We start from the raw sequence: 62778 nt of genomic DNA, 5'->3' as shown, positions 1-62778 counted from the left end.
GGGAGGAGGAAAGGATAACTAGATAAAGAAGGAAGAAAGAAGGAAAGAGACATACCTAGGCAGAGATTGGAGGAAGAAAGAGAGAAGCAAAAATTTCATCTACTTTTATTCATAAGAAGCACTGTTGTTAGAATTGGGAATTAAGGAAAATATATTTAAGAAATTGCTGTGAGTTATTAAACCACAGAATTTAGAGGCTGGTTTAAAATACATTTCTACTGTCATACTATAAAATTTGGAAGGTTCTAGTGCATATAAAAATTGAAATTCCAAAATATGGAACCAACAGATGAAAGGATAGCAAAACTTTGGGAAATACACACAATAGAATTCTATTCAGCCATAAAGAAGAACAAAATTATATCATTTGCAAGAAGATGGAAAGCCCTGGAGAACATTATGTTAAGTGAGATCAGCCAAGCACAGAAGGAGAAGGTACATATGTTTCCTCTAATATGCCCAAACTAGGAAACACAAAGGATACCAGTGGGACTCCAGATAATGGAGGGGAAATACCAGCAAAGTTTGAATGAAAAGATAGGAGAGGAGGAAGGCTGATCTTGATTAATGAGGGTCTATATCTGAATATGTGTAAAATTATGAATATGGCATGGTTATCCTGGACAACCATTGGTTGGAGGGGGGAAGGGAAAATGGGTGGGGGGAGAGGGCACCAAATATAGTTTAAATGTATACCATTTATGTTCAATAAAAATTTGTTTAAAAAATTGACATTCTAGTTTACTTGGTCAAATAAAGGTATGAATTATAACTGTAGTTTTGGTGGAATGGTCAATCTTATATATAGCTGATGACAGTAAAATGTCTCAAATTTTAATTCCTCCATTTTCTATTTGTAAGAGTGGGGCCATGCACATGGTGGGAAGTGGAAGGGGCAAAAATCCTAATATTGTAGATGAGAGAAGGTCCCTGCCTTTAAATGCATGTTGTTTCCTGTTGTGAATACAGAGGCAGACAAGTATCTCCCTTCAAGGTCTCCATCATTCACTATTTCTGAAGACAGGCAGTGAATTATCTATGCTTTTAGTAACCATTTGAGACTGAAATGCAATGGAACCTTGTTTTGCCTAAGCATAGAATCTGATGCTTACCAATAGATATTTAAGGTATCTAGCTGTGTCACATGGCAGTTATGAGGAACCACATTCTGAAGCCTCAGGGGCTCCCAGTCATCCCAGTAGCTCCAGGTGGAGGGGAGGGCTGAACACAGGCTCAGTCTTGGTTACGGTGTGCTGGGGGGTGGGGGGAAGCAGTTATCCCCAGGAGAGTATAACTGAATTAACTGTGGGAGGAAGCTGGCTCCCCACATGTGGTGCTCCTGAGTGGACCCTGGCTCTTTTTCTATACATGTTCTAGCACCAACCCTGGGTTCCAGCTATGGCAAATGCCTAGTGGATATATGATGGGTAAATCAACTACTTGATCATCAGAGAGCACCCTGGTAGTAGGCTGGTAAGGCCAACATTCTCTAGGGTGGTTCCCCATGATGCTTGCCTCTTGATATTCACGCTCTTGTGTAATCTCTTTTTATTGAAAGTGAGCAGGGGGGCCTGGGACTTACCTCTAATTAATAGGGTGGCTAGATTCAAGGTGGCAAATGTGATTACATGTATGCAGTTTTGTGTTTAGAGTATCCACCTTATTGGAGTCTACCTCTATCTTCTTTCTGGCTTTGAGGAAGCATTGGGGCTCAGAGGATGATACCTCAAAATATGGTTCCCAGGTGCATTGATTATTTTAAATTAAAAGCTTTGGAAAATCAGCAGATACTAGTAGAAGAGGTTTCACCCTGATAATTCCCTTATTGGCCTTAAGACCAGACTCATCAAGGAGAACACAATTGTCCCCCCCTGAAGTTTTATTATCTATTGCAGGAAATAAAGACTGAACAATGTAGCTACACCTGTCTGGATTTTGTTACCAGATACTGTCAGTCTCTATGGCTCATTCCAATTCCAAAGGGAATAATTGACAAGGGGATGTCTGTCTCTTGGGTCCTTCAATCTCTTCTAAAGTCATTCACTATTCTAAATTGCCTATACTTTCCATTTTCCTCTCTCCTGTAATGAGGTTATTTAAGCTCCAACCATCTGGCCTTTCTTTGAGTTTCCTATTTTGTGTGGCTTCCAAGCTTATGCATGTTAATAAATGTTAGGCATTTTCTCCCACTGATCTATCGTCAGTTCATTTCAGTAGACTCGATTCAAACCTTGAGAGGGAAAGTCTGAGCTGCTTAGAGAAGCAAGCTGCCATGTTGTGAGCTGCCTGTGGAGAGAACCACTTGGCGAGGTGGCCAATAGCCAGGGAGAAACTGGCCCTCCGTCTGCACACCTGTTAGAAACCCAATGCTGCCAAGCACCTGAGTGAGCTGGGAAGAGGACTGTGTGTCTCAGATATGGTGACCTCCCTGCCAACAACCTTGCAGAGAACCCAGATAAGCTGTGCTGTGGGACATAAATATGCCGTGTTTTAGGCCACTAAGAATGTGGTACTATTGTAACGTAGAAATAGATAAGTAATACAGTATATGGCAATGATGGATTTCAATCAAGCTTGCTAAACATGTGCCTAAATTCATTTGATCCATTACACACATATTGAGCTAACTGCACAGTTTATAGGTAGTAAGCTTTACAGGTATACTTTTATGGTTTCATATGGACCCTAAAATTGAAGGGACATGGGAGAAAGAAATATTCTGGCAGATACAACTTCACTGGCTGTTAGAATCACAGAACACTAAGGGTGAAAGAAATCCCAGAGATTAAGGGTCAAAAACCTCTCATTTCACAAAATAAAAAATTGGATTGAGAGAGAAGTTTCAGGATCACCCAGGGAGTTAAATTGGGGTACAGAACTCTCCTAACACCCAATCTTTCATTCCATACAGTCTTGTCATTGAAATTTAGGCTAGAAACCTCTTTCATCTCTACCATTTTGTAACCCAAGAATTTTCCCATGCATCATGGCTACTTCTAAAAGGAATTTTCCCTCTTTTTATCTATTATATCTTTAGGTTTTCAAAACTCTGCTGAAATCTAAGAGAACAATTATATGAGATAAAATGCATAGCCTCTACCTTTTCTGGAAGAATATACTCAGGTAAGGACCCCATTTCAAAATATGTCAAAATGGCAGACGTTTAAAATGAGACTAACGCTGAATGAGTTCTACCTTTTGAGTTGTTTTTGGTTCATCTTTGTATTCATGGCATGTCATCCTTCTGCAACCCAAGCTAGCATTGAGTAGTTTTTTTACTCCCGAGAAATTTGGGTTCTCTGAAATTGGACGGCATTTCAAATTTCTATAATGGGGGTCATTACACATTTTTAAGACTTGAAAAGTCCCCTCTCTCTCTGCCTCTTAGTTGGCCGCTTAAAAACACAAAGGCTTGGCAGAGTTTAGGTGAATTGCTCACATTTGGGGTTTTTATGTATAATTTTTAGACATATTAAAGACAAAATAAGGTGCAACCCCCTTTTATAAAAGGCCCCATCTGCTGCATGAAAAATATTGTTATCATGTGTGAAAATTCAACTGCACGGTTAAGGGGAGAAGTCAGAGCATGATCCAAGAGCAGAAACGATCACAGGTTGCCCGAAATTCCACCTCCCATTCTGTCTCCTCCAGTTCGTGCTGATATAAGATACACACAACAGACCTTCAGCTCTCTGAAACTGTGACACCAAGGGTACCATTTGGTTTTAATCATGGAAACTGGATTTTCATTCATTTCAAGCCCAGGGGTAACCATGAACTTATTCAGGAGTTTAGGATGAGCTAGAGATGGCCCTAGCCCATCTCCTAGACAATCTGATTGGTCCAGGCTTTGGGTTTATGGAGAACTGCTCTCACCTGCCTACAGTCCTCTGGTTAACGCCCACTCCTGCTACCAGCCAACTCTGTGGCCAGCTAATGGGGAGCCAGAGCTGTGACATCTTGGAGGACTCTGCCCACTTGTGTTCTGAAGGCTGATAGGTCTCGATCTCACTGTCGGATTTATTCTTTTCACCCCTCCTGAGAAAAACAATGACACATGGCCAGAAGGATTTGAAATGACAAAGACAAACACTGACTCACAAAATTCAAAGTTAAGTGCTTTGTCAGACTCTGCAAATGCACTCTGCATTTAGGTCCATTGTCAAAATGTTATGAATTGTGGAGAGCTGTTTTCCATCTCAATAGAAATGCTAGGGGCATTTACGAAATGGACATTGTAGAATGTCCATCAGCATCCCAGGCTTCTATCCACTAGATGTTAATAGCATCTCCTTAAACATGAAAACCAAAAATGTCTCCAGATATTGCCAAACGTCCACAGGATCCCAAATCACCCCTGGTTGGTAACCACTGCTTTAGAGGTAAATATCCTGGATTTTCTACTTATCATCTCTCACTTATAGTTTATAATGACCTATATTTGAATAGATATTGTTTATCATTTTATTTTTTGAAATCTGTATAAACCTGATTGCTGAGAAAAATGCATACACAACTTACACTTGACCTCCTGTCCTCTCAATGTCATTTTAGAACATTAACCACCAGGCACACCCAAGGAGTATTAAATTCTCCAGGAGAATATAATTTAATTTGACTTACTAGGTACTATTGACCAAGGTCCAGACTCTGGGAAGTTACATGATAACTTGCACATTTTGTTCGGTAAAGATGAAAATTATTTCTTCTGGGTAGAGCAGATAACCCCAAAGGTTATGGTTTTATTGCCCTGGGGGACATAATCAATTTTGCCTTTAACTTTGTAAATGCATTCCAGCATCCTTTTCCTGATTAGCTGCATACATAAGTCTCCCTCAAATGATCTTTGAAATAGCTTCACCATCGTGCTAGTTCACTCTTTTGTCAAATAAATAATTCTTTACATATAGGCATTCTATTCAGATGCTCCTGACCTTACAAGGGGGTGAAATTCCCACCAAATCCATCATAAGTTAAAAATATCTTATGTCATAAATGCATTTAATACACCTAAACTACCTAACTTCACAACTTTGCAATATGATATACTGGTGAGTGTGGGTTGTTTCCCCTTGTGACTGTGTGGCTGACTAGGAGCTGTGGATCAAACCCAGTGCCCAGCATAACCAGAGGGCACTGAACTGCAGATCATTAGCTCAGGACAAGAACAAAATCTAAAATTTGAAGTACAGTTTCTATTGAAATATATCATTTTAGTATCATTGCAAAGTTGAAAAAATCATCCTTTGAAACATCATAAATCTGGAATCATCCATATTGGTATGAGAGTCAAAAAAGGAAAACTTTAGATTAAATAATCATCTTATATGCGTGATCCCACAATTCATTTGTGTTAATATGATGTCCCCAAGATTCATTTATGTTACTGAGTATAGGTCATTCATTTTTACTGTTGTATGACTGTAATTACTACCTTATTTGCCTTTACCAAGCTGATGGATAGTTAGATTGTAACCACTTTTCTGGCTATTAAAAATATACTACGTTTTATTTATGTGCATATTTCTTGACAATCTCCAGAAGCTCTTAAGAGTTTATACCTAGGGATAGAATTCCCAAGTCAGAACATGGATATCTTCAAGATTTGGAGATAATGCAAACTTACTTTCTCAAGAAAATGATCAAATTTATAGTCTTATTAACAGTGCAGAAGTGCAACTATTGCTCAACTTCCTTGTTAATATAATCACATTTTAAGTTTTGAAAATCTTTTAGGTATATTTTAAATTAAATTTTTTAATTTCCTAGATTAACTTGTATTTGCTGATTACAATAAGGTTGTGCCTGTTTCCTTCCTTCCTTTCTCTCTCTCTTCCTTTCTCCCTTTCCTCCTCCTCCTCCTCCTCCTCCTCCTCCTCCTCCTTCTTCCTCTCCCTCTCTCTCCCTCTCTCTCTCTCTCTCTCTCTCTCTCTCTCTCTCTCTCCCTCTCTCTCTCTTCATCCTGGGGACTGAACCCAGCTACACATCTGGGCCTTCTTACAAAGTTTTAAAACAAGTCCTCACTAAGTTGCTGAGGGTCTTGCTATGTTGCTTTGAGGCTGACCTTGAACCTATCTATGGTCTTCTTGTCTCAGCCTCCCAAGTACTGGTATCACAATAGCCAGCATGTGTAAATAACTTAGTATCCAGTGTCTATAAATATTATACAATATTTGCAAATGAATAAGGACAAGCTAAATAACTTGATAGAAATAAAATATAAAAGTTTTAGGAAGGAGCTTCACAGAAAAACTAACATATAAAAATATGTCCAGCCTAACCTGGCATGGTGGGTGCACGCCCATAATCCTTAATTGCTCAAGTTGTAAATCTCTTCTCCCAGCTTCCCGGTTTATTTCACACTCTATATGGTAACTTTTGCTTCTGGCATGTTAGAGCTTTACTTTAATGTGCATCTCCTATCTAGTCTGACAATCTCTACTTTTTAATTGGAATATTTAGATCATTTCACTTAAACCCTAAATATGGTCGGGTTTAAATCTACCAGACTTCAGCTTATTTTCTACTTGTCTCATCTAACAACTGTTACTTTGTTCTTCTTTTCCTGCCTTGCTTTATCTCCATAGTCAACTTCCTAGTTATACCTCTCCGTTTTATTTTTTATTTATTTTTTGTGGTACTGAGGATTAAACCCAGGGGCATTCTACTTCTATGCTACATTGCCAGCCCTATTTTATTGAAACAGGGTCTTGTTAAGTTGCTGAAGGTCTCACTAAATTGCCAAGGCTGGCCTCAAATCTGCTCATTTTCCATCTCAGCCTTCCAAATCCTGGGATTATAGGCATGTGCCACTACACCCTGCTTTGGTTTTATTTTTCAATTGCCACTCTAGAGTTTGCATTATCTGTCTTTAACTTGTCTTAGTCTACTTCCAAATAATACAATCACAATTTGCAGACAGTGAAATAAATATTCACCATTGCTTTAGTCAAGGGAGATGAAGAAGAATGAGATGATGGTTCTCGGTGACTTTCTGCTTCTACTTTTGCTATTTGCAGCTCTTTGTCTCTCTCCCACTCAGGGCATTGCCTTGTGTAAACTCAATAAGCGCTCATGGATGGCAAGTGCCAGGCTAGTAAACTCCCTGGAAGTGGTGACCGTTGACCATAGCTACCGTATCATGGCATGGGCGCTTCTGATTTACCCAAGTGTTTAGCGAGGTCTTTCTCCACTGTGTTTGATCAGTCTTGTGTGAACTCTGAGAACCGTTCAGCTTGCTGCTCTCCAGTAGTGCTTCTTTGCTCAGTCTTGTGGAATCTCACCCTATGTGTATGCAGTTTAATATTTAGCCAAAGCCTCAAGGAATCTATAAAGATTTCTGGAGCTCTTTCTCTGCCTAGTTTCTTCCCCTCAATAACTCCACTCTGCAGATTCCAACTGCCCAGTCACCTTGAACAATGATCTGTCTCCTCATTTTACAAAGACCACCATGTTCTACTTGAGTTCCCTTGTGTGGCATTCCAGAAAGTGCCTCCAGGTAGAAAGCCAGGGAAATCATAGAACTCATCTTGCTTATTTCTTTTCTTTTTATGGATGACTACTCTATACTTATTGCCCAATGGATGAAAAATAATTGTTTTTATATATTTTGCAACAATTGAGTTTCCCATTTGTTTAAGGTGAAAGGGTAAGTCGATATAGTTGTACTGTTGTAGCTTAAAGTGAAAATCTATGCTGTCTTTTGAGAAATAAAAGCTGTTAATTGATTTTTGGAGGCCTCAATTTTATAATTATACTTTTATTGTTACATTTTAATTATATATCATAGTAAGATTTAAAGAAAGTACTTAATTTAAGTGAAGCCATATTTACTGATCTTTGATTATTTTAACACTTTACATCTTAAGAAATTATTCTATTCTGAAAGTTTCCTCATTTTGATCTCTAATCCATTTTCAAGCAACTTGTATGTACTTCTTTGTTTATATAGATAACAAACTGTCATAAAAATCATTTATTATAAGTTCATTCTCCTATTGGTTTGCAATGCCACCTCTTCAATAAATCAGACTTCCATATGTGTGGCTCTGTCTCTAGGACTTTTGTGTTAAACTGGTTAACTTTTTTGTATCTATGCACTATTTCATAGTCTTTTGTTCATTTTTAATTTTTTTATTGGTCCATTGTTTCATAGATCTTAATGAAGTACATGATGGTAGAGGCATACATGCACACATGGCTCATTTAGCCCTTCCCCAATTCTCACTCCATTGCCTCTCCCCTCCCTCTTTCTCATGTTTGGCTTAGCAATTGACTTTGATATGTCTGTAAATGTACATTATGTATATTAGGGAATTTTCCTTTTTCACCATCCCACTATCCCATTAGGTCGCCTTATTTGGTCATCTATAATTTCTCCTCCTTCATCTAGAGTTCCTGCTATGACCCATTTCTCCCTAACTCTCACATATTAGGGAAAGCATCTTCTTTCTTTTTTTTTGTGACTGACTAATCTCACTTAGCATAATGTCCTCCAATTCCATCCATTTCTCTGAAAATGATGTAATTGAGTTTTTTTTTTGATGGCTGAGTAAAATTCCATTGTGTACATATCCCACAGTTTTGTATCCATTCATCTGTTGATGGCCATCTTGGCTGGTTGCATAGTTTGGCTATGGTGAATTGTGAAGCTATGAACAGATACACATGCATTAGTTTGGTATTTTGGTTTTCATTCTTTTGGGTAGATACCCAGAAGTGGTATTGCCGGATCATATGGTAGGTTCATTCTCATTCTTCTGAGGATCCACCATACTGTTTTCCAAAATGGTTGCACTAATTTACACCACCAACAATGTATTAAAGTCCCCACTTCTCCAATCCTCGCCAGCATTTATTGTTTCATAGTCTTAATTATTCCAGCTTTGTAATACTCTGATTTTCTAGAAAGTCAAGTTCTCCCATCTTATTTTTCAAATAACATTGCCTGGGATATTTTTATTTTGATGAAACTTTTAAAATCGGTTAGTGAAGTTCCAGATCATATCCATTTGAGCTTTTTATTGGGAGTGCATTGAACCTATTGATGAGCTAGTAGACAGCTGATACATTTATAATATTGGATCTTGTGCTGGTTAAAATATGCCCCTAAACTCTGACATTTTTTCAAAGGATGGATTCAGGGAAGGGGAGAACGTAGGGTGGGAGCTAGCGGGAAGCTCACCAAGTGCTTTATGCATGTAAGTCCTTAACACATTGGACTTCATTTTGATGTGTGATTTCAATGCAACAATAAAAGTATAAGTTTTAATAGGATGAAGATAAACTGTTCTTCCCTTGGGTGAGGACCTGACTTAGCAACTTGTTTCTAACAGATTGAAAAAGCAGAAGTGACAGTGTAGGACTTCAGAGACACTTTTGATCACTCTCCCTGGGAAAGGCCAACTGTCAGGTTACCATAAGGAGGACTAATGCCAACAACCAGTGAGAAACTGATTCTTCTTTTGAGTAAGCTTGAAAATGGATCCTCTAGACCCAGTTGATCTTTCAGATTATGACATCCTCAGATGGTATCTTGGCTGCAACCTCACAAAAAGCCTTGACCAGAACCATACAGTTAAACCTATCCTGAGCACCTGATCTGCAGAAACTGAGATAACAAGTATTCATTGTCTGAAGCACAAAGGTTTGGGGTAATTTGTTGTCAGCAAGAGATGATTAATAGAAGTATTCATGTCTATGGATATTGTGTGACTATTTTATTAATCTTTAATAACATTTAGTTTTGCTTTGTAATTATTTCCATAAAACTCTGAAAACCATTCTTAAATAGTTTAAAATTATGGTGCTGCTGCACTTTTTTAAATCTTCTATTTGTTGCTGGTGAAAAGAAACACAGTTACTTTCACATGCTTATTTTGTATTCAGCAATTGCAGAAGCTTATCTGCATATGATTTAGAGTTTTCTACATAATCATATTATCTGTGAATAATAAGAGTTCTTTTTTCCCTTTCCAATTCCTATAATAAATTTTCTGGCTGGTATCCAACACAATGATGGATAGAATTACTGACAGTAAGAAATTCTTTTCTCACACATAACGTTAAAGAAATACATTTAATATGTAACTATTTAGTGTGAAATGTGTTGTAATTTCTTTGTGCGTATTCTTTACAAAATATTAAGGGAGTGTTTTGTTCTTTGTTTATTGAGATTTTTATCATGAATAAAATATTGGATTTTATTAAATGCCTTTTGTGCCTGTATTGATGCGATTATATAGTATTTTTTCTTCAACCTTAGTTAACAACATTAATTTATTTTCTCTTATTAAAAAAATCTTAAATTCCTGAACTAGACATTCATTTCTTGGCCAATCATGTCTCAGTTTTAGAAAAAGAAATGAGGGTTCAAGACTTAGTCCTTCCCAAGTGGTTAACTTGTCTAATATATGATTATAATGTTTAGTAAGCAAATAAATGTTAGAGATTTAGGATTTTACATGTATTCATAGAACTGTTGCATTTAATATCGACTGTCTGAGCTACTATAAAGGGGCATTTGCTTCAATTATATGACATTTTAGAAAAGTCAAAACTATGAAGACCTTAGAACAATCAGTGGTTGACAGGGTCATGGGCGTGGGGGAATAAATAAGTAAAGCAGTCAATGCCACAAATGATTAAAGGTTATCAGATTTTATCTTAAAATATAAAGATTACAATCATTACATATGTCTGATTTATCTCTTTGCAATTCACTTTCTCTAGTTCCTGCCCTTAGTGAAAGTGAGACACCCAAACTCGATAAGATTGTAGTTGTTCATTTTTTGAGAATGTATTATGTGCAAGGCCCCATGCTAAATGCTGTGTTCGGCCCTTCTAGAATGAACTAGAAGACAATCTAGAGGCTTATAAACCATTCTTCCATCCAAACAGTGTTTCATTCGCAGTCCCAAATCAAACAAACTCTCTAGAAAAGCTAATAACAATGCCAGGGTGTGATTATTATATAGGTATTACTAATGAAAGGGAGAGTATTGCTTTCTTATAAGGTAAAGAACATGAATTTGCATTTTTTCTTCTAAAGAACAAAATAAAAAGATTTATTTTTAAAGATAGGTTGATTTAAAGAATTAGTCATGTTGTAGAAACCCAGCTATAAAAAAGTAAATAATTTAAATCTGATTTGAGACTGAGAACATAATTTTTCCAATTGTGGAATTTATTGTGCTTTAGGATTCAAGGGTTTTCATAATGGTGTTATCTCCTTTCTTTGGTTAAAGAAAACCCTCACAAAACAGGCATCTTGCCTGTTGCATTTGAAAATTAGTAAAAATGCTTTAATAAATTGGCTATGAGACATTCTCTCTGTACTGTGCCCTATAGCTTGGGCTGCTTCCCTACCAACACAGTGAAATCCTATTGGTATCATAAAGCTTTCCAGGAAGTGTTCAATGTCTTGGTATTTTGAGGTTGCCCTTTATGTTAAGGTATACATTTCATTCCATTTAAAAGAAAGATGTAATCTAAGTGTGAGAAACAAGATCGCTTAATCTTTTCTAGCACATTTGCTTGAAATTGAAGAAAATACCCAAGAAACTATGTAAAATGAGTACAATGATACATTTTCACCAAAAATGGTTTAAATAAAGTAAAGAATTTCTTGTCAAAAGACATTTAGAGGGATGTGGAGAAACGAATGCATAAAGACAGATGGTCCAAGGTTCATTAAAACACATTGGCCCTCAGTGCTTTATCTACATATTTGGTATAGTAAGGCTTTTTTGAGAGGCAGGATTAAATACAATGGCCTGTGTAAAACCATCTAGCAATGCGTCTGCCTTCCAGTAGATGTTTCATTAATTTTCAAAAGAACAAGATACTCATGACAAATACCAGCTGTTAGCACCATTGCAATAGGGAAGAAAGTCTTGGGAAATTTTGGACATTCTTGGATTTTTATCTTTAATGCTAGCTTACCCAACTACTCCAAGTCTAGTTTCCTAAGGGCAATAAAAACTTGTATTTACTGGGATTTTTTTCCATGACATGTAAGACAAACCCAAATTATTTAGGTTAAATAAAAACGAGATAACTGGCTCACAAAACAATTGTTTTATCTAGACATGTGGACTAAGGAGGATTTCTTAGCTAATAAATTGCAGGTCAAGAAATTAAGAAAAAGATAATAACACCTCTCTTTTCTGGACTACATAGCCCATGCCTTTTAGCTAGAGAACTAAGGCCCAAATGTCATTAAAACAGAGTACTAAAGATATAGATAATGTATATGACATCAAATATATGATATATATATATATATATATTTCTTAACTTGGCAAACATGTTCATTTACCTTATTTTTTGTGTACTGGGGATTGAATCCAGGGGCCTTCAACCTCTGAGCTAATCCTCAGCCCTACTTTTTATTCTTTGTTTTGAAACAGGGTTTCACTAAGTTGTGGAAGGCCTCACTAAGTAGCTGAGGCTGGCCTCAACTTGTGATTCTTCTCTCTCAGCCTCCAACATACTAAGATTATAAGCCTGTGCCGCCATGTCCACTTTACCTTAGATTTTAATATGTTGTCCTTAAGAAGAAATTGTATGTGGTAGGCTGAGTAAGGATCCCATTGGTGTTCATATCCTAATCCCCCAAACCCATCATGGATATATTTTATGTTACTTTATGTGGTAAAAGAGGCTTTATGAATGTGATTAAGTTATGGATTTTGAGATTTGGAGATTATAATCATGGGAGGTGGTAAGAAAGAGAGAGAGAGAAGCTACACTTCTGATCTTGAAGATAGAAGAAGAAACCAAGTGGTAAGGAATGTGAGCAGCCTCTAGGAGTTGGAAAAAGGAAGGAAATAAATTTTTCCCTAGAGCCTCCAGAAGGAATGTGGCCCTGTGGACCTATTTTATATTAAGCTACTAAATTTGTGGTAGTTTCTTACAATCACGGCCAGAAACTAACCACTGCAGAGATCTGGCATGACTCAGCATCTCACATCTCTCCATGAGAGCTCTAGACATGTGCGTTGCCATGCCTCATACTTCTCCTTTTGGATAATCACAGGAAGTTTATGTCCCATAAACTTGGACATCTGTGACAGCTTGGAAACTGTGATGACATATTGGGGAAATGGCTAGCCAGCACCAACACAGCATTACTCTCTGCGGTGACATATGCAAATAAAGGTATCTTGAAACCACGATTTCATGTAAACATGACCTGGACTTCTAGATGTCTACCCTCATCTGTAAAAATCTCTCGTTTGCTGTTCAGATGAGCTATTTAACAGAGCTGACTTCTTCATAATTTATAAGAAACAGAGAAATAATCAGGGTCGGCAACTAGCTACCATTTCTGGTCTCCAAGGCAACATGGAAAGGCAAACAACAACAGCCACAAATGCAGCACTTTCTTTCTCATGTGCTATGGTTTGGAGTGTCCAAAGACTCATGTATTAAAGACTGGGTCCCCAACCTGTAGCACTATTGGGCGGTGGTAGAACCTTTAAGAGGTGGGGCCTAGCAGGAGATATTCAGGTCATCAGAGCATGATTTTGAAGGGCATATTAGGACCCTGGACCCTTTTTCTTCCTCATTTTGATTCCAAGCTATGAAATGGGTGGGCCTCCTGCACCACATGCTCCTGCCAAGATGTACTACTGTGCTTCCACAAGCCCAAAGCAACAGAGCCAATTAGTCATGGGCTGTAACTTTCATAAGTATGAGCCAAAATAAAGCTTTCCTCTTTATAAGCTGATTTATCTCAGGTATTAGTTACAGTAATGGAAAGCTAACACACTGGTAATCATTTTTTTGAACCTCACCTTTTAAAAGCCATCAGTTCCTTATATCTCTCTATCATTTATGGTGTTTTTTTCTGCTTTGGCTATTTTACAAGAACTTCAACCTACTTCCCTTCCTCTGGCAGTAGTCTCTTCTCCCATTTTCTCTCCAGATTGGGTGTTATTTGACAGAAGAATAATCTGGAAAATTAGGAATGGAGAAGAAATCCTGCCTAATGTTATAGAAAATACTTTTCTGATTCCTTTGGGGCAAATGTGATCCTAAAAGAAAACTCTGCAGGCTTTTGTGAAAGATTTGCTGGCACTAAAAGCAAACTGGTGGATTGCAGGCCTCCTGTGGGATCTTTGATCTGGGGCTGCTGTAGAAAGTGCACCCTCTGTGCATTATGTATTTCAAATTTGCTGTCTCCTGATCCATTTCCCCAACTCCTCTATCAATGCCAACTTTCTCTGGTCCTTTTAATTGACTCCCTTAGCTTCCTCCCTCCTATCACTTTGTTTCCCTTCTTTTTCTTTTTCCTTTTCTCCTTCTTTCCCTTCCTCTCAGCTTTATAAGAATGTTTCTGTGTTTTAATTTTTTTTCTTACTAGAGATTGAACCTCTGAGCTACACCTCCAGCTCTACTTTATTTTCTTTTGAAAGAGGTCTCCCAAAGTTTCTGGGAGTCTCACTAAGTTGCTGAGGCCGTACTTGAACTTGTAATTCTCCTGCCTCAGCCTCCCAAGTACTGGGATTACAGGCATGTGCCACAATACTTGCCTTTATTTTTTCATTGGCATATATTTATAGGGTACATTGGCTTATTTCAATACCTATGTATATTGTGCAATGATCCAATATGAGTAATTAACATGTTCATCACTTAGGCATTGATCACATCTTTGCATTGGGAACATTTCAAATCCTTTCTACTTGCCATTAGAGGGCTTATGTTAATACTTCATCGGAGGAAGTAGATTTCCCAATGGCACACAGTTGATCAGGAATGCTGATACCTTCGTAAGACCTTGGAGAATTTTTTTTGCAGACTATTCAGAATTAGCTATCACCATGTGAATGACATCTTGCAGCAAGAAGGCTGGCAGAGGGTGATCCTGATGGATTTATACCCCCGTTAACTCCAGAGATTAGGCTCTATGTAAGGAAGTATGTACCCAAGAGAAAATAAGTTATTGAATAAGGTGGCATCCATTGGCTAGAATGGATCTTTAGTAATCTTATAAACTCACGTTCTACAAGCCTATGGAAAAATCAGAGTGGACTAGTTACTGAATTGTACGCTACTGTCTCTGGACCACTGAGAAGCCATGTGACTTTTATTTTTTTTTTTTATTTTTTTGGTGGTACTGGGGTTCCTGGGAACCCTTCTACCTCCGGGCTACACTCCCAGACCTATTTTATATTTTTATTTGGAAACAGGATCTCTTAATCCAGCGAGGCTGGCATCGAACCTGCGTCATCCTCCTGTCTCTGCCTCCCAAGCGCAGGGATTACAAGCGTGCGCCGCCACGCCCGGTGAAGCCATGTGACTTTAAACAACTTAAAGTTCTGAACCTCAGTGTCCTAATCTAAAAAAACCTGAATAATAACTCTCTCACTTGCTAATGTTCTGAGAATTAAATGAGATAGAGCATAGAAAATAAACACAAAAAAGAAAATAACACAGTGCTTGCCCCATAATAAATCCAATACAGTTAGATACTACTAGTTTATCATTGTAGAATGTAGGAGTAAGCCAAGCTCTCAACATCTTCATGCCTATATGATCTAACTCAAAACCAATACTGACTTCATCAGAACAGATTAAGTCAGAAACCAGAGTATCTGAGCTCTTATCTTGCTTGGCCTCGTGGGAGGTGAGAGGCTTTCTGGATTACAGAATAGGTAGTTTATTATTCAAAGCAAAAATAGCCAGAGTGAGCTTAGCACCAATTCCCCAAGTCCTAATCTCCAAAGAGCAATATAAAGAAGGCTAGACATCACCTCTACACACAGCAGGGCCGCAGCCTCTAATAAGAACACCAAAATGAGGAGACCTAAAGCTTATATGGCCCATCCTGCCCTCCAAAGAGAGAGAGCAAGATGATACATGAAGCAAGCCTCATCTCTGGCGTGAGGGGAGGCCTCTAACATTATTACCCTGAATTTATGCAAATGGATATGAGGATATCTGTTTATACATTTCTCTTTGTTTTTTAAACTTTTATTTTTTTTATTTATTCATTGGTGTATTTTAATGGGGTACAATTGCATCATAATGGGGTATAAGATGATAGAGACATATATGCACAAATCACTCGTTTATCCCTTCCCCAGTTCCCATCCCATTTCCTCCCCCCACTCCTTCTCCTATTTGGCTTAGTAATTGATATGTTTGTGAATGTACATCGTGGGCATTAGGGAGTTCTCTTCTTCCCTTCCTCTATTCCCCTCAATTAGGTCACATTATTTGCTCATCTAAGGTTTCTCCTTCTTCATCTAGAGATCCTTCTAGAACCCATTTTCCAAGGCCTTTGCTCACAAAATCCACAGCATGCAAAAACATGAAAATAGCCACGGATATTGTCTCCTACCTGGCATCTTCCATATTATAAAGATACAATACTCGTTGTCCAGCCTGGCATCAGAAGCAGGAGCCATTCATACTCTTTATTTCTTAATTTGTCCCCACAACCAATACATAGTATTATTTATTGGATTTATAAGAACCAAGTATATGTGTGTGGTACTGAGGATTGAACTCATAAGCATTCTACCATTGAGCTATATATACTCCAGCCCTTTGTATTTTTTATTTGGAAGCAAGGTCTCACTGAGTTACTGCATACTGGCCTCAAACTTGGGACTCCCCTGTCTCAGTCTCCCAATTATTGGTATTACAGGTGTGTGCCACCACGCCTAGACAGAGCCCAGTATTTTTTATTTATTTATTTATTTTGAGATACTGGGGATGGAACCCAGGGGCCTTCTACCTCCGGGCTACACTCCCAGACCTATTTTATATTTTATTTGGAAACAGGGTCTCTTAAGCCAGCTGAGTCTAGCTTCAAACCTGCGCGATCCTCCTGTCTCAGCCTCCCAAGCACGGGGATGACAAGCATGCGCCACCACGCCTGGCAAGAGCCCGGTATTAAAGGGCTTCATTCAGCTGAACATTGGGATATGCCAGAGAAAGTGAAGTAGGCTACAAATTAAAGCAGTCAGCCCAGGGAAAATTTTCCTACAACATGCTCCTATCTTTTGGACTATTTCCTTCTCCTACACTAAAATTGACCTTTTATATACCCCATTTCTTCTGGGCATTATTAAAAATTAAAAATAAATTTACTCGCCGGGTGCGGTGGAGCTTGGGAGGCGGAGACAGGAGGATCGCGCAGGTTTGAAGCCAGCCTCACTGGCTCAAGAGACACTGTTTCCAAATAAGAATAATATAAAAATAGGTCTGGGAGTGTAGCCTGGAGGTAGAAGGGTTTCCAGGAACCCCAGTACCACCAATAAATAAAAAAATAAATTTTAAAAATAAATTTACTCAAAAGATTAATGCAAATTTCTCAAGAATTTGTACTTAATATAAAACACTATTAATAATTTAGCTGAAACTTGAAAATCTAAATGGAAGCAATCAGACAAGCAGATATTGCAGGAGAAGGATTTATCTTACATACCACATATCTCCATTTAGTAGATATAAGCATATTTGCATGTGTTATTTGACCCATTAGAAAGACTAGAACAGAAGAGTAAATGGGGAGTTCAAAGCTGCATATGCGTTCTAAGGCAAGTAAAGGTAAGCTGTGACATGTAATTCAAGTCTTCAAATTTGAAGAATGCTGGGCTTTTGTCAACTTCCACACACGCAAGAGTAGAAACTCAACTACAGTGAGTGTGTTGGTGGAGATAGCTCATTAGTAGGGTCACCGTGTCATATTCACCTAGATGAAGGTTCAAACCAGGACCGTCATCAGAGATTTTGGTCTCCACCTTGAGTGGAAGCCACACTGATGTTGGGAGGCCTGTCACTGTAGCACCCTAGCCCCAGGAATGTTCAGAGAGAAAATCCGTAAGAATGCTAGTCCAATTACATAGTTAAACAACATACTTTCAAATACTTAAAAGATCTGGGTGTGGTGGCTCACGCTTGTAATCCCCGCACTTAGGAGGCTGAGACAGGAGGATCGCGCAGGTTCGAAGCCAGACTCAGCTACTTAGTGAGGCTCTCAGCAACTTAGTGAGACCCTGTTTCCAAATAAAGTTTAAATTAGGTCTGGGAGTATAGCCCGGAGGTAGAAAGCCTCTGGGTTCCATCCCCAGTACCACCAAAAAAAAAAAAAAAACCAAATACTTAAGAGAAACAATTTCATTTAATTAATAGAGATATCATTGCAAAATTAGCACAGAAATTTTAGTGCATTCTGTTGTAGGACCAACTCATTAGGTGATGCAAATGTGTGCACAAATATTCGTATTAATATATCTGCATAAATGTCTCATTTTCTTGCTTTCCTTTCACTCACTCAGGCTTATGAATTTCCCTTTGGTTCATCATTTTACAATGACAGCTAAAGGTTACATCATAGAATGTAGACATCTGACTTAAGTGCAGTACTTAAATTCTAATAATAATAAAAATAACTAATGAGGAAGAACCCTTTGGGGAAAGATTGCCTAAGGAGAAAATTGCTCTTGACGGTATTAAGAACACCACTCGACTTCACCAGAGGACATTCATAAAGAACGGGAGAAAGTCAGCATCAGCATCCAATGACATCCTTCCGATGCCATCAGCTCCTCTCTCATCTTCTATGAGTACAATAGCCTGTTTGCCACCACCTGCTTCATTTGAATTAACTGTCAGAGAGAAGAGTTGAATGGTATCCATTTCAGTTCTCTGCTGCTTCCCAGAATTCAGAACTTACAATGCAAAATATATGAAGTTTGTATATTTCTTGAAGAGGAAACATCAGACAGAATGCAAGCCAAACAACAACCCTAGCTTTTATTCTCCTCCTGACTCATTTGAAGTGCAGGCAGTTCTCCCGGGCACAGTAGTTTGGGACTGTAAAAATGACCATGCAAGTCAAAACTGGGCAAAGTGATGTTAATAATCAATGGGGAAAATTACAGTTGTGCAGCAAATTGTAAAGTTTATGTCAAAATACTAAAAATTCTCTTACTACCAGCCATAACTGTTGAGGGAAATTAAAATAGTAAAATCAATATTTATGTAGTATGCTGTCATTTAAAATACAAGAAATCTCATATCAAAAAACAATTGCTGGCGAGAATGTGGGAGAAGAGGAACTCTTTTACACTGTTGGTGGTAGTGCAAACTAGTTCAGCCGCTATGGAGATAAGTGTGGAGATTTCTTAGAAAACTGGGAATGGATCCACCATATGATCTGGCTGTACCACTCCTGGGTATCTTTCCAAAGGGGTTGAAATCAGAGAACTACAGTAACATATGCATACCCATGTTCATAGCTGCACAATTCATAATAGCCAAAATATGGAACCAACCTAGGTCTCCATCAACAGATGGATGGATTGCAAAATTATGGGAAATACACACAATGGAATGCTACTTAGCTATAAAGAAGAACAAAATCATGTCATTCAGAAGAAGATGGAAAGACCTGGAGAACATTATGTTAAGTAAAATCAGCCAACAACAGAAAGAAAAGGGACATGTGTTTTCTCTAATATGCCCAAACTAGGGAGCATTGGAGATACCAGAGGAACTCCAGATAATGGAGGGGAAACCTCAGTAAAGCTAGAAAGGAAGGGGAGGGGAGGAAGAGGGCTGAGGTTGATTAATGAAAGAGCTACATCTGGATATGTGTAAAAGTATGAATGTAGCTTGGTCAACCTGGACACTCAGTGTTGGGAGGAGGGAAGGGGAAGTGGAGGGGAAAGGGCACCAAGCACAGTCTGAATGTATGCCATTTTCAATATGATCCACGTAAAAATAAAATAAAATAATAAAATAAAATACAAGAAGTCTCAAGGATCAACATGTCTCATTTGTAAAACATCATCATATATAATCTTACCAATAGTGTATAAGAATTATTTATTTTTTCACATCCTTGCCAGTATTGGTTATTGTTTGTATTCTTCATGATTGCTCTTCTTACAGGGTTAGATGGACTTAGTGTGGTTTTGATTTGTATTTCTTTCTTTGCTAATTATTTTTTCTAATATTTGTTGACCATTTGTATCTGCTTTCAGGAAGTGTCTAGTTCACTTGACCAATTCTTGACTAAACTTTTTAGAGTACTTAAGTGGTTTGAATTTTTTTTGTGGTACTAGAGATGGAACCCAAGATCTTTCTACCCCTGGGCTATACTCCTAGACCTATTTTATATTTTATATTTTATTTGGAAACAGAGTTTTATATTTTATTTGGAAACTAAGTTGCTGAGAACCTTGCTAAGTAGCTGAGGCTGGCCTCGAACCTGTGCGATTCTCCTGTCTCAGCCTCCCTAGCACTGAAATTACAAGTGTGCGCCACCATGCCCGGCTGTGGTTTGAATTTTTTACATATTCTAGATACTAGCCCTCTATCAAAGGAGTAGCTTGTAAAGATTTTCTCCTTTTCTCTAGGCTCTCTCTTCATACTCTTGTTTCCTTTGCTACACAAAAGCTTTTTAATTTCATGCTATTCCACTTATTGATTCTAAGTTTGATTTCCTGAGTTTACAGCATAATCATAATCATATTGCACTGATAAAACTCTTTAAAAAGCTCACTACCATATAATTTATAATATAAAGTATATTGCCTTGAAATTTTGGCATTCTCTTCTAAGTGTGGGCCAACTTCTAACATTTTTCTTTTGTACTTTCAATACCTTCCCTATGTCCTCCAGGAATTCCTTAGGCATGAAATTTTACTTCTTATATATGATGACTTATTATATATGATTATATATGATAATATTTTACAAACAAAACATTGATCCTTGAGATTTCTGATGTTTTAAATGACAGAATACTACAGAGATATTATTAGTAAGCATCACCAATATTTACTGTATGTATCACTTTCTCTGGGACATCTTTATCCTCATATCCACCGCATCTTTCATTTATGTGGATAAGTTCCTCTCCACTAGGTCCCGCTGGCTGCAGATCAAGAGTCTCGCAGCTGGTGGTAGCATCAATATTCCCACAGGCCACTGTTTCTACCACAACACTCCTTATGTTTGATTCCAATTTCATTTTTTGTTTTTGTGCAAGTCATCAATATGAAGATGGATTCCCTTGTGTCACATCCAGATAATGTATTATCAAGAGACTAAAAAGGGAAGGCTCTCATGCATTCATGTTTATAATAAGAATGACTACAGAAACTCTCTGAAGGGCCTCCATGCATATATGCCTGTAATAAGAATTTTCCCAAGGACTTCCCAACTGAAGCTTGCTATGCAAGTCACATGGACCGCTAATCAGATGTACCAGATCTATAAAAAAAACACCTGATACAGCCTCCACTAGTAAACTGATGTTAGCATCTGTGATAATCCCCTGTATGGTCTGGATATGGTTTGAGTTTGTCTTTCAGGGGTTCATATGTTGGACATTTGGTCCACAGTGTGACAATGCTAAGAGGCAGTGTGGAACCTTCATCAGGATATGAGGCCAATGGAAGGTGTTTAGGTTATTGGGGTGCTATCTTCCAAAGGGATTAATGTGAGTTTTCATAAAAATATTGTTATTAAAAGAGAAATTCTGGTCCTTCCCTGCTCTCTGGCTTTCTGTCTCACCATGTCATCTCTCATTCTCACATATACTGCCACCATGATACCATCTGCCACGATGTGATACAGACAAGGGAGCCCTTCTAAGAGCTGGTGCCATCTGTCTGGCCTCTCATCCTGCAAAACCATGAGCTCAATAAGCTTTCTTTCTTTATATATTTCTATTTTAGTCGCGGCCAAAGTACCTAACATGAACAACTGAGAGGAGGAAAAGTTTATTGGGGCTCACAGTTTTGGGGATTCAGTCCATAGCTGGCTGGCTCCAAGGCAGAAACTATAGCAGCAAGGCATGGTAGAGGGATGCTGTTCTCACATCATGGTGGCCAGAAGCAGAAAGAGAAACAGAAGGGGCCTATGGATATACATAGTCCCCAAGGCCGCACTTCCTGTGACACACCTCCTCCAAAATGCTGCAATGAGAGAAAATGCATCCAACACATGAACTCTGGAGGACATTTTAGACTCAAACCATAACAACTACCCAGCCTCAGGTATTTTTCATAGCAACAGAAAACTTTCTAATAAAGCTCCTGTAACCAATGCTCTCTTTTGCTCAAAACAACTTATGTGTAATTCTCATTTTCCCTGTGAAAACCCTGCCTCTCTTTACTTCCCTGAAGGAGCCAAGCTCATAGTTGTCACAGCATGCAAGTTCTGCATTGCAATGCCTTGATATGGCCAATTAAACTCATTTTATTAAAGAGCCACCACCTATTATTATTTAGGCCACTGCACTTTCTTTCCTTCCTTTTTTTTCGGCACTGGGGATGGAACCCAGGGATATTCTACCTCTGAGCTACACCCTCAGCCCTATTTTTTATTCTTTATTTCTTTATTTTTGAAACCAGGTCTCAATGAGTTGCAGAGGGTCTCAATAAGTAGCTGAGGCTGTCCATGAACCGCGATCCTCCAGTCTCAGCCTTCTAAATGCTGAGATTACAAGTGTGCACCACCACGCCCAGCTTACTTCTCTTTCTAAAATGTAATTGTATTCTTTTCTTTGGCCATCCCTTTTGCAACTATCCATTTTGTGGAACATCCTGCTGGTTCACCACATGCTTTGCTGTCTGTGCATGAACTGGATGTACAGTGACCAATCATTAATAGATGTTGTCAAATGTTCAATTCACTAAATGACTGATTTGTTTAAAGCTAATTAATTAAAGGCTCAATCTGCAAGTTGATTGATTTGCCAAATGACCAACTGATTGGATCTGCCAAATCTACTCATTGGCCAAAACCTTCCTTTAAGAGAAAGTCTTCCTGAATATATTCAATGAAAACAAACATTTTCTTCTCAGAATCATATTCTTCTTAACAATAGTAAGTAGAAATATTGAAGAGTTCTTTTCTGGAATGTAATGAAGAATGTATTCAGACGATAAAATCTTCATCTTATTAATATGGGGTCTTTGTACTGCAAGAGCAGGCTTCAGGCTGGCCTCCAGAAGTCATCTATGAAATGCACTGCAGGGGTTCTTTGGTGTGAACATCGCCACTTTTCTCTTTATTAGAAAGGCGGGCATCAGAAAGCCTTCCTGTTGGCTCTGCAAAAATTGGCGCCAAACCAAAACAAGGCAAAACAGAAAGGTGCCACACCTGTCCACCTGCACACTGGGATAGTTGCCATGCAGAGAAAGAAACAGGAACATGTCTACATCTGGCCATGTCAATATAAAGAGCAGAAATCAGCACCACCTCACTCCTGCCTTCTAAATAACTCATGAGTGCCTTTAATTACTTAGCAACCCCAGACACTCTAGACCCTATGTGTTGTCCCAATGTTTACATGGGAACATGATGCTAGAACATCTGATTTTCTCCCCCCTGCCCAGTGCTAGGGATCGAACCCGAACTCAGAGCTTTAAGCACACTGGGCAAAGATTCTACCACTGAGCTACCTCAACCCCCCCCTCTGAATTTTTGTGCAGGCAATAGGAAGGACTGACCCCGATTCATCTATACGCTCTTCTAACCCTATTGTTAGCTACAACTATACCATTGCATTGGGAGGACCAGTACTTGAAAAGGGGCAAGGGAAATAAAGCCGAGTAGCCTCTGCACCTTCAATCTGTTAGCAATTCATTGTTCCAATGAGCCATACTTTCCGTTAGAGAGTCACAGTCATTACAGTTATTTTCCCAACCAGCCTGAGCCCCCTGCCATTCTGTGTTCATTCCTGAGCATTCTGGTCAAATCCTCAGAGAGATCTAGAAAAAACACATGGGGGAAGGGCAATCGTGGCAGAGACAGAGAAGCCCATTTCTACTGTGAACAGATGTCCAGAAGTCTCAAGCACATAAGTATCTCTAGTAAAAGGGAGCTGCAACTAATTCAAGATAGACTTTATCTGTGGTGAGGGGAGAGGGTCATGAAAATCAAATTTGCTAGCAGATCATCCAGGACCCAGGGTGAAGGTAGGAAGTGAATCCTTGGATTTGCACTATGCCTGGCCAGAGTGAAGTACAGGGAGAGGACCCCACTCCATCGGGCACCTGACAATATTTGGCACCTGGCACCTTCACCAGAACTAGTCAGCCCAGGCTGATTTCCTTGGGCCAAAGAGACTGACCAGGTGTTCAGGCTATGAAATGGAGGATATAATGTCATGTGAAAATTGTCTTCTCCTGTGGCCCAATCTGTGAACTTTTTCAATTTAGGCATTTTTCTGATCTGGAATTTTGTGCTGTACATCAGGTTTATATTGATAATTTACTTTAAATTTTCACTCCTTTGTGAGCAAGTAAAGACATTTCCAATGTACTTTGAGCAGTGTTATGTTTCCTTAATTTTTTTATTATAAAGGGGAAAATAACCAGGTGTAGTGGTTCACATATATAATTCCAGTATTTAGGAGGCTGAGACAGGAGGATTGCAGGTTTGAGGCCAGCCTCTGCAAATTAGTGAGAAACTCAGCAACATTGTGAGACCCTATTTAAAAATAAAAAATTAAAATAGGGCGAGGGGTGTAGCTCAGAGGTTTAAAAAACCCTCCAGTTTCAATGCCAGTACCGCTACACAAAAGAGACCAGAATAATTATCTTTAATTCTCTTCTTTCTAGCACTTCCATAAAATAGAAAAGGAAAGAAAATATGACACTAAAAACCTCAATTGAAAATTGTCCATCTATTTGCAGGCATAGAGCTATATGTTTTGCATAATTAACTCATTTAATATTCATAGCAACATTTTAAAGATGCTCTACTGAAATCCCCGTTTTAGAGTTCTGAAAAGAAAGGCATGGCCAAGGCTATGAAGATGGGGTGCTGGACCTAGTCAACTGCTGTGTGATTCCAGTGTCTAAAACACATCCCCGTCCTTTACTTCATCACTCAGTCTGTGTTCTGCAAACATCTCGGAATCTCTCCTCGGGTGAGACCCTATGCTGAGAGCGGAGGCGGGAGGAGAAGACCCAGGTACTAGTTTTATAATGCACACCTTGCAGCTGGGGATTGTGTCATATGAACCAGCCATCTGGCTCCAGTTCCCCACTCCTGTCTACTATGTATCCTGCCACTAAAGATAACTGGCTTGTTTTCTTTTCTTTGGTTATTTCAAAGCTGTACTTTTCCATAGCAATAAATAATATTTCCCGTTTACTTCTGAAACTTGTTAGTTTTTCTTCCCCTGCTGAGAAATGGTTTCCCAGGAAAATTCCAAGGATTTCAAAGGCATAATTTATACACAGAGCTTTAAGAGTGTGCCTCGACTCGTGGTCCTCGGTTCCTTTTGCTTTGCTTTGTAAATAATGGAAGGGGGCCAAGCCAGCATCTCAAAATAGCTGAAGCCCAGAAAAATGGGAATCCATTCCAATTAACACAAATATTTACTACAGTGAGTCTTTAAATCCTACAAATGTTGGAATATCTAAAAGGAGAGTGGATTATGGTAACAGTGTCTTAATCATTACTTATTGGTTGCATGTGGCAAAATTCAAATGAGTTGGGAGAGGCAGAAGGGGGTGCTAGCAGGGTGTGCTGGAGACCCAGGAAGGAAGAATACAGTTGGGCCTCTGTGAAGGAATGGGAACAGGTACCAGAAAGGAGGCAAAAAAAAGGCAAGAGGGTATGTGTGAACGTGCATAAGTATGTGTGTGTTCGCATGTGTACATGGGTGACTTTTTCTATTTCTACATTCATATGGCAGCATATGGCTGACTGTAAACATTCTCAATTTAAATATTATTATTTCAGGAACACTTGGAACCCATTTATCTTAAAATCAACGGAAGTTCCCAGGAAAGCATCTCACTGGCCCACCTTAGGTCATGTGTATAGCCCAATCTAATCAATACTAGAGTTAGCATGGCTACGCATCATCATCCAGCCTCCCCGAGGCCCTCTCTATGTCCAATATTTTAACAGATATGTATGGAGTGCCTACTAGAGCAGGTGCTAAGGACACTGAAGTGATCGCATGGTTGCTCGCATTCATGTGAGTGCTTCTCAAAGGAAGATGGTAGTTTATGACCAACACCAATTCTCCAAACAATTTTGACCTCATGGTCTTGCAGTTTTGAAAATATTTTAATTCATAAGAACTCATGAACTCATAGGATTTCTCTGAAATCCCATTCCCCGGTCTTATTCTTTAGGCTCTATGCATTTGTTCCTTTTTTAAAACATTTATTGAACCTCCTTTGGCCATCAGACATTGATCTGGATGCTAATAGACTAAAAGACTCTAGTCTTCATTTTTTCTCATAATGAGGCATGAACTCAGGGGCATTATACCTTCAAGCTACTCCCCAAGCTCCTTTTTAAAAATTTGAAACAAAGTCTTATTAATTGCTGAGGGTCTCACAAAGTTGCTGAGACTGGCTTCAAATCTGTGATCCTCCCGTTTCAGCGTCCCAAGTACAGGGATGACAGGTGTGTGCCCTTATGCCAGGATAAGATGCTCTAGTCTTGAAGGGCTCAGGATTCTTATGCAGAAATTCATATTTAGGAACTAAACTCAACATGACATTTATTAAGGTATAAGGACAAACTTATGTGTGGGAAATATTGGGGGACCAAATGGCAAGAAAATCCATTCCACCCAAGGCCAAAAAAGACTGAAAAGGTGGTTTTGTGTTGCTCTAACTTAATACAGAAGGTACTAGAGAGAATATAATGAAAACCTAAGGACATACTGTCCATTTGTTGTGTTGAAAATTCTGGGTTTCAGTGTAATGATGTTCTAACCTTACTCAGAAATGCCCTCTAACCTGTAGTATCTTTCTGGGGGATTCAGGCTGAGAGCCTGGGGGCTGCTCCTTAATCCTTCATAATTATTATTAAGACCTCAAACATTCAATACTTGGGACTGTCATTTGTGGTTGGGCCCTACTAAGGATCTAACCCTTTTGCAACTCTCCTTTAGAACAATGGTATGCATCATGTCTGTACCAAAAAAAAAATAGCCCCCAAAATCACTCCTCAAAACTTTCCTGGCAGATGAAAAATTTTCTTTTTAATCAACCATAATACTTCGTTGTTCCTAGACTTAAAGTGTTCTGTCTTTCATTAGAAATATCTAAGTTTTAGTGTAGATCTTCTTTACTTTCTGATTTAAAAACTTTCTTGAATCACTTTAGGATCAGTTTTGTAGTTTCTCCTACAACATGATGTAATTTTATCATGTTCAACTTTGAGTCATCATTTCAAAGGTCAGTGATAACTTTATTATATTAGATATTTTTGTCTCTCTTCTAGCTTCTCCTTCAAGCATGTTATTTCATTTAGTCTAATCAGAAATAACTAGAAGAAAAAACTTTTATGTCTTTGTTTTCTACTCTATGCTTAGATGACTGGTTCTCAAACTTTACTATGTATCAGAAACACTGTGAGCTAGTTAACTCGCAAATCCTAAGCTCTATCCCTCACAGTTTCTGATTCAGAAGACCTAAGATGGACCTCAGAATTTGTGTTTCTAACACATCCCCAGGTGATATGGATGCTCTGCTCCATGACTATACTTTGAGAATCACTTACCTAACATCTTCTCTAAGTGGTTTGTTAAAGCATGGAAGGCTTAAAGGCCACTAGCTGTGCCAATCAGGCACAACTAGGCCATGACACAATCTGTTAAACTTATTTTGCAGACGATCAAATAAATTCATTGTCCATGAAACTCATCTAAAATTTATGGCTATTTGGGTATGGTGGTGCACACCTATAATCCCAGTACTTGGGAGGCTGAGACAGGAGAAGCACAGGTTCGAGGACAGCCTCAGCAGCTTAGCAAGATTCTCAGCAACCTAGCAAGGTCCTGTTTCAAACAAAAGTTTAAAGGGTGAGTCATACCTTGGAGGCCGAATGCCCCTTGGTTCAATCTCTAATACCATATACACAAATTATGACTAGTTGTGTCAACTAGAAATGTCTTGTATGAATATTCAAGAAAAAATTTGCTAGTATTTCTTCTGTGCAAAAATCTTAACATTCTTTTTTTTTTTTTTGGTGGTACTGGGGTTCCTGGAAGCCCGTCTATCTCTGGGCTACACTCCCAGACCTATTTTATTTATTTGGAAACAGGGTCTCCTAAGCCAGCGTGGCTGGCTTCGAACCTGCATGATCCTCCTGTCTCTGCCTCCCAAGTGCGGGGATTACAAGAGTGCGCCATCACGCCCAGCCCTTAACATTCATTTTTAAGACAACTCTAATTATATCTTTGGAAAAGAAACCATAGAATTCTATGTAACTTGTGTTTTAAAATGACACAAGGTGTCAAGAGTAGTGATAAATAGCATCAAATTGACATGCTTTCTCTCCAGACTGGTGATCTTGAACTTAATATCTTTAACAGCTTTAGGATTGGCAGAATATTTTTAAATTATCTTTAATCGTGATCACATAATATAGAAGTTACCATCCTAAACATGTTTAAATTATACAGTGCAGTGGCATTAGGTATGTTTGCATTGTTTTTTCTTTGCATTGATTTTTCTTTGTTTTGTTTTTGTTGAATTTTTCTCTTTTTTGTGGTACCTGACATTGAACACAGGGGCATTCTACACTTAAGCTATACCCCCATCCTGATTTTATTTTTTATTTTGAAATAGGACGTAAGTTGCTGACGGCCTTACTCTATTGCTGAGGTTGACTTCGAACCTGCAATCCTCCTGTCTCATTCCCCTAAGGACTGGAAATACAGCGGTGGTGTCAACTGGCTAGTACAATCACATTGTTATGCAATGATCACTATCATTCATCTTCAAAACTCTTTTCATCTGGCGAAACTGAAAGTCTGTACCTAGTCAATCCCACGCCTACACTGCTCCAGCACCACGCAGCTACCATTCTACTTTTTCTCTATGAATTTGTTAAAATTTCTCAGAGTGCCAAAGTGGATAAATGCAAACCAAGTAAGATCTTAAGCTAACACAAAAACATATCTATAAACCACTTGCTGGAGAAGAGAAAAGATGAATGGGCGAGTAGAGAATTTATCAAAGCTAGTATCAAAGGCTGGTGAAAAGTTTCTATTAAGTGATATTGTTGCTAAGTAACCAGCACTAACACCCTTTTCCCTTCTTCCCAGGCTGCACATCTCACTTCTCACCAGGTGGCAAGTGGTCTTTGCAGCATTCATCTTCTTAGATTTAAGAACTCGAACAATCCCATCCCTAAGAGCAGCGGAATACCAAAAATACTACGAAGTCCATCATTTTTTTTTTCCTTTCCTTTTTTCTTCTCTCCTCGTCTTTGAAACTCTGACATTTCTGAAGAGTCTGAGCAGAATCATGTCATCAGCATCAGGTATAGAAAAAAGCCCACAAGAGCCCAAGCTGGCTGATAACACAGGCCAGGTTTTTGAGGTCACAGCATGAGCGAGCCAGCATTCCTCTGGATGGCTAGATGCAGAGTTCAAAGGAAATGACTAGCACATTCTAACTTTAGTAAATCCCCAGGCCAAAGGTAGACTTTTCAGTAAATTAATAATCCCTGAATGGCATCCGATGAGTTATTTCAAAGACATTTGCCTTCACCCTGCCCTGACCTCTGACCTCTGGTTCATTGCTTGTAAAAGGAATGGCGCTCATCATAGTGACTTTCCCATTAAGATTTAGCGCTCTCTCCAAGCAGAAACCTTGAGAACACCAGATAATCAATTTGCACTTAGGCCTTTCTGCAAAAGTGGAATTTTTTGATGGCTTTAATTTGTATATTATTGATTTTAGAGAAGTTTGCTTTAAGAAAAAAATTAATGAAGGTTCAGATGAAAGCAAATAGTGTTTCATGAATATATTGATTGTGTGCTTATCCAAATAAGATCCTCTCAAGTCATATTTTAATTCCATATTTTCTTTCCCTGAAAACGTAGAAGATTAATATTATTGTCACTGGTAATGAGAAGTCAAAACAGAAAACTTATTGGTAGCTATCAGTGCACACTTGAAAGCTTGGTTCTGGGATTAAGTTGGAGGTTGCATTGAAATAAAGAGGAAATACTAAGCTGGTGTTAAGGGAAATAATTGTCATTTACTAAGTCCCTATCATATACCAGGAATGCTGCTGGATTCTGTGCTTGGCCACATTTAATACAACTGCAACAGCTATTATCTCCTAATTTTGCAGTAAGTAACTTGCTCAAGGTCACATAGTCATTAAATGACTAAATAAGAATTCAAGTTATGTTTTCTTTGTTCATTTTTTTATTTAACTTAATGGCCATCTACAAAGGGAGAAGTGTAGAAGATAGAATCATGGCTCTTCATAGAAGTCCAAATGTGTGTAAAATACCCCTTTATGTGAATGACCAAGTGTCCCCATATCAGCCTTATTACGCAGATGATAATGTTTTCTTTAAGCCAGGCATGGTGGTATGTACCTATACTCTTCCAGAACTTGGGAGGCTGAGACAGGAGGATCAGAGTTTCAAGGGCAGCCTCAGCAATTTAGCGAGATCCTGTTTCAAAATTAAAAAGGAAAAACAAGCCGGGCATGGTGGTGCACACTTGTAATCCCCGCACTTGGGAGGCGGAGACAGGAGGATCGTGCAGGTTCGAAGCCAGCCTCGCTGGCTTAAGAGACCTTGTTTCCAAATAAAAAATAAAAATAGGTCTGGGAGTGTAGCCCAGAGGTAGAAGAGTTCCATCCCCAGTACCACCAAAAAAAAAAAAAAAAAGAAAGAAAGAAACAAAAAAGCCTAGGGGTAGATCTTGTAAGTAGAATGCCCCTGGGTTCACTCTCCAGTACCACAATAAAATAAAATAAAATAAAATAAAAAGAACTCACAGCCTAGAGGAAGGACATAGATATGAAATTCCAGGACCTGTTTTTAACCCTGTACCAGGGGTTCTTAACAAAAGACTAAAGGAGAAAAGGGGGAACACTTCTCTCTCAGAGGAAGAGTGGAAATCAATATGAAAGTATAAGCCATATTTGAAAAACTGCAAAGTCAAATGAGGCTGCCTAAACAAATCCCCATGGAGACAAGCATGATGCGGACTCTCTTAGGCCACACCATGATGTTTGAATTGCATCCTGAATCTCGTGGGACCCTCCCAAAGGATTAATTGTGAGAACACCAGGATTATGGAATAAGTACCACATCTACTGGCAAAGAAAGGAATTTCGGGGTGCAGCAGGTGGTGAGGAAGATGGCTAATGCTGAGTCTAGTTTAAGTAATTTTGAATTGAAAATGTCTATGGTACTGGAGATGGCACTTTCTGGAAGGGGCTGGGTGGCTGAACCTGGACGATCAAAAGGAGTCCTAGGACAAAGAATGAGACCACCACCAGGTGGTAGAGAAAGCTTGAGTACAGTTGAGATCTCTAAGGGAAAGAGATAGGACGGGACATAAAGTGAGCTGGGAGGAATTCCAGCAAGTATTGGCATCTGAGGGAGGCAGAGAAGAGCAGGTGCACAGCACAGAGCACAAGTTAACAGATGCTGGTGATAGAATCTGGAGTTCAAAACCTAGCCCTTCCACTTCCAAACTATAGTTGTTTTTTTTTATTTCAAAAAGTTGGGTGCAAGCCGGGCGTGGTAGCACACGCTTGGAATCCCCGCACTTGGGAGGCGGAGACAGGAGGATCATGCAGGTTCGAAGCCAGCCTTGCTGACTTAAGAGACCCTGTTTCCAAATTTAAAAAAAGTATAAAATAATAGGTCTGGGAGTGTAGCCAGGAGGTAGAAGGGCTTCCAGGAACCCCAGTACCAAAAAAAAAGTTGGTGCTTTCTTCTCATACCTCTATTTTACCCTCTTCTTAGTACAAGAACATTATCAGTTTCAACATGAACAAATGTCAGGACCAAGCAGGTGGGCAAAGAGTTGAAATAACCTGGCTGTCACAGACTTGCTCGAGTCCACCAAAGACCTTCATAGAATTTTGTGAATTTTTATTTTTCATTTGGGAAATGTTACCATTTTTCACATTGTTGCAGAGCAAATAATGTAGGTAACATATATTGTGCAGTTCTCTATAACACAAGATTTTTTTTCTTTTTTTGATAGGAAGGACAGTGTTGGGTTATATGGGGGCAAAGAAACCCCAGCTTGACATCAAGAAACAGATTTTATTTAGGAATAAAACCTGGAAGGAGGCAACTGACCCAGAGAGAGCATTCATGAGTGTCAGGAAACACCTCCACCTCCTTAAAGGCTAGGGGCATTTTATGGGGCAAGGAAGGGGGCACAGGAACAATCATGTAACCCTCTGGTTGGTGTGCTAGTGGCCAGGTCACTTTGGGGCAGGGCAATGGTCAGGGGGATTTCTCTTTCTTTGTTCCTTTGTTCTTCCTTCTCTGGCATGACTTCATGGCCAGACCTCACAGTTAGACTTCATAGTGCCTACAGAGGGGGTGCTAGGGATTGAACCCAGGGGCATCCTACCTCTGATCTACACTCCTAGATTTTTTATATTTTGTAACAGGGTCTGTTACAATGTTGAGGTTGGACCTTGAAACTGAGATCCTCCTGTCTCAGCTTCCCAAGGACTGAGATTACAGGTTTATGCCACCATGCCTGGCTCAACTACACATAATTATGGTTGTCCTATCTCAATTCTAGGGACAATATATTTCCACTTCCATGAAACTTAAGGCAGAAAATAAGCAACTTGTGCAAGAGCCCTTCAATTGTGTTGGGGAAACTAATTGCTGCCCTCCTTAGATTCCTCTTGCCAGTTTAGCCTGCTCTATTTTATTGAGCTAATAATTCTCTAGCAGCCTAAATACTAAGGAAGCAAGAGTTGAACATTGCTTGACCATGTTTTTGAACATTCCTCCCAATAAATCATTTACCTTTTCTGAAGCATGTCTGTTTCATAAAGAAAAACTAGTTGAAATTACTGCGCGTCTCAGTGCATTCAAATTGAGCAGCAGTAAAGGAATACATTAACTCAGTTGTTAAAAGATATGCTCATTAAAGACACATTCAGGCATGATCAAGAACGTAAACATTCCATAGTACTTGTGAGTTCTCTTAAATACCTCTGATTGCCACTTCTGATGGCCCATCAGTTTCATCAGAACCAAATACAGCCCCAATTCTCCTCTCCCTCTCTGTCTGAGAACCCCAAACTGGGAAACATGCAGGCATCTGGTTCCCTTTTGGAATCGCTGTGTATTATAATATAAAATCACATGTGATAAAAGCGAACACAGGAAACATATGGTATAAGGGACTGCAAGTATTTGAAGGATTGCACCGAGAGCCACTTTGAGCTCATTTTCTACGTGGATGGAATAAAAAAAAATCTGCAGAGTCATTTGCAGCAGTATATTTGTTTGCCCAGCATGATTGCATTTGTAATCCAGTCTTTTGATGTTAAATCGGAAAGTGACAGTGGAACAGACTGACCATAAATCAACAGGTCACAACTGCGTCTCTCTGGCATCCTTCTCTGCTCCAAATGTCACGTCAACCGGCACATATTGAGGCAATTCAAGAAATCGGGTTATCTGGGGAAGGAGAGAAGCGAGCGAGAAGAAAAAGAATGGCAAAAAGTGCAGAGTGAGCTCAAAGAAGCTTTCAACTCCCAGTAGGGCTCAGGACACCTCTGTTCACATGATGCTCACTAGTCGCAGTTCCATCTGCCCTGGGAGGCAGCTCAACGCCACGTTTTTCAGGTTATATGTTTGGAGTTCATTGGCACACAAGGACAGCATAGAAGGAGTAATCTACCTTGACTGCATAGAAAATAATGGATTTTCTTCCAATAAATTATTTTAGTTGCTTTCCAAAGCAGAATCCTCATGGGTTTTCTCAACCCAAGACTTCTACATTAACTTATTTTTTATTTTTTGGTGGTACTGGAGATTGAACACAGGGGAATTCTACCTCTGAGGTACAGCCCCAGCCCTTTTATTTTGAAACAGGGGCTCACTAAGTTGCTGAGGCTATCCTCTAACCTATGACCCTCCTGACTCAGCCTCCCATATGCTGGTATTACCGGCCTTTGCCACCACTCTCAACATTTTAAATAGGGAGCCACAACAACATTGTTGTTGTTGTTTTGATTTAATGGTTGCTTACACAATGTTTATTACATGTCAGGCCCTGTTCCAGGGACTTGTAAATATATTAATCCTTACAATAGAAATGATTTAGTACTCAAAATAACCATATGACAGAGGCATAATTACTGTTCTCATCTGCAGATGAGAAAACAGAATGACAGACAGAGCTTGCTCAAGAACACAAAACCAGTCCATAGCAGATCTGGTATTCAAGTTCATCTCTCCAAACCACTTTCTTGGAAATAAAGAAAAGAGACCCACTTGATGATAATCTCAGGTAAAACAGGGAATCCAACTCTGCACACAGACTAACCAGAACCAACACTGGGTCCTAAAAGCCCCTAGTTGGCACGAGGAACTAGAATTTCCTCTCCCTTATCAGCCACATCAGCTCACTATCTTTTTTTTTTTTTTGGTACTGGGGATGCAACCCAGGGGCTTTCTACCTCCGGGCTATACTCCCAGACCCATTTCCTATTTTATTTGGAAACAGGGTCTCACTAAGTTGCTGAGAGCCTCACTAAGTGGCTGAGGCTGGCTTTGAACCTGTGCGATCCTCCTGTCTCAGCCTCCCAAGCGCAGGGATTACAAGCATACGCCACCACCCTGGCTCAGCTCACTATCTTTCATCTCTCTGTGCCTGTGTCCTTGTGCCTCTGGATTTTTCTGGCTTTCTTTTTAAAAAATTTTTATTGGTGCATTGTAGTCATACATCCTAATGGAATACAAGATGGCATGCATCCACACATCACCCAATTCCCAGCCCATTCCCTCTCTTCTCCCTCCTTTTCATGTTTGGCTTAGTGAGTGACTTGGTGTTTGTGAATGTACAGCATGTACATTGGGGAATTTCCCCTCCCCCTCCCCTCCCCCTCAGTTAGGTCGCCTTATATGTTCTTCATGGTTTCTCCTTCGTCTAGAGCTCTTCCTGTGACTCATTTTCTCCTTGTCTCTTAAAGATCCTCTCCCTTTGAGCTTTGTTCTACAGCTCTCACTACCCTCTTTAGAATCCAAATTCTTCAGAAGATGGCTGGCACCTTTGTCTCAAGGCCACACTATAGTACCCCAAACTGGCCAGCATGGCCTTCTCCTGGGGAAGCCCACCCCTGCAACCAGACTAATTGAATGAGAGTGCAAATCGTCTCCAGAGAGGGAGCCTACCAGTTTTTCCCAGGCTGTCTATGCATGCTCCACTCCCAGGATGATGAGCCTTTCTCCTCCCTTTTAATCTAGGCTGGGCTTGACTAGTGATTTGCTTTGGCCAATATAGATGGTAGAAGAGACTACCAGGGACTTCTGTGCCCAGTGATTAATACTGACAGCTTCCAGTTTCCTTCCTTCTGGAAGTCAGCCACCATGTTAAAAGCCTGACAACCCTGATCAGAAGGAGACTAAGCACTTATGCCATGCTTTGAGGCAGATCAGTAATAGAAATGAAGATTAGGCGCTTGGGAGGCAGAGACAGGAGGATCGCACAGGTTCGAAGCCAGCCGCGCGCGCTGGCTTAGGAGACCCTGTTTCCAAATATAAAATGTAAAAATAGGGTCTGGGAGTGTAGCCTGGAGGTAGAAGGGCTTCCGGGAACCCCAGTACCACAAAAAAAAATGAAGATTAGAAATGAGAGAAGAGCTGGGCATGGTGGTACCCACCTGTAATCCCAGTTCTTGGGAGGTTGAGGCAGGAGGATGGTAGGTTCCAGACTAGCCTAAGCAATCCAGCAAGACTCTCTGAAAGACCCTGTTTGAAATAAAAATAAATTCTGCACTGCCTGCTGCTGGCATACAACATACTATCTGGTGGCTTCTAGGGCTAACCCAGGTAATGTGGAGCCGCAATGGTCCTGAATTCAGGGATCATTTAATTAACAAAGAACATTGCACCAGCTTGTAGCTGAGCTTACCAAGGGGGAACAACATGACCAGGAGTTTAAGAAAACTCGCCTTATCAAACTGCTCTAGCAATAAAAACAAGCTCTGTGTTGGCAGAGCCATTAATCAGGAAATTCACCATCATGATGATGAAAGGAGGAAACAGAACTGGATGGATCCTTCACAACCCAGACTCTGGGTGCTGTGAAAAGGAAGCAGTTTGAGAGGCAGAGGAACAGGCTACCATGGAACGCAACCCCTGTGCTTCCTTCCACCAATCGCCGAAGACCTGTGAGCCTGTGACTGGGCTGGTACCCAGCCTCAAGGGTGGCCTTTTCTACCAGGTCTCTGTGCCCCTAACTGATGGCTGTTGCTGCTTCCTAGCCCCAACGTGGATCATCACTGAGTGCCGAAAGAATAAGAACTGGTGGACACTGATGCCAGCGAAGCTGTCATGGGAGCTGAGCTGCTGGAGGCTTTTCACAACCAGGGACCCATGATTGAGAGGAAGCATGATGTGCTCAAGATGGTTGAGGCTAACGGCGCCCTGGCCCACTATGACTGGTGGTAGAAGGAGAGGAGAGGGCCAGGAAGCCCAGTGGCTCCGCCACAGAAACCTCTATGAGCTACTGCACTGTTAAAAAGGGCCTGTGGGATGCAGCTGCAGTTCCTCTTTGAGAAAGGTAGAACAGCATGTGTATTGCTCACTAATCTTTCTTTGGGGATAGAGCTGGTTCTCCCTGCCCCATCTCCTTGTAAAGAAAAAACATATCAACCTGATAATTTATTCTGACAAAGTCAGGGTCCAGTTTTCTCATCCACTGGCATGGGATGGACCTCTGGATGCAATAAGAGGAAGCGGTTTTAGTGTCTAGAAGATCCTCACCCTGAACTGGTATAGCAAGTGATACAAGTGCTATCACTGAGTGGAGGGGGGAAATAAGTAAATAAAAATAAGGGCAGATAGTGTAACTCAGAGGCAGAATGCCTCTGGGTACAATTCCCAGTATTAAAAAAAGAAAAAGATAAGGGAATTGAAGAATTCAGCATTTTCTTTATCCCGATTCCCCTTAGTCTCAACTGCTAAGAAGAATTACAATAGGACTGAACATGATTCCATTGAAATAGATAGGCTGCTCTCCATGACCAGGAAACCAGTCTCTGATCGGAGCATCATCCAATGAACTTTATGCAACAGTGGCATTGAACCTGATCTTCTAGAAGAGGATATTTACCTGCCATATGCATGGTTTCTGAACAGAAGGCTCTGCGTCTCAAATGTAGGTGCACACATGTGCATCTGAGAGTCCCAGGGCATAAGCACTGATTTGAAGAGAAACCAAATAACGGGACAGCTAGTTGGGGCCAGGTGGTGAGGAAAAGTTTTGGAGGCACATGATGAGAGAGTTGGTCATTGGGAGCAGATGTTAGAAACCAGAAGTAGGTTCCTGGGAGGAAAGTAGAATTGGCAGAGAGCACGTTGAGTTTAAGTCCGCTCACACAAGCAATTAAGCAAGTCATCAGTAGAAAATGTTTAATACTGCTTTAAAACAATTTAGTGTCTCAGATATTAAAGAAACCTTCAATGTTAAAGTTGTCAGATTTTAACTTGAAAAATACTTGAAGGTATATTCCATGGCCACCTCCTCTGGGCCATTTTGTGTTCAATAGATTAAGACCTGAGAGTTACCACACAAGTCCCAAGAGTGGAGCAGAAAGAGAATATACAACAGACACGTGAAAAAAAATGTAGGCATCATGCCGGGCATGTTAGCATATGCCTAGCATCCCAGCACTTGCAATGTTGAAATAGAAGGATCACAGGTTCCAGGCCAGTCTCAGAAACTTAACAAGGTCCTCGTCAACATAGACTCTGTTTCAAAATAAAAAACATAAAAAGGATGAGAATGAACCTACCATATAACTCAGCTATACCCCTCATGAATATTTACCCAAAAGAATGGAAACCAAACTACCAGAGTAATGCACACATATCTATGTTTATAGCTGCAGAATTCACAACTGCCAAACTATAGAACCAGCCAAGATGTCCATCGACAGATGAATGGATTACAAACCTATGGGATGTGTACACAATGGAATTTTACTCAGTCATAAAGAAGAACAAAATTATGTCATTTGCAGGGAAATGGTAGAACTTGAGAACATTATGCTAAGTGAGATTAGTCAGTCACAAAAAGTGAAAAGTTGGATGTTCTCTCTAAGATGGGGAAGCTAGGGAAAAAATGGACATAGGAGGGACTCCAGACAAAGGAGGAGAAATCTTAGATGAGTGAAGAAGGCGACCTAACTGAAGGAGACAGGAGGGAGGAGGAGGGAAACACCTCAATGATTATGATGTACGTACAAAAACCTATCAAAGTCAATCACTCTGCTGAGCAAGGTAAGGGGAGAGGGAAAGGGATGGGACCTGGGGGAGGGCTCAATGAGTGCCGCATACATGTATGCCTCTTATCACCCTGAACCTCGTCAAGATGGATGATTACAAGGCACCAATAAAAAGTAAAATAAAAAGTGCTGAGCATTTGGCTCAGAGGTAGAAAGCCCCTGAGTTCAATCCCTAGTATCATATATAAAAAAAAATTGGGCATTGTATATTTCCCGGGCTTCAAAATAGAAACGGTTTAACCCAAGCAACAATAGCACCATGAACCCAGAAAGACAGCCTGGAGAAACAGAAAATGAAGGCTATGCCAAAAGATATCTAGCCACTAAAAATGAATAATTAAGATTTAGAACAAGTTGGGCATGGTAGTTTAAGGTGTAATGCCAGCTACCTAGGAGGCTGCTCAATCAGGAAGACCACAAGTTTAAAGCCAACCTAGTGAGATCCTGCCTCAACAAACAGAAAAGCAAGAGGATTTGGAAGAGTACTTCCACCACCCAGATTAAACTCGGGACCTACTCCAATACTCTAAACTCACTGAGTTCAGGATTTCTATGAGAAAAAAGTGAGAAGACTGAAGAGGCAAAACCTGGCCTATTAGTCCAAGAATCAAAGATCAGGTTAAACTGTGAGAGTACAATAGCTAGTGATTCGTGAAAATACAGGTTTGAACATGATTCTTATTTTCAAAGCTAAGGCTGCAGGGCAGCAAAGAATAGTTTTACAAGTAATGCTTAAACAGAAGCAGCCTAATTTCTGACAAATAGTAGGTATTCAATGAATATTAATAGCAATGATGGATGGATGGATGGATGGATGGATGGATAGAAAGATGGATGGACAGACAAACAGAGATATGAAGGGTAGGGACACTGTGCTTCTAATTATGATAGCACTAAAGAATGACACTAGACATCCTCAAGTTTCTAAGGATAAAATGTCTTTTTCTTAATTCGAATATGAAAAGGTACAATGTGTTATAAATCCATGAGAAAGGGCAAGGAAGCCTATGTGTGGTTCTCACAACAGAGCTGCAGGCCATAAAATATCAAACTTGCTCCTTCTGAGCCAGATTGAATAGGCAAGCATTGCTGGTTGGTAAATAATGGGAAAAGTTCGGGAAATTTATGAAGTAGAACCCTTCTGTACTACAGGAACAGAGAATAACTATTGCCAGTAAGTTATATAATCTGACTTTATTTGGTAAAGCCCACAGAAGTCATTTTCTAAAGAGTAAAATTTAGTTTTAATCTTTTAATAAGGAGATTGTACAAGCTCTTTTGATACCTGGACACTATCAGAATTTTCCTCTGCCCTGTCTTTTCCTCCATCTAATGTTCTGGAGGTAAAGTCTTCAGATCATTATATTCTTGGTAACAACCATTGCATACACATTTCTGCTGTCACTTCAATCTCATATCAAGTCATGTTTGAACTACCTCTAAGTATTCTCCACGGTGACTTCTACTCCTGACTGCACAATAATCTACACCCAGGGCAACACCAAAGTGACTTGGCTGAATGCAAAGCTGATCATACATACTTTTAAATTCTACCCCAGTGATATCACCAATTATATAATATGCCTTGCACCCAAACACATTGAGTATATATATATATATATATATATATATATATATAGCCACTCTGTTAATACCTTTTGAAGATTGGTAAGCTGAGGGTGAGTTAAGGAAATGTGGTAAAAGTAAAGTTCAAGGAGCTTTTAGTAAATGGAAGAGTAAAACATGATATTAGAGTGGAAGACAAACTACCAATGATGGAAAGTGGCTTCAGCGACTGTAGTGAGTCCTCCTTCCAAGTCTCCCGACACCTACAAAGCTACAAAAGATACTATGACTTGGACATCTACATAGCAAGCTTTGTCCACTGTGGCCCCAGTAATGACTTTTCTCTGAGCATAACTATTAATAGTACCCCCCTGTCAATCTCCAAAATTCTCAAATTGTATGATCAGCCTCTGCTATGGTTTGTATGGAGTTTGAATGTAAAGCCCAATATTTCATTTGCTACGAGCATGGTACCCAATGCAAATATATTGTGAGGTGGTAGAACCTTTAACAGATGGGGCCCAATGGGAACTAGGTCACAGTGGTTGCTGCCCTGTGAATGGATTAATGCACTTCTCGTGGGACCCTCGTTACTACTCATGAGACTGGGTTGTTATAAAACAGCAAGCCTGACCCTCCCATGCTATCCTGACCTGCCATATAATGGCATATAAAGCCAGGCCCCTCCTGCCCTGCCATATAATCTCTCCCTTATCTGACCTCCCACCATGATGCATCTGTCATGTGTGACACAATCAAGGGGCCCCACCAGAGCCGAGCTATACCCTCATACCTCCCAAACTACCAACTAAATGAATTTTTTCTTCACAAATACCCAGCTTCATGTACTTTGTTATAGCAACATAAAGTGGACCGATACACCCTCTTTTTAAGACTTTTCATATTTATTGCCAGCCTTCCTTTTCCAGTTTAAATTTCTACACTTCCTTCTCCATCTTGCATAGCTCATGGTTATTCTAATGTTTATTGATCCTGTGATATATGCCAGGCATTTTGCTAAACATTTTATACTTATTAGTGCATGTGACTTTTCAGTCTTCTATAGGTATAATTATTCCATTAATTCATTCAGCAAAATATACATTAAATATCCTCTCTAGGTCTGGCACTGTGTTTCAGCAGATATAGACCAATCAACTGTACTTGTAAACTTGTAGATTTGATTTTTTTTTTTTTTGGTGGTACTGGGGGTGGAACCCAGGGGCTTTCTACCTCCAGGCTATATTCCCAGCCCTATTTTATACTTTATTTGGAAACAGGGTCTCATTAAGTTGCTGAGAGCCTCACTAAGTAGCTGAGACTGGCTTCAAACCTGTGAGATCCTCCTGTCTCAGCTCCCCAAGCATGAGGATTACAAGCGTGCACCACCATGCTAGGCTCTAGATTCGGTTTTAAAGAACTTGAGTGCAAGATGTTTGTGGAACATTCAGATGAAGTATCCAGCACTCCAGAAACAATCCCAAGCAATAAATAGACTGAAGAAGCCCTCACACAGAGGAATCACAGGTTATAGAAGAATTGGGGAAAAGGAGATGCTTTAAGAAAGGTAGGGATGGTTGACATTGTGGAACATTTTGGAAGTCTAGGAGACATTGTAGAATTGGGTTCAAAGGCAGCTGATGAGAATTTTACTCAGTGTATATCCAATAAGAGGATAAACTGCAAGTGTGCTGGTAAGGAAGGAAAAGCAGCTAGCCATCATATTTTCCAAGATTCTAGAGATTAAAAGAAGTCAGAAGAGCAGAGGCAACCAGTAGATGGAGCTACATTTGAACACAGTAAAGACCAGAGGACACGACTGAAGCAGAGGAAGCAGGAAAAATATCCCAGGATTTCTTTCATCATCCAAGACCCAGTCTGATCTCCCATTGGTGTAAACCAACTGGAAGTCAGTAGGAAAGGGGGCCTGAGAAGTGTAGCCTTTAGAGATCAGAGCACCACAAGGAAGATCAAGACATGGGTCTGAGCTTCAGTAGGAAGCCATTACCTTCCTCAGACTGAAGGATCAAAGTGAAGGGTAGGATTGCCAAGGCCCAGCAGGTGGGCAGCCAGGTGGGACCTGGGACCATGGCAAGATCATATCTTGGCAGAATTACATCCGGGGAAAGAGGTGCCATCTGCTGGGAGATAGAACCCAGGAGGAGATACAGCCACATGTAAGCTTTTGGAAGATGCTTCTGGGAATTAGGATAATTCATGACTGTGTATTTGCCAAACTCACATAAAAGGAACAGTATAGAGGGAAACATGGCCAGCATTTTATCTCAGAAAGAACATGTGCATTTTTTGCATGATTTCTCTAGTCCCTGAGAAACTTTAAGGGCTCAGCTGGCCCCTTAATCTATACAACATTTTTATGACAATTAAAATATCACCCCAAAGGAGGTCTTTTGTTCCACTGTCAGGTTTTATTAGGCTAGCATAAGCTAACAAAGCAGAATAAAATGATCCAGCTCATATTATATTTAAAACATTGATTTAGTACATTTAAGGCAATACCCAGAAAGTATACTATGCATTTCTGTCAACCAATCAAAATTAATCATATAGGTTTTTAATATCTGGTTATAATTCTCCCCTAAGTGTTTCATTGTTTGAACCATATAACAAGATTCATCTTTTGTATTATAATGAGAATCATAACAGCAACTAAAACTTGTATTTTTTGTCAGACACTTGCAATAATTATATGTAAATAAATCTAACATCTAACTCCTTCCAAAGAAAAATTATATGTCTTTTGTGGGTGGGGGTAGACACCTTCTCTTTTTTTCTTGGTCTTTGAGCTATGGAACTGGAGCTGCACAGATATGGGGTCAAACTAACACTTGCAACTGCTTAACTTTGGGCAAATTGCCTAAGCTTTGTAAGTATCAACTTCCTCATTTGCTAAAACAAAATAAGCAAATGAATAAATGCGAGGACTAATCTCTGTAAAGCACTTCACCTAGAGGCTGATCCATAATAAGTACACAAGAATTGCTACCTGTTGAGCCATGTACAATGGCGCATGCCTGTTATCTGAGTACTGAGGAGGCTGAGAGAGAAGGATTACAGGTTTGAGGCCAGCCTTGGTAACTTCATGAGATCTTGTTTCAAAATAAAAAATGAAAAAGGTTGGGGGTGTAGCTCAGAAGTAGAGGCCCCTAGGTTTTAGCCAGGTGTGGTGGCGCACGCTTGTAATCCCCGCACTTGGGAGGTTGAGACAGGACGATTGCACAGGTTCGAAGCCAGCCTCAGCTACTTAGTAAGGCTCTCAGCAACTTAGTGAGACCCTATTTCCAAATAAAGTATAAAATAGGTCTGGGAGTATAGCCCAGAGGTAGGAAGCCTCTGGGTTCTACCCCTAGTACCACCAAAAAAAAAAAAAAAAAAAGAAAAAGAAAAAAGAAGAAGTAGATGCCCCTAGGTTTTATCTCCAGTATAATAATAAACAATTTTAATAATTTATTATTAAACAAAGGGTTCAATTCCCAGTACCTAAATAAATAAAAGGGACTGGGTATATAGCTCAGTGGTAGAACATCCCTCAGTTTAATACCCAGCATCTCCCCACCCCCTCACACACACATACAAAAAAATTGCTAGCTGTTTTCTTTTCTCTGGAATCACTATTTTTTCTCCAAAAAAACACTCACTGCTTCCTTGATCTAATCTGGTTGTCAGTCAGTCACATTTGGCCAAAGCCATTTGGCTCACTACCAGGGAAATCACACATTCTTGTGTAGTCCAGGGTGTATTGAATCTAGTTTCACAGCAGAAAACCCCCTACACCCAGGGAGATTTAAAAATATAACTACAGGCTAAAACCCAGGTCCACTGAGTTATAACCCTCAAGGACAGAGACCTGAAATCTACATTTTTGGTGGTACTGGGGTTCCTGGAAGCCCTTCTACCTCCAGGCTACACTCCCAGACCTATTTTATACTTTTTTTTATTTGGAAACAGGGTCTCTTAAGCCTGCGCGGCTGGCTTCGAACCTGCGTGATCCTCCTGTCTCCAGCTCCCATGTACAGGGACTACAAGTGTGCGCCACCATGCCTGGCTAAAAATCTACATTTTAACAAGCCCCCACAGGCAGCTCTTTATCAAATGGCCCATGATTGTACATGCACCTGTCTAATTATCGCACATGTAGTAGGGTTTATAATCGATAGTTCTTCTTGCACTTCTCTATTATGTGCAAATTCCATCCTTCCAGAAGATGAACCCAAGAAAACAGAAGCAGTGCACCCTGCCGCATGCTATTATAATGAAGTCCATTCACTTTTGTAAGCTTCACATGAACGTCACGTTTCTTTGTCATTGGTTCTTTCGGATATACTTCTCTCCCAATATAAGCTGGACACTCATTATTTCTCTTCGCTGCCAACCTCTTCCTAGCCATGCTGTCAGAATAAATGCATCCCTGGGTGGTAACTTTTCAAGCAATATGAGACTTCATTTTGCTATTCGTAACATTGCATTGTGCCAAGGGGACAGACCGGCAATAGAAATCATATTCCCAAGACAGATCCAACAGGGTGCGGCACTGAAAGCCTGTGCCCACGGCCACAGCAGGCAAGCAGCCATCTGCGTGGGACTGACCAGTCACAGCTCACATACACCTTCCTGCCAGGCCGACAAGGCACTCTCCAGAGGTCAGATGTAATAACAACACAAAGCCATGGCCCTCCTTTCACTTTGTTTATTCTTTTTTGGGTCACTTTTACTCTTCACTCTGCCACCTTGGTGTTTAAAGAACAGATCTGCATGGGGTTTGCCTAAGGCAAACAACAAACATAGCACCATTCAGTAAGAATTTTCCATTATTCCCTGTATTATCTCTCTCCTTTTTTTTTAATACTGAGGATTGAACCCAGGGGCATTCTACCTCTGAGCTACACCCCCATTTACTTTTTGGTTTGAAACAGGATCTAGGTTGCCAAAGGCTTTGCTCAGTTGCTGAGACTGTCCTCAAACCTGCCATCCTCCTGTCTCACCCTCCCAAGTACTAAGAGTACAGACGTGACCCACCACACCCAGCAGCCCTCTATTATCATTAATGACAATCCTAAAAAATAATATTATCCCCTTTTAGCAAATGAGGAACACATGGTTAGTACAGGCTCAAAGAGACAGTGCTCACCCAGGACATAGAACACTTAGCAGAGCCCACCTCTATCCACTTAGATGAGTAATAAAAGAATAAAGTTGACTAAAGGAGTGATGTGTGCATGTAGGCCTCTACCATCTTGTACCACATTAAGATGTACGAGAACAATGCACCTATTTAAAAAAAAGAATAAAGTTGGCAACATTGAGTTGGACTGCCATTTTGCTGCCCAGCTTCAAGAGTTCACCATTTTTTTTTTTTGCGGGTCTAGGGATGGAACCCAGGGGCATTCGACCTCCAAGTGACACTCGCTGCCCTATGTTTTATTCTTTATTTTGAAACCGGGTCTCACTGAGTTGCAGAGGACCTCACTAAGTAGCTGAGGCTGTCCACGAACCACGATCCTCCGTTCTCAGCCTCCCAAATGCTGAGATTACAAGTGTGCACCACCACGCAGGGCTAGGAGTTCACCATTTTAAAAGATTTGCATTAATTTGGGGTGGGGGACTCTGGAAGACTAAATACTTTCAAGGGCACCCACTGCCCTTGAAATGAGGGAGGGAGGAGAAAGGAGTGGACATAGAAGGAAACAAAAGAAGGGAAGAATCCAGGTATGGTGGCACACGCCTGTAATTCCAGTACTTGAGAGGCTGAGACAGGAGAATCGCAGGTTTGAGGCCAGCTTTAGCAATTTAGCAAGACTCTCAGCAATTTTCTCTGTTCCAAAATAACAACAGCTGAGAGTATAGTTCGGAGGTAGAATGCCCCTGAATTCAATCCCCAGTATGGAAGGAAGGAAGGAAGGAAGGAAGGAAGGAAGGAAGGAAGGAAGGGTAGGGATGTGTGGGGAAGAAAAGGAGAGAGGATAGAGGGAGAGAAGAAAGGGAAGGAAAAGAGGGAGTGTGTTCCTGGGCACCGTGGTGTGTGCCTATAATTCTAGCTACTGGAGAGGCTGAGGCAGGAGGATCACAAGGTGAAGGCCAGCATGGGCACTTAGCGAGGCCCTTCTGGCTTTAAGTAGCTATCTTCAGCTAGAAGAAATTTCATCTGATTGTCTGAGCTAAGACCAAGTTTATGCAGCTGCTCTTCTTCTTAGAACAGAGTTATATTGCAAGAAATCCAAGGTAAATTGAAGCTATCACGAGTCAAAAATGCATTGAGTAACCCAAACCCACCAAATCTTCTGGCTTAGTAGCACTGCAAACTGTAGAGTATGGGTCGGTCCCCTAGCTATCATGTGGCTGGCCACCAATTCCCAGCATCGACAGAGAGGAAGCACATGTGATCTGTGTGTCACTAGCCCAGGGAAAAGACCTCAATTCAGAATGCAAATCACAGTTTCTAACGAGTATGTACCACTTTCACACCACCATAAAGTCACAACTTCATAAATCCAAACATTCAAAGTCAGGGGCCATCTGTATGTATGTATTTTTTTGGATGGTGGGCATCATCCCAAAGAAATATCCAGAATACATAACGTTTGGCACCTTTAGCAAAAAATAATGTATGCTCACTTTTCTACTAAGAAATTCATACAATTGATTTGTGCAATCATTTCTTTTTTCAAGTTGTTAGATATTGATACGTTTTGTACAGTCGATGCTCCATTTTTGCTGATGGCAAACGCACTCAAGTTCTTACCTGTGAGGAGGCACATGATGTGGAATAGTCACTGAACGGGGAGGAAGGTGACTTTACCCCACTTCCAAATCAGCCACGAGCCCTCAGTAAATCACCCAGTCTCTCTGGGCCTCCATTGCCTTTTCTGTAAAATGGGTCAGGATAGATCCTCACTATTTATAGTGGAGTCTGTGGACCAGCAGCACCTGGCAGCTCACTAGACTCTCAAGCCCTCTTTACACCTGCCTCAATAGGATGTGTATGTGTGTGTGTGTGTGTGTGTGTGTGTGTGTGTGTGTGTGTGTGGTACTGGGGATTGAATCCAGGGGCATTCTACCTCCTAACTACACCCCCAGCCCTATCTTTTATTATTTATTTATTTATTTTTATTTTTGGTGGTACTGGGGTTCCTGGAAACCCTTCTACCTCCAGGCTACACTCCCAGACCTATTATATATATTAGAAACAGGGTCTCTTAAGCCAGCACTGCTGGCTTCAAACCTGCGCAATCCTCCTGTCTCTGCCTCCCAAGAGTGGGGATTACAAGCGTGCGCCACCACGCCCAGCTTGATTTTTTATTTTGAAACAGGGCCTCACCAAGTTGCAAAGAGCCTCACTAAGTAGCTGAGGCTGGTCACGAACTGCGATCCTCCTGTCTCAGCCTCCCAAGTACTGGGATTACAAGTGTGCGCCACCACGCCTGGCTCTAAGCACCCGTTTTCTTAAGCAACCAAAAGAGAACATAGCAGAGGAGGAGAGAAGTCCAACCCAGATCAAAATGGAGCTCATACTCACCGCTGTCCCGCTGCAGCTCATTGGTTAAGAGGAGAAGTTTGTTGTCATTGTTGTTTGTGATGCTGGAAATTGAACCCAGGGGCGTTCTACCTCCAAGCCACACCACCGGCCTTATTTTTTATTTTGAAACAGGCTCTCACTAAGTTTCGGAAAGTCTTGCCAAGTTGTTGAGGTTGTCCTCAAGTCTGTGATTCTCCAGCCTCAGCCTCCCAGGTACTGGGATTACAACAGGTGTGTACAGCCACAGCCAGCCTTGGAAGAGTTTTTATAGTTGCATTCGCTGTGCTCCACATGTTTTTTGTTCGTTGTCCCAGGTTAATGAACCCTAGCATGAATTATTATATGCAGACAACATATGTGTAGGCACAATTATAGCCACCAAAGATACCTATGTCCTAATTCCTCAAACCTGTGAAGATATTACTTTAGATGGTGTGATGACTAATTGTATGTGTCAACTTGACTGGTCTAAGGGATGCCCATATAGCTAGTGAAACACATTTTTCAGGTGTGCCAATAAGCGTGTGTTCCCACTGATTAACATTTGAACCAGTAGACTGGGCGGGTGTCATTCAAAAAATGGAGGGAGGATGGATTCTCTCAATATCTCATTGAACCAGATGTCCATCCTCTGCCCTTGGACAGCACAGTTTCTGGTTCTTTGGCCAGTTTTAGTTTCTTCAGCCTCAGACTGAATTACATCACCAGCTTTTCTGGTTCTATCACTTGCAGGTGGCAAGTGGGACATGCTGTGGGACTTCTCACTGTGAGCCAGTCCCCAGAATAAATCTCCTCTATCCATCTATCTGTCTGTTTATCTATGTCCTAGTAGTTCTCTGATCCTGGAGAATTCCTACCAATATGGATAACAATGAGGATTTTGCAAATGTGACCTAGTTATGGATCTTGAGATAGGGAGATGATGCTGGCTTATCTGGGTGATTCTAATCTAGTCTCTAGGGCACCTTTTTGTAAGACTGGCGATCGAGCCTAAGGGAGCTCTACCTCTGACATATACCCCCAGCTCTAGTGTGTGTGTGTGTGTGTGTGTGTGTGTGTGTGTGTGTGTGTGTGACCAGGGATTGAACCCAGAGGCATTTTACCTATGAGCTAAACTCCCAGCCCGATTTTATTTTTTATTTGGAAACAGAGTCTCACTAAGTTGTGGAGGTTCTTGCTGAATTGTCGAGGCTGGCTTCAAACCTGTGATCCTCCTGTCTCAGCCTCCCAAGTACCACAACACTTGGGGTTACAACTCCTGTTTATAAGCGTGTACCACAACACCCGGCTTCCCAGCCCTATTTTCTTTTTTAAAAAAAATCTATTTTGAAATAGGGTTTCATGAAGTTGAAGGAGGAGCTCACTATGATGCTGAGGCTGTGCTCAAACCTGTGATCCTCCTGTCTCAGCCTCCTATCTCAGCCTCCCAAGTACTGGGATTACTAAGCATGCACCATCATGCCCCACTACAAGGGTCTTTATAACAGGAAAGCAAGGAACACACCAAGAACTGATAATCATTCTTTCTTGAGAATCTCAGTTGTCATTTAGTGCCATTTCCTTTCAGCCTAAAGAATTGCATTTCTCATAGTAAGAGGCCTGAAAGCGATGAATTTTCAGTTCAACTGAAAACATTTATATTGCTCCTTAATTTTTGAAGATGAGTGCTGCTGGAATACTGATTAGATTTGCACCTATAATCCATGACTCAGACTCGAGGCATACTTGCCTAGGCCTTTACAGTAATAGTCTCTGATTACTGCAACTAGAAAAAAAAAATTTTCATGGTAGTTATTTTGGTACAAATGGTACTAATATAAGTATCCTTTGAATGAAATGCTACAATACACCTTGAAACAAATTTAAGTTTAAAAGAATGAGTTGATATAGAGAAAATTTCAATTTTTTTAAAAAAAATAAGGTGGGACAGGGATGTGCCACAAATCTGAAATGGATGAGGAATGGCTGATATTTGGGAAACATATTTTCAAGTATTCCAAATTAAATAACAGTGCTATGCACAGGTAGAAACCCGAAGTTACTACTGCCAAGCTCTAGACAAGCAGACCTTGTAGTTTGAATGAAAACAGAAAGTTCAGTTCTCAAAACTAGAATCACAGAATCATGAGTTCTTTAAGGATACCAAGCCAAGACTTTCGATTCACAGACAAGCCAGGCGTGGTGGCACACTGTAATCCCAGTCCTTGGAAGGCTGAGACAGAAGGACTGCAGGTTCAAGACCGGCTTCAGCAACTTAGCAAGACCCTATTTCAAAATAAACAGGGTTGGGGGTGTAGCCCAGAAGTACAACATTCCTGGCTTCGGTCCCCAGCACCACACAAAAAAGTGGGGGACAGATTGTTCTATGTGACTTGTCCAGGGTCACAAAGAGAGCAATTCCCAGAGTGAGGACGTGAACTCAGGTCTCCTGACAGTTGGCCCCTGTCCATCACTCCTCTCAGCTCCACCCCGTAGGCTCCTGTCCAGCCTGTTAGACAGACTTTCCAGCCAGTATTTGTCGGAGAGTCAAAGCTAACACACCCAACGCCCACACCAAGTTAGTAGGGGACTTTCCAGCCTGGAGATACCGGGGGCCTGCATGTCTAATCTCTGTGCAAGGCTGTCACATACAGGAAACAGAAGGTAAAAAGCAATGCAGGTGACTCACAGACTGAAAACATTCATCAATTCTCCTGAAGCAGTGACTGAAAGAATGAGCTCATGGGTTACATCAGCACAAAGACAGTTACTTGTAACAAATATAAAAATATATGCCAGCACTGGGGAGGAGGATCACTGTTAGCGGACAGCCTCAGCTCCTTAGCGAGTCCCCTCACAACTCAGTGAAACACTGTTTCCAAAGTAAAAAAGACCAAAAAATGGGCTAGGGGTGTAGCTCAGAGGTACAATGCCCCTGGGTTCCATCCCCAGTACCACAAAAAATAAAAATTATGTGTGTGTGTGTGTGTGTGTGTGTGTGTGTGTGCATATAGCTCTTTTTCTTTTTTTTCCCTTTCTTCCTATCTGTAGCACTGAGAATTGAACTCAGGGGCACTCCATCTCCAAGCTACTCCCTATTTTATTTTTTATTTCAAAACAGGGTCTCTTTAGGTTGATGTGAGTCTCACTACTTGCTGAGGCTGCCTCGAACCTACGATTCTGTCTTAACCTCCCAAGTACTGGGATTGCAAGCATAGATCATAAACACACCCAGCTTAGATTTCTTTCTTTTTTGTTAAGGTGCAAGAATTTTATGTTGTCATATTTGTCTGCTGATTTGTTTATTTTAACACTTTTATTGGTGCAAGGTAATTCTACACCATAGTTAGATTCAAAGTGATATATCATACATGCACAAAGCCCTTGGTGTGGTTCCCTCAGCATCTACCTCCTGCCCCCTCCTTGCTCCCCATAAATGTTAGTGAGATCAGTAATGCTACCTTCATAAATGGACATAACATTGTGTGATCTGTTTTCTTCTTCAGTCCTTCTTTTTCTCCTCCTCTTTCCTATTTTCCCTCTAGCTTCCACACGGGGCACACGGCCTTTGACCGTCTGACGCTGGCTGATCTCACTTACCATCATATTCTCTATTCTCCTCGGTATCTTTCCAAAATGATGGTTCACTTATTATGGAAAATAGATGCAAACATAAAAAATAAATTGGTTCATAGGGTGAGTTTTTGTGTACTCTGAGGCCAAAATATGCCTATTGGGTGAGAGATGGGGGAGGGAATCATTAAATATTTTCATTTCTGAGGCTGAGACTGCAAACACATAGTGACCTGGGACATGGTCCACGTCCTACAGAGAGAATATGAAAAATGAAAGACCTTTCCAATTGTAATAGTCTGTGGCCAGCTCAGCTTTGTGAGAGCCAGGCTGCAATGACCTTTTCTATTTTGAGAAGGTCAAACAGCCTGTATCATGATGCTGGCATCTTATCTTGAACAAATAGTAGAGAAAAGCAAACGCATTGTGTCCATTCCTCCCTTAAAGGAGACATCAGCCTCCACAGCTGTTGGTGTACAGTGTTAATATTTCTTCCTTTTACGGGCAGCATCAGAATGAGCAGAACACATTAATTAGACAGGATCAGAGACAAGCAGATGCCGACACATCTCATTTGGCAGCTCTCCGTACCAGGAACTGGAAGGTGCTATTTCCCATCAGTAAAATAATGGGCCGCTAGTCCCTGACAAGTGGAAACATATTACTCGGAATTTATGAATTGATAATTCTATTTATCACAAGGATATAATGACTCATTATTTGTCCAGGTTTGCCTTTCTTGCAGTTTCCATTGCACATGGTTGTGATTGCTGGGACAGCTCAAGAGTCTGCTTCCCTTTTTATCATCTACAGGTGTGTCTCAATTTATGCAACAGGAAGAGTCCAGACAAATTAGGAGGGAAATGAATTTCCAGCTACGGAGGCATATTCTGAATGCGCAATGGGAACATATAACCGGAACAAAGCTTATGGCAGAGGATTCTCTACTGCAAATTCCTGGTTTTTTCACGGTGCTCATAATAGCATTTCAGAGCTGGCCCCCATTTCTTGCAAGGAAGGCGAAATGAAAAACTGAGTATGTGCACTCAGGAATTTTTTATCTTGTACAGAATTAAAGACTTTAACTAAAAGACATATGCATAGTCACAGCCATTTTTTAAAAAAAATTCTGTAAGCCTTTGAAATTTCGGTTTCCTATAGTAAATGCTGTGTTGTTTGGGCAAATAAAAGAATGAAGATTGATAATGCCTTCCAGTTACATGTGTATTAGAATTCTCTGTTTGCATTCATGAAGACCCAGTACTATTTGCAGAGGAATAGAGGGCTCTGGACCTGGGGCAAGTCACATGGAATAACTGAGTCCTCCAAAGCTGAAATCTATCTCCTCAGGCAAAATCTGGTTAAAATGAGCTTCAAAGCCCTCTCAGATCAAGAGATGTTGACACTTGAATGTCAGGATTAGAGAAGGTAAAACTGTGATTAAAATAAGTCACCAAAAGATAGGAAAAGTCACAAAGGGTAGAATTCAATGATTTGTTTGCAAGAATTCATATGCCCCTACTAACACCCAAAATTGTGCACAAGATGGGGGTTCAATAATGCAAGAGGCATGGCCCTATATTTCAAGAAACTCACAAAACATCAATGGAAATGTACATTCCAACTAGATACAACATGAATGAATGTCTACGTAAGTGCTAAGAAGCCTTAAGTAGGTTCATGAAGGGCTTCACGGGGTCATGACAGTTGGCATGGGCTGTAAGAACATTTTTTCCAAGCATAAAAAGAACAGTTTTTCCAGGCATAAAAAGAGGTCATTTCTCACTAAGGTAACAGAATCATGGTGCTGAGCTCTGGGAAGCGTTCGGATTTACGGTGGGAGCCACTACATGATTTTCCAAAGGAAAAAGATTCAGATCAGCTCTGTGGTTCTTTAATATAATTCGATCTGTTTCATCAATGTAATGGTGTGTGTGTGTGTGTGTGTGTGTGTGTGTGTGTGTGTGTGTGTGTGTCTGTTACTGGGAATTGAGTCCTGGGGCATTAAAATTCTACCCCCAAGCTACATCCCCAGACCTTCTTATTTTTTCTTTTGAAACAGGGTCTTGCTAAGTTGCTGAGGCTGGCCTTGGACCCCCATTCTCCTATCTCAGCCTCCCAAATACAGGGATTACAGGGGTGAGCCACCACATCTGGCCAGCAGTGTAATGATTTTAAATGACAAAAAGTCAAATAGTAATAAGGACTGATAAAATGAAAAGCAGTATCTTTGCTGTGTCCCCCTCCCCAAAGGAAATCTCTTGTTTTTCATTCTTATGGCAATCCTTGCCAGAGTTCTACATAATAACCCATAGAAAAATGTCAGAAAGGCTGAGTGTGGTGGCCATTCCTCTAATCCCAGCTACTCAGGAGGCTGGGACTCTTTTGAGACATTTGGACTGGGAACAGAACTGACCTACAGGGCTAGAGCTGGGCTGGAGGTTAAAAGGATGGAAATAATGGAAATAAATGAAAATGTGCTTTTCTCTTTTGTTGGATTCTCAGCTCATTAGGCTCCATATTGATGCACTACTTTGGGAGATAAACATTTGTTCTGTTTCATGCTCCCCTATCTGTGAGCTCGTATTCTCAATGCCACTTATAATCTAAGTGTGAGTGCCCACTAGATAAGTTGTAGATACTGTGAGAGACTGGGTCACTTTCTTCCAATGATTTTCATTGTCCCATCCACATCAAAGTACTAAGCAGGCTACTGCTCCGAGTGGAGGTGAGAGAACACAGCCCCCATTAATCCCCCTCCAAGTTGAAACTCACTTCCTGTTCTCACCCTGTTTTACCCACCTGCTTGAGCCAAAATGTCACTCCAAGTTCATGAAACATGCTTTGGCTCCCACCTACACTGCAACTCCCCCTGGAAGGTCTGGAATGTGACGCCTTCCTCCCATCTGTCAAATAGCTTTGCAGGTTCTGCTTTACAGCTCTCAGATATTAGGTGAAATGGCTCCTCTTCTATTGAGTCCTCCCCCTTCCAACCCTTCCTTGTTCACCCCTGTTGGTTGAGATGAGCGAGTGGATGGATGTATTAGCTGTCTATTGCTGCTATAACAAATAGCCACAAATCCAGGGCTTTACAACATCCATTTATTAGCTTACAGTTCTTAAGGTCAGAGGATTGGACATGGCACACCTCAACAGTTTCTCTGCTTAGGGTCTTGCAGGGCCAAAGTCAAGGCATGGCAAGACTTCATTCTTTTCTAAAGGCTCTGAGGATTAATCTATTTCCAAGACCATTTAGATTATGGCCAAATTCAGTTTTTATGATTAAGGATGGAGGTCCCTGTTTCCTTACTGGTTATTGGCTTGGGATCCAGCCTTCATCCCACGAAGCTGCCCACAGTCCCCCTCGGGCTTTCCCTGGAGCCCTCTGTAGTGACCCTGAGTTCAGTTCTTCTCAAACTTGGAACCACCCTAACTTCTACTTTTGCTACATCTTTCTTCCTCCATCCAGCTCAAGAAAGTTCTCTGGTCTGAAGAGCTCCTGTGATTACATTGGGCCTACTGAATAGTCCAGAATAATCTCCCTAACTTCATGTCCATAACTGGAATTTAATCTACAAGGGTTCTTATGTAATGTAATACCACATATTCACTGTTTTCATGGATTAGTGCACCGACATTGGGTGGAGGGGGCATTCTACTAACCTCAGTGGGCAGGAATACTGTTGCTCAGGCCACAGTTGTCAACTCTGAAGTTTCAGAAGGACCACTCCAGCTTCCTCATGGAATGTTGCCTGAAGAAAATGGGGGCAGGAAACTGAATGTACCATTAGAAAACTATTTGAAAGGAATTGCAGGTAATGGTGAAATTCATCAGGAAAAGTGGAAACTGAAAATAAGGAGGCAAATTTGAGAGGCCTTTCAAGGGTAGTTCACATCTTTTTGACAAAAAGAATATGAAATTACAAGAAGGAACTAAAGAGTCTAGCCTAGTAAATAGGCTTGGTTAGTAGGTGGACAGGGTTGCTGCTAAGTGAAATGGAAGTTCACCTCCCATTGGTTTCCCTTCCTTATCACATCTGTTTTTACCTTAAAATACATCCCAAATTATTGGTCCACCCTACTACACCCCTGGCTCAGGTCCTTGCCATTCTTTGCCTTGGTTTTCATTATGAGAGTCCTCACATAACTCAGTTTCCTTGAAATCTTTCCATTTTTCAGATATCAGACAACCTAGCCTTTCTTGCTGGTCTATGAAGCCTCCTAAATTTTGGACATTAAATGGTTAAATGATGGCAACCTAGCTGGGTATGGTGGTGCACACCTGTAATTCTAGTACTTGGAAGGCTGAGAAAGGAGGATCACAGGTTTGAGGCCAGCCTCGGTAACTCAGTGAGACTCTGCAGAACTCATGGCATGAAGGCAAGAAGCAGAGAGAACACAAAGAGATCTATGGACATCTATATAGTCCCCAAGGCCACACTCCCAGTGACCTATCTTCACTAGTCACATCCCACCTGCCTACATTACCACCTAATAAATCCATTACAACTGATTTGTCCACTGATGAGAGTAGGACCCCATGATTCAATTCTGTCACCTCTGAACATCAATACATGAGCTCCTCAGGAGACATTTGGAATGGTTCTATATCCAAATCATAACAGTAGTCAAGCTGCTTCCCTAGAAAAAAGGAACATGATTTGATAATCAGCTAGTTAGACTCTGCCATAAACTCTCACTTATCCATCTCTATCTTTATAAAATGTAAACACTGTTATCTAAAAGTACTTAATTTGTCTTTAACACCTGCTACAAGTCATTTGAGAATTGGATACAAGCAACAATTCTGAAAAAATATCTGGGCAGAGTCCTATGAAGACATTTAGAGACCCTAATCTATTAAAGATATGATATAAACTTCATATCCAGATTTCTTTTTCAATGTCAGTCTAAATTCTAAAAAAATACTGAGCCAAAACCCCAAAAGTAAGGGACTTGAACAAAGTTTCTGATGTTCTCCCTGATTTATGGTTTATTGATTTTTCAGAATATTTGTCCCTCCCCTCCAGAATGATTTGTGTGTGCACACATAGTCTGCCTGTTAGAAAACCAAGTCTAGCCCATTAGCTAAATGTACAATAAAGCCCTCTGTTCCCACCCCACTAAAAAGACTCTTCAACACTATCTTTAGGCTAACTTCGATTCATCTTGTAAATAACCTGAAGAGATAATGTTCTACAATTCTATACTGACAAACCACATAACTTCTAGGGTTCTGATAGTTTGGAAGAGATTATTTGGGCAGAAAACTTGGGTGTGTATCTGCTTATTTGTTTTTGTTTAAGTCCTAAAAAATAGCTAACCACAATGTTTTTCTACCTAGCCTATTCTGATACTTAATATACTTGAGACTGGGATCTCCATATTTGTAATATATTTGTAATCGGTTCACAGAGAAAATAAAATTTTTACAAAAACATGGAAATAAGGTTTAGTCAGTATAGCATTACCCATGCTGCAATAACAAAAATCTCAGTGGCTCAAACATACATCTACTTTTCACTTACACAAAGTCCAATACCAAGTCTGCCAGAGCTCATCCCCATCTGGTGACTTGAGGATCCAAGTTTCTTCCATCTGTTGCTACTACCATCTGAATAAGTGAATTCCTAGGTTTCCATGGTTGAGGGAGAGAGAAATGGAAGAGGCACACCAGCTTTTTACTTTCCTGGCCCATAACTAACACATGCCATTTCTATATAAAAAAATTCATTCAGTAGAAGCTGTCAGATGGCCTTCACTTTACTTCAAAGGAAACTGGGAAATATAGCTGAATGATGAATATGAACTATTTTTGCCTTAGAAGAGAAATCAGATTACTCCCAGAAAGTTAAACAACCAATATTCACATACCATGGATGAAATTAGGGAGTCAGAAGGGGTGTGTGTGTGTGTGTGTGTGTGTGTGAGTGTGTATGTATGTGTGTATAATGAAAGTCTGGGAAATTTCTGGAATTCTATGAGCACACTGCCACTTGGAAAAATCATTGGACAATCTAGAGATTAACAGCTAGAGAAGTTTTAGGCAGCTAGCAGTGTGTCCATTTTCCTTCTCCTAGGAAAGAAAGAATTCCTAAAATGACACTTATATCAAGGTACTATTAGACTCTTATTTCAACTCAAAGGAGCAAAATCCATCCCCTTTTCTACAAAGAGAAGAGAACTAGAAACAAAGTATAAAATTACTGAGATGCAGCTTCCTGTGTTCCAAAATTATGGCTTGCTATCTTAATGATGGAGGAGAAAGGCTGCCTTCTGATAGTGCAAATGAAGATAATAATGTCTTAAGCTGATATCACAAACTTCCATCATTTCTGTCCCACATGAAACAAAGTGACTGGGCCATACTAGTCAAGCTCAGCATTTTGTTTGCATCCATTTTTTCAAACTCTCCATCTTGGAATGGGTGGTACTCTCAACTCCAACACTTGAAAAATGGAGAAAACACACCAATAGAGAATTTTAAAAAACCATAGTGGATAATATGTGATCATTACTTGATACTATTATGAAGAAAAGAAATTATAGAAAATTCTTCTTGTGTTTGTGAGCCGCTTGCTATTTTGAAATGCCCATCCCAAAAGTTTTGCAAGTCAATGAAATAATTAGTGCTATCAAAAAGAGAATATTATCTCTGATCTTGGTAAGATCTGGAATTATACCAAGTCATCTTAGAGAGGCAGGTCTAGAAAGTGATTTTAAACTATTCCACTCTATTTTGTGTGTATGTGGGGGACGGGGACTGGGGATTGAACGAAGGAGCATTCTACCTCCAACCTACACCCTAGTTCTTTTTTTTTAAACAAGATCTTGATAGGTTGCTGAGAGTCCTGCTAAGTTGCTGATGGTGGTCTTGAACCTGTGATTTTTCTGTCTCAGCCCCCTAAATACTGGGATTATAGGCATGCACCACCACACCCATCAACACTCTATTTTTAAATGATGGAATGATGCTGGTCTACCTGTATATTAGAAATGTGTGTGTAGTACAAACAAACTCTGTTGGTGTTTATCCAGGAGAAAGGCAGGCTATACATCTGACAAATACAAGCCCTATACTCTTATTCCTTTGAGATAAATAGTATTGAGTTGTTGTTTATCAGAATCATCATCACAAGTAAACATTTCTGACCTGATTGTATCCGCACTCTCTTTCAGCCATGGAGATATTCTATTTTTTTTTGAGAGATATTCTATTTCTAAAGAGAGAAATGGCCTTTCTTTAGGAAGAATGTAATATAATGATATTGTTTACTATTATTTTCTAGACTCAACTCTCTAAGCTGATGCAGGTGTAATTACGGATCTTACCAGTATTACTACAGCTTTAATACAGGCTAAAGTCACTCACCTTTGCTGTAGTTTGTGATTTAATGGGAATGGATACAAAAAGAGCTCAATTCTTCAAACTACAAGGTAGCAATCAGAGACCACTTCGCTTGTTAAATTTACCCAGCTACACACATGATTGAAATAATGTTTGCCTTGAATTTTCAGTATCAAAGTAAAAAGTATTATAGCATGGCTAGAGGTGCATACTGGGTTTCCAATATGATGGTAACACAGAAAACCATTATTATTTGTATTCACAGCAAATCTCCAAGATTAGAAATCAGATGGGTGAACTATGACTTCTGTGCTACACCCCTGTGTGCAGCACACAATAGGAACGCATTCTGATTCCTGAACATGCAGGAGAATAAGGGTTTTGTTCATTATTGTTGGCCTGCCAGCGAAAATCATGGCAATTTCAGCTCAGTTTCTTCATACCATATGACTCGGAATTTACGCCTTTTACTTGGCTGGCTGACGATGGCCATTTATAGACCCATAATTTTATGTGCCACCTTCTCGTAAAATTCACTCCCAATCTGTAAACCTGAAGCCAGTGATGCACAAACCAGGTGTTTGGAGTCACATTAGACAGAGCAGCCTCTGAGAAATGAGAACACTCAAGTCGGGGTTCATGAGGTGTTTCTCCACTCTTCCACAGACCTTGGGTTTTCAGTTAGCAAGGTGGACCCCTGCACCAAGGAGCTCCATTTCCTTCCTCAGTGTGCCTGCTGATGGAAGTTAACTGGTATAGAAGGTCAGCTTTGGAATTCATGGAGTTCTACATGAGAGTCTGCACAGGGCCAAAGTCTCCAGGAGAAGCAGCCTCAGCTATAGCTAGGCTCTCCCAGAGAGCGGAGTATCTTTTCCTTCCTCCATCTTTCAAATCCTCTTATCCCCTTTATAGGACATCTGTTACTTCTTCATCTTTTTATCTGCTGGTTGGTTTCGATGGAAGCCCTCACTGAGACAGAGTTAGGAAATCAGCAGGTGTATTAGAGAATAACACCTGAGACAGAAAATGGTAGGGGAGCAGGATTGGGCAGAGGAAACTTTCAGAGCATGATACTGACCTAGCAATTTCTCCATCAACCCAACAGGGAGCACTAGTACAAAGATTTCCCTGAAAGGAGCATGCTGGTCACAAATAGGGCCTTCAGAGCATTGCCTTGTTTGGTCCTATGCCGGGAACTGCCCTAAGACCATGACCTTGGCTCTGAAGCCAAGGCAGAGAGCCAAGCACATTCTTCTACTTGCTTGGCAGAAAGTTTTCTCCCAGATGCTTGAGGGAGGATCTGAATAGAACTGGCCCGAGGCTTCTCTCTTATGGGGTGCCTGTGGGACTCAAGCAGTACTTCAATGTGTACATAAATGTAGGGGACATCGGCACCTATGGGGCCACACTTGATAAATGAGAGACAGAACTGATAAATGAATTCTTCCCAGCCAGATGTGAAGGCACGTGCCCATAACCACAGTACTTGAGAGGCTGAAACAGGAAGATCAGAAGTTCCAGGCCAGCCTAAACCACTTAGCAGGACCCTCAGCAACTTAGCGAGACCCATTTCAGATAAAAAGGGCAGGAAGTGTAGCTCAGAGGTAAGAATGCCCCGGGTTCAAACCCAGTACCAAAACAAATACGTAAATAAGTGCTTTCTTTTTTGTCTCCTGAGAGGACAGTCCTGAAGAAATTTTATACATGTCTTTTTATCTTTCTTCTGTGTGTGTGTGTGTGTGTGTGTGTGTGTGTGTGTGTGTGTGTGTGTTAAATTTAGTTGGGTGTTTGTAATTAGCAATCAATAACAAACTCATCAACACGACCCCATTTTCCTCTTCTAGGTCCCCCATCACCTTCACAATTATCATCGCCTCACCAGCTCCATCTCCCAACATCCCTCTGCCTTCCCAGTCGGCTCCAGCAAGAACAAGTGTCCTGACTCCTCCCCATCCATCTCCTCCCACATGTATGGGGTTGCTTAATCTTCTTAGACATGTGTAATCTTTCAACCTATGGACATATTTGAACCTAAAACTGTGTTGCCTAGAGACAGCACATTGAGTTTGAAGTGCCTGAGAGCCCTTCAGCTGCATCCAGACAGTAAGGTAGACAAGCCAGTCTGCAGGTCTAGAGCTAGACTCAGGCCAGAAACTGAGGAAGGGGCAAAACCTGAGCCTGGATAAGGTTGGTGAGAATGTGACATTAAAAACTAAGAGCCTGTACAGCAGAGAAAGGTATGGTTAGGGCTATGCCATCCTCATGTTTAGAGGTGGGAGGAGAATAGTGTGTGTGTGTGTGTGTGTGTGTGTGTGTGTGTGTGTGTGTGTGTGTGTAATACTGGGGTTTGAACCCAAAGGGCATTCTAGCTCCAACCTGCACCCCAGCCTTGTTTCATTATTTATTTCACCAAGTTACCAAGGCTGGCCTCTAACATGTGACCTTCTTGTCTCAACCTCCCAGGTACTGGGATCACAGGTGTGCACCACCACATCTAGATGGATATTATTTTTACTGCCCCCAAAGATGCTGGCATGTTCTAAAGGCCCAGAAGAAACCTTGGCAGCAAAATACCAGGTGCCACAGAAAGTGAAGTAGAAGCCAGGAAGTAGCTCGGCCCTACCTGGATGTCCCTTTCTTTGCACTTTCTTATATTGGCAAGAATTTGGGTTTGGGGGTGCAAGTGAACCATTTTAGCATCTATGGTCACATCTCTTAACATCAAGTTCCCCTCTAAGATAACCCTTGTCAGAGCCAATCAAATCACTTAAGGCTATTATTGAAGGAGGCAGAAACATAGTTTGGGAAATCTGAAAAGCAATTTCTGCCCTCTTTTTTAAACCTTTTTCTGGTGGTTGCTGATGGCTTCCATGGCTGGGTGGCAGGTCAGAGATGCATTTAGTCTTGAATTTGTGCACAGCCAAAGACTCTCGAAATGCCCCCAGGCTTTGTGATCACACTCAGAAAGAAAGAGGGGCAAACCAGGCATGGTGGTGCATACCTGTAATCCCAGTACTTAGGAGGCAGAGATAGGAGGATCTCAGGTTCAAGACCAATCTCAGCAACTTAGTGAAACCATGTTTAAAAATAAAATTAAACAGGGCTGGGGGTGTAGCTCAGAGGTAGAATGCCCCTGGGTTCAATATACCATATTAAAAAAAAAGAAAGGGAGAAAGAAGGGAGGGAGGGAAGGAAGGAAAAGGAAGGAAGGAAGGAAGGAAGGAAGGAAGGAAGGAAGGAAGGAAGGAGGAAGGAAGGAAAGAAGGAAGGAAAGGAAGGAAGGGAGGGAGGGAAAAAGGAAGGAAGGAAAGAAGGAAGGAGAAAGAGAAAAGAGAGATGAAGAAAGAAAGAAAGAAAGAAAGAAAGAAAGAAAGAAAGAAAGAAAGAAAGAAATAGAGTGGGTGAGCCACCATTCCACAAGGCTGATATAAGGTACCTTAGAGAGACCTGGGAAGTGCATATCCAAGGACAGCTAAGGTATGAGGTCAGTGGAATACAACATGAAGTGGCTCCTCAGTTTTGAGAAGGCATTTTGATGAAGTCTCTAAGCAGGGGACGAACACTTGCTGGCAGACAGGGGTCGCTACTGTGACAGCAGACAGTTTCTGGGGTTTGACTAGGGAAGCGTTTTGTCTTAGCCAATGTGTCCCACACTGCAAATGCCAGATGGTCGGAGCATGTGGCATGTGGTTCATGACATTTGAAACTTCGGATGTTGGAGTTCACTGCTCTTTTATTCCTTCCAAACACACTGCTTCTAATAATTATCTTTGACGATTATATAGTAAAAGACAAGATAAATTCATTGGTCACCATTCCCAAAACATTAGTTTGCCAAAACTAAGCTATATATCACAAGAATAAATAGACTCTGATCTCTGATGCTTACATTTTTGCAGAATTATACACTCCAGTAAGATGGTTGGGAGTTTACAAGGAATTGAAGAGCTAAGCTTCAAATTTCGAAGGGCAGAAACATTCCTTTCGGTTGTCCCCCACCCTACACACCTCTTTGGCCTGCATATTAATTTGCTAAGCTTTGCAGCACCCATTTTTCTGAGCTTTGATGTATTGTCTGTAAAAACACATGCCCTGACTTCAATCCTAGTACCTGGAAGACTGAGATGGGAGGATCACGGGTTTGAGACCAGTCTCAGCAACTCAGCAAGACCCTCTTTAACATGAAAATTTTAATAAAAGGGTTAGGGCTATAGCTTGGAGGTAGAATGTCCCTGGATTCAATCCTCAGTACAAAAAAAAAAAGGAAAACTATAGCAGATGTACTCATTTGCAATCTCACCATTGGTATATAAGAGTTCCTATTTCCCTGCATCCTCAAAGATCAGTGTAGAGTTTCCTCAGAAGACTAGAAGTGGAATCACCATAGGACCCAGATATGCCACTCTTAGGTATCTTTCCAAAAGAATTGAAGTTAGAATATTATAGTGGTGCATCCATATCCACGTTTGTAGTAGCACAATTCACAATAGCCAAGTCATAGGACCAACCTAGG

General features: G+C 40.6%; 1 pseudogene across 1 annotated transcript; it reads left to right on the top strand.

Annotated features, from left to right (window-relative positions):
• Window positions 1-4312: 4312 nt before the first annotated feature.
• On the top strand, window positions 4313-36427 carry LOC308279446 (small ribosomal subunit protein uS7m-like; annotated as a pseudogene). Its single transcript has 3 exons — window positions 4313-4382; window positions 7020-7136; window positions 35796-36427. The product of its transcript is annotated as a small ribosomal subunit protein uS7m-like (transcript).
• The last annotated feature ends 26351 nt before the right edge of the window (window positions 36428-62778 follow it).

The sequence above is a fragment of the Muscardinus avellanarius genome (assembly GCF_963383645.1).
Source record: "Muscardinus avellanarius genome assembly, chromosome: X".
Classification (NCBI taxonomy): Eukaryota; Metazoa; Chordata; class Mammalia; order Rodentia; family Gliridae; genus Muscardinus; species Muscardinus avellanarius.
The sequence above is the reverse complement of the archived record's forward strand: the minus strand, read 5'-3'. Positions and strand labels throughout refer to the sequence as shown.